Source organism: Epinephelus moara, chromosome 11, assembly GCF_006386435.1.
Source record: "Epinephelus moara isolate mb chromosome 11, YSFRI_EMoa_1.0, whole genome shotgun sequence".
NCBI classification, from domain to species: Eukaryota; Metazoa; Chordata; class Actinopteri; order Perciformes; family Serranidae; genus Epinephelus; species Epinephelus moara.
In genome coordinates, this window is record NC_065516.1 from 21,528,191 (window position 1) to 21,589,125 (window position 60,935).

Here is a 60,935-nt window from a genome sequence, read left to right on the forward strand (position 1 = left end):
GGGTGGTTTTATCTTAATTTATGAGGGTGCCACTGATATTTCAAAATATAAAGAACAACATACAGGAAAAAATACAAAGAGCAAGTCTTGTATCTCTTTACGATGAGTCTAACCTGACTGCTCACCTGTGTGAGTGTTCGCATGTCTGTGTGATCACCGTGTACGCACGCAGATCTGCCACTCATCCCCACGCCTTTTCCCCACGGGCAGCCTCTCTGACCACCGCACAGCCATCAGCCCTCCACTCACTTCTACCCAGGACAGCCCCCTTTTGAAGGCTGAGTAATTAACGTGCCATCTGATACACCATCCGGCCACAGAGCCTCTCCAGGGACACACACACACGCACACATCTCCCCCACACACACGCACAAAACTTGCATGCACACTCGCACGCTTACACGCACAGGTGATCCATCAAACGGTGTTAACTGGCCGAGTGTCGCTGTCAGCTGTGGCTCGTTGTATGATGGTGACCCTGAGGTTAGCCCAAAGAGACCATCATGTGCCGTAATGGCAATCCCCTCTTCAGCAATTTGGAATTGGATGCACCATAAAACTAATCCTGAAGATATGATGTCTGATTGAAGGTCTCTAACTGTTGCCCTAAAGGGATAGTTAGGTACAGGGGAAATCTACTGACTCAGAGTCATGCAAACTAGTGCCTGGATACATTGTTGTATGTATGTATGTAGATATATATATGATTATATTACATTTAAATCACTGAAATCAACAGGCCTATATTTGGGACAGGCCTTTCACATAAAACTGTTGTTCAGCAAAGATCAGGAAATACAATCAAATTGTTTATTTAAACCAGTATGAACTTTACTTGTTTAAAAATTAGGCTTCAGAAATCATTCATTTGATCTAGTTCTGACAGACAGCGGATCAGACAGAGAGTGAATTACGGCACTCAAGGATTACGGCACCCGACACACCGACACACACTTTCTCTCCTGTTAAAACAATATTCACAACTTGGATTAATTTTCATGAAAAACCCTTTTGATTCTTTTGATCTGAGGACCCTTACCGACGAAAGGAATATGAATAACTTGCAGGGTAATAGAGGAATGGACACATAATTTGAGGTAGCAAACAACCTGTTTTTATACATCTGAATGTCTGATTGAAGATGAAAAAATGAACTGGTTAGCAACCGGACCAGGCCTCTAATTGAGACAGGCCTTTATTTGTCAAAATGTGTAGCCACACCGGGCTAGTAAAAGGGACTAGGCTTTTAATTGAAGTTTTAGGGTATACAATTATGTGCTTTCCAAGGAGTGTTCCTTATGTATTTAAATCTGAATATTTAAATTTTAGTCACCGTATATACGTTTTAGTGTCAAAATACTGTTTTGCCAAGCAATTCTAAAAATGTTTCCCCACCTGACCTGTCGTAGGGTTCTGCACAATGACGGTGCCACATACAAACCACCTTGCCCGCCTATAATGTGCTGAGCCCTCTTTGAGAATTGTGCATCACTGATTTTCCAAATAAGCTATATTCATCTAACCCTCTAACCAGCATTGAAGCTAAGCAACTTAGCTACTGCTGAGGACGCCATGTTAGTATGGATCCAAAAGTCACACAATATTTATGTTTATTTCATTTAGAAAGGCACAATACACATTAATTAACATGATCACTTAAGTCACGTAAATGTGCCAGATGTATATGTGTATACACAAGACAATAAAATAACATACAAAAGCACAGATAGAAGCAGATTGATAGCATGTCCATAGAAGGGCACATAAGCACAGAGCAAGCATATAACCATAGACAAAAGCACATAGCAAGGCACATAAACACAAACAAGAAGACATAAGCACTATTAATAAAACAATGACAAACACATAACCAAAAACATTACCAGCATACGATACAAAACATAAAACATAACATACACTAAAGCACACAGCCAGAAACAATGACACACACAAACTAACCAATCGAGGCAGGGGTAGTCAGCAACTCCTGTATTCTGCTAGGTAAAATTAATTGTCAAAGGAGTATGGTGGCTTTAAAGAGAGCAATATCACGGCTTCCCCATCAAGAAGGGTTGTATGATGGCAAAGTAAAGTAGCACAAAAATTGCACAGACTAATGATAATTACCTCATACAATACTATAATACTATAATATTTTGAAAAATGTAATTAACCCTTTTCAGATATCATCAATTTTACCTTCATCTCAGCTTTTTGCCAACTTGCCTAATGTGTTTCCAATTTTAAAAAAAACAACTAAAAAAGAACCCAGACGGACCTGTCCTTTTAAGTTAGGGAGGATATTACTAATTTAATATTTTCAATTTAAAAACTTAATAATGACACACTCATTTATGATGAGTCTACAGGGTATAAGGATAAGTATTTTCCTATCATACATAAGCTATTATTTATCTATTAACAATTAAATTAACAGCTAGATCAGTAAAAACTAAATGTAAGCTCAGTTTATTTCAACCACCAAACAAATCACAAACTGTAAATATATCAAAAAGTGTGTTTTGCTCGATAAGAAGAAGGAAAAAAAACTAAACACTCTAACTCCCCCTATAGTCCCTTTTAACATGCTTCTATCTGTTTTAGAAACAAAAATACAGGAAAATTAAATAGATTACTTCCAAAAATGTCCATGTGAAGGATTCAGATTGATTTGAATTGTGAAATATGTGCATGTGTGTGATTTCCTGTCACCATTTGAATAGTGGTGTTAAGCTATTCATGCTGCTGTTTAGGTTCACCTATGTTACAAGACTCCACCTTAACTCAGCACAAAAGTTCAACGACATTAAAATGAGTAATGGGAGTGTTTTTCCTGTCGGCCAAGACGTTTGATATGGTTTAACAGGAAATGTTGTAATGACGAGGAAGTCTCTGTAAAACCGCTTATGACAAACAAATGTTATCACTGAAATTACATAAAATATTTCTATCAATTTTCAAATTTTTACGATAAAAGTCCCACATTTTTCATTGCACCTGTGCAGACTGAGCGTTCGTCAGCTGCAATAAACAAGAACTGAGACCACATCTCCATAAATTTCTCTTCCACCGAGACTTTTTAGGACATCACGTTCGACACGATGACCGTGAAATCGCTTTGATTTCTGGTGTGGTCATGGAAAGTTCAAGCCTCTTAGAAAAAAAGGTTGGATTTGGGGTTTAGTTGCTCGGACATGGCCATTAGAGACCCTCGACAGAATATTTTCTCCACGAGGTTAAAGGTGACGCGGGGATGTCAAAATAAGAGTGATGCCTGAGAAAGAAATCCTTCCTGACATTTATTTGGAGTTGTAAAAAGGTTTGTTTCGTGGATTGATTGAACTGATGGAAACAATTTTACCAATTAATGAAGAACTAACAAAATAAAACTATTATAAAAAAAATCACAGTGTCCACCTTTGCTCTGGGTGTTGACCAGGGAAGCCTGTTTTTTGTCTGGAAGATCACTTTTGATGTGGCCAACACTGCCATGGGCAATGTGTCAGAGAAGAAAAAGAAAACGACAAGAGAGGAGAAAAAAGGGTAAAAAAAAAAAAAAGTCCTAATCCATAGTTGCAGGTGTGTTACACTTTTGTTGCCCCAGCAGAAGTTCACAACAGAGTTGATGACAAAGGGCCGGGCCCCATGCAGCCTATTGTGGCCTGGAGAACAATACGGAGGCTGTGAATGACTAATCCCTCTGGACCGCTGACAGGTTGGGCCTTTAAGCAACCTGGGGACTCATTTCTCCACTGGGCTGGGCCGCTCGTCTGACAGGGATGGGAAAACCCGGGCTACTTACAGCCACTGAGCCTTCGCCCAGAGCAGAGACTGGGAGCCATTGTGAAGGGGAAAATATTATCTCCATTGTCAGGTTGTGGCTGTCTTTGTAATGTCAGAAGATGAACTCGGGGAGAATATGCCACCGGAGGGGGGACTGGAGCAGCGACAGAGCAGGATCAGAGTGTGTGAATGCCATTCAGCCAAGTTAAGAGGTTTTTGGTCTAAAACCTTGTCTCAAAACAAATTCTTGTGACCTCATTGTCCCAAAGGAATCTAACAACAAAGGTGTTTGTGTTGATATTTTCATCTAAATAAAATAGCTGTAAACAAGGTATGTGGACTTCAGTTTTCCCCCATAATTTGATCACCATACTTTTAAAAATATCAATAAAAATCTTTGACTACTCTCATGATTTGTACCTTTATTTTTATGTACATTATAACTGTGTTTGCACGCCTGCAGGAGCGTATCTTAGAGCAACCCTACACATCCAGAAACTCAGACACAATGGCAGAAATATGCAGTGTGTGTACGTAAAACAAGCCCATAGAAAGAACCCGCTGGTGTTAATCTCTTTGTGAGAGAGACAGAAAGGCGAGGACAAGATAATAGGCCAGGGGGGACACCGCCCAGTCCTTGTAAACAGGCCTGGGATGGCTCCACATGCCCTGAGAACAAACACAAATATCTGTTTCTCCTGGGCTCCCGCTGGCAACACTCTGGAACCAGGACACCACCCAAGCAGCTCAGCGACAGCCTCAGCCAAGAAACAGCAGCGCCGAGCTGATATTCACCTCCCGTCCCATTGCCCAGTTAGGGAGACAATGGAGGACGAGCCTGAGAGAGGGCCGCGGGGCTTGTGTGGATGTTGTTTTCATCAACCTTCCCCTCCTCGTGCCCTCCTTACCCCTCCTCGCCAATTTATGCATCTTCCCCACCGTCTTCTTCTACTCTTTTTTTTTTCTTTCCCCTCCCTCTGTTTGGCTCGACCTTCCCTTTCAGAGTGTCCAGCTCATCCTGCCACAAAGAGCCTCCATTCTCTCCTGAGAGGAGGCTGCCAGTCCTGCACTGTAACCCAATCACCTATCTAACAGAAGAGTGTGTCATCTCCACAGAGTAACAGGAAGTCAGATCTCCGTCTCTCTCCAGCTCTCAGTCACACTGACTCACCAGAGGGCATATATGCATACACGCATGTATGGACAGCAAATTACCAATATCCTGGACTAAACAGCATGACATTTGATTTTGGGGTATTTTTTTATGCGTGACACATAGGTTTACATTGATATGATTGTGTTCTTTAAAGATAAGGATGGTGATACTCTATATTTTAGTTGATGTCAAAAAAATCCAATGAAAAGACCAGAACGAACAAGAATTGTCTGTGTAGCCAAAGCCTGGTCTAGTTTATTCTTTTTTTTTTTAACCACGTTTGAAAAAAAGAATAAACTATTTGTTGTAGTTAATTTAGAGAGCTGCTGCTGGAAATATAATCAGTGGCTAAAAATAATCTCCTACAAATGCACAATTTACTTATTTGAGTGACATTTGCTTAACAATCACAGTGCCTGGCTGTTTTAGGAAATAATAACCCTTTTTAGGGTTAGGGTTAGACTGGGATTAGAGTGAAAGAGATGGTTAGGGTTTGGATTAAATGATAAATAAAAAGGTAATAAAAATAAATTAAATACAAGTCACACTAAAGACAAAGGCAAAATCATGAGGTTAACATCCACACTGAATAATACATAGTGATAAATAGCCAGTAATTAAGGTCTTTCCCTGGAAGTGCTTAAAATAAGGTGTGGGGTCATAAATAGCTGAGTGTAACACATCTAAGACATGCAATAGAAAGTAATTAAATACAAATAAAACTGTAAAACATGCATCATATTCGAGGATAAACTCATCTACATGTGCTTGTCCCTTCCTATATTGCTATAGATCATGAAATAAAGATCTTCTTTAAAAAAAAACACACACATCTTTTTTGCAAGCTCTTAAGTGTATTTTTATTTGTTTCAGGAATTAGAATTATTATTGTTATTATCTCCCCCTTTTTAAGAATAATGTTAATGCTACTACCTTCTTATTTTGTTCGCTTTTATCACGTCCTGCTTTTTTAAAATATATGTAATACATAATTAAATTAATTATCTTATATGATATTTAATGTTTGTCATGTACACTGCTCAAAAAAAAAAAAAAAAAAAAGGGAACATCTAATCGTGACAGTGTAACACCAAGTCAGTTACACTAAAGGGATATCAATCTGTCCTTTTACGAAGCACAAGTGATTGTGAATCAGTTTCAGCAGCTTTGGTGCAAATGAAAGTGACAACAGGTGCAATGGAGAGGCAAAAACAAGACAGCCCCAAATAGGGAATGGTTTTACATGTGGTGTCCACAGACAGTTGCTCTCTCCTTATTTATCTCTCATGACTGATTCTCTAGTTTTGTGTTCTGCTAGTGTCCTGATCCAGCTCTGGAAGGAGATCCCTGAGGACACCATCCTCCGACTCATCAGGAGCATGCCCAAAGGTTATCAGAAGTGCATACAGGCAGACGGGGGCCGTGCACATTACTGAGTCACATTATGAGTTGGATCAGCCTGTGATATCAGTTTTTTACCTTGATTTTCAGTGTGATTTTGAATCCAGCCCTCAGTGGGTTGATGATTTTGGTTTCCATTGACCGTTGTTACACCATTTTGTTCTTTTGATCAGTAAAGATTTTACACTTGAATAATTTGTTCATTAAGATCTAATGTGTCATTTAAGTGTTCCTTTAATTTTCTGAAGCACATTGAGTTTATGCTTGTCGTTTGAAATGTGCTATATAAATAAAGTTGACTTGATTTGTTGGTATTTCTCTCAATCAAACCTTGATGTAATTACAGTCCCCAGTTGTTAGTTGCTCAATAATGAGCCTATTTTAGGGAGATTAGTAAAATAAAGGGGGATGGTTTAGGGTTAGGGTTAGTAAAGTGTGAATATAAGATTTAAATACAAGATTTAAATCTTTAGTAGCAATGAATGGGTGTATGAAGTAAAGGGAACCTTTGCTGAATTTCAACCAGGACTGTGTCACCGTGGTGTGAGGAGTGTGTGCAGATGAATGGTGTTAAGGTGTTCCTGCTGCCGCCAGCTCCTTTAGCTCCCTGCCCATGCCATGAGGAAAAATCTGCTGGATGACGCAATGTGTCATTTTGTGCCATCCAGTGGATTTTGGCTGGTGGACAGGCGAGGAAATTGGTTGAAAATTGGCAGACTATCCCTTTAAGTGTCACAGACAAACTTAGGAAAGAAACAAAAAGCATTGGCAAAGTGTGACACTGTTGGTTTTGGTCTGTTCGTGGGATTTGTTAATAGTAAAAACCAGCCTTTTTAATAACTAATTGCATCGGATCAGTGAGAATATTATTTTTTTCCAGCCCAATAACAGCAAAAATATTTGTGTTTCAGTGTAACATTCACAGAAATATGTATGTGTTTGAAATAAAATGTACTGACGTATAAATGATTACACAGATGCACTCACACAGAACTGTGTCAGCATCATTCAGCGATCTTCAGTAAAAGGAACACTCTCCCCGACCACGCTGTTCAGTCCAAGCTCAGCTTTGGCTCCGCTGCAAGCATCAAACTTGTGGTTTCTCAGTTCATGGGCACATTCCTGGAGAGGTTTTATTTAGGCAACACTAAGTGAGAGTGGATACTGGTTATCAAAAAACAAACAGGTCATGCTGCAAAACAATCCCACTGCAATAATTATAATTATGGCAATTTGCATTACTGTTTCCTTACATGTCTGTTTTGGGATGACAGCTCAGGTTCAGGGGGTCAAAATTTTCATACCTGGAAAGAATGTATTTTCTAAACGAAGCCTGGATGCAGCAGAGGAAGTAATCTCCCCACGAGGAAGTGTATACATTAGGCAAACGTGATTGAAATACTTTAGGATTTACATATCCCTTTTCTCATTAGTGGTATTGAGTGACTGGATATTGAATAACAAACACGGTGAAAGCGGGTTTGGAAAGCTCAAAGCGTCCAGGCTGGATTCCTGCAGGCTGTAAAGGCCTAAACTTAGTGCTTTTGGGGCAGCTACAAAGGCAGCCTCGCTGAACCCCCCAATGTTGGCTTTGGACCTATAGTTCCTTCCTGTTCATGGAAATTCTTGTACAAACGAAAAATGTTTCAGTCGTACAGAAAGGGGAAAAAAAGGGCTGGATTGTGCTGAGCGCTGATGGCTGACGAGGCAATTTTATATCAAAGCAACGTGTTCTGCCTGAATGGAATTAATATCTGAAAACATTTAAGAAGAAATAATGAGAATTAAACAAGACAATATTTCTGTGTGAGAAGAACACAAGGAGCAAAAGGACAAATGTGCTGTTGTTGTGCGCAATATTTGTTTTAACATATAGGTTAATTAAACAATTAGTGATCATGTACAGAGGAAAAAACAAGGAAAACAATTTAATGCTGAGGCTTCCGAAATCCCAGTAAACTGTACAAGCAGCAAGTGTCTCATGTTGCTGTGACCATGTGGCCCATTGTGAAGATATGCTGACCTCTGCTGGACAAAAAGATATCGCACCCTATGTTCAAGGCCACAAATTGCTGTCCTGTGTCTGACATATGCTCCAATTTGTATTTAAACATTTAAAAATGTAAAATAAGGAAACTTCTCATGCATTTTCTTTTTACTTGTCTGTAATTCTCTGTACCTACAAACAGAATATTTGCCTCCCTCGTCCTGCTGCAAACTCTAACAGTTGTTTTTGTAAAGAGTAGAAATCAATGAGCCTTTCCACAGCAGACATTCAGACTTCTCATAGTGAGAGAAACACAGGCGTTACTGATCACACTAACGATGGCTCTGCTCTGTTCATGTGACACTGAAGCAGCAGCCGTCATCAGTGTTATCATTTACACCTGTGCTTTCACTACTGTGACATGATTGCCTTCTGGTGTGTCTGCCTTTAGTATCTCACACTACTAGTCATACTGCCGTCTATTTGAACCAGAGGATTTATTTGTCTTGAAAAACAAAACAACATGAAATTTATTTTCCGACTGATCTTCAAGAAAATTAAGCTAAAAGAAAAATCTTAGAACAATAAAACATTGTCATTTGAATCAACTTGCATAATTCTTTGAACTTGTGTATAAAAAAGTGTGATAAAAGTGATGACTGTTCTAATTTCAGGACACTTACTTTGTGTTTTAGGCTTAATACTCTGCTTAGTTAGTAGGTGGCACGGTGCTACAGTGGTTAGCATTGTTGCCCCACAGCAAGAGGGTCCCTGGCTCCAACCAGGGGTGGAGGGCCTGAACCCCACAGTCCAAAGACATGCAGGTTAACTGGTGACTCTAAATTGTCCGTAGGTGTGAATGTGAGTGTGAATGGTTGTCTGTCTCTATGTGTCAGCCCTGTGATAGTCTGGTGACCTGTCCAGGGTGTACCCTGCCTCTCACCCCAAACGAGATGAGCGGTTAAAAATGAATGAAATGAACTCTGCTTAGTGTAATAAATATTAATGCTGACTTGCAGATATAGAAGAGGTACTGCACAGATGGGGCTGTAGGTGAAACCCAATAATAAAGGAAGTGACTTTTCATCATGAGATTTAAATAAATTATCATTTAATTTCTTTATTAAAGGAATACTTCATCCCCTAAATGACGACTTGTATATCAGTAACTTACCTCATGTTATGTTGAATTTGCAAAGAAAACTTTGTTTTTTGCTCATGCCTCTGGTGAATGAAGACGTTTTTGATGAAATGAAGTCACAGGGATCCGTGTTTAACAACCACAAATCTATATCAAAACATCCATTTACAAACTTTCACACAACTCGTGCAGTATAATCCAAGTCTCATTTATCCAGTTGTATACTCAGTTCTTTTTCCAAACATGTGCATTTTTGCTTACACCTTAGTATTTAAAACTGAACTGAAAGTGAAACTTATCTATGCTCTCCTCAGAGCCAGACTCCATTGACAAAAACAATAATTTTACCTCACTCAACAGGAGAGCTGCTGATCCACCACTGGCTCTGTCAGTTAGTCAGTTTGAGTTATTGTGTGACTTTGGTGTTTTAAAGGGTTAGTTCGGATTCACTAAAGTCACACAGTAACACCAACAAATTAGCGAATGTTGCAGCAGTAGACCAGCAGCTCCTGTGTTCAGTGAAATAAAATTACTGTTTTTGTCAGTGGAGTCTGGTTTTGAAGGGAGCATAGATGGGATTGGGGGTGGCAGTAGCTCAGTCCATAGGGACTTGGGATGAGTAACACTTGAGTCCCGTCAGGACTAAATATGGAGCATGCTGGTAGCTGGAGAGGTGGCAAACCAACTCCTGGGCACTACCAAGGTGCCCCTGAGGAAGGCAATGTACCCCCAACTGCTTGGGGCGTCCGTCCATGGGCAGCTCCCTCACCCTGTCATCTCTCTGACATCTCTTTCAGTGCATGTATAGGTCCTGTTTGTGCATGTGTGTGTGCTTCGGGCCTGTGTGTATATGACAGAGTTTTAAAAAATTTGAATTTCCCCTCAGGGATTATTGCATATCTTCTTCTTAGATAAGTTTCACTTTTAGTTAGTTTTAAATAGTAAGGATTTAGCAAAAAGTGCACGTGTGAAGTACTGAGAATGTGACTGGATAAATGAGACTTGGATTACACTGCATGAGTTGTGTGAGAGATTGTAAACAGACATAGTTTTGCTTTTGTGAAACACAGCCCCCCTCTACTTCAGTTTATCAAAAATGTTCCCAGTTTTTGGATTCTTCGTTTACCAGAGGCCTGCAAGGAAATCAAAGTTTTCTTTACAAATTCAACGTAACACAGGGTGAGTAACTGATATACAAATGATCATTTCTTTGGTGAAGTATTCCTTGAAAGAGTCAGACATGGTATCCACTCTGCAAAGTGACTATTTTTAACATTAGAAGAAGTAAACTGACCAAAATGTTCACATTCTTGCTGTGCTCAGCTGAATGAGGACCGATATAGGTTTGCTGTTCACTTTTCTCACCACTAGATGCCGCTCGTGTAACATTACAAACTGCATGAGCTTCAGTGAAACTTGCTGCAACATAATTCTCTTAGCAGCAGTGTCTTTGCTGCTCCAGCCAGAGTTTCCATATATTAGCACAAACTATCTGTTGTTGTTTAATTTGTTAAAAAAAATTCAGAAACTTCACTTTTCGAGACCTGAGCTCAGCTCACTGTGCATAAACCAGTCCCAAACATCATCATTTTGCTGACATGTTGTGATTGATGGAATCTCATTTTCAGTGCAGTCAAGATGCACATGGGGCATTTACAAGTTGCTTTCCCTCGGTGCCACATTTGAAGTGGATGGTGCGAGGAAGGAGGCAGACCGAGTGTGAGAAGTCAGCTCATTAGCTGTGCGGGTCCAGCAGAGTGGCTGCTTTCTCCCAGGAGAGCAGTTCAGAGTTCTGGGAAACTCACCAACGCGCCAACAGCTGCGACTCTACCCCAAACCTGATGAAAACTTTTCCTCTTTCTCCTCCCTTGGTCTCTTTCTTCATCTCAAGCACTTTGTCAGTGTGTCCCAGCAGACTGCCCCTCTGGGCCTGGATCTCCATCCATCTGTAGTCACATCGTTTGGGGGTTTAACCGAATAAAAGGACTCGTAGATCAAGAGATCACTGTCATGCATTATTCTCTGGCTGCTAAGTGTGGATGTTTGTGAGTGTGTCTGTGTTTGTGCAAGTGTGATGTGCATGTTTGGCTGTGTGTGTGTGTGTGTGTTAAGGGGGTGTGTGTGAGAACGTCTGCTCCTCCCTGAACTTTTGACCAATGCTTTGAGAAGTTTTTTGTTTTGACTGAAACATGAACAACTGCATCCCGTCTGAAGACATGACTCCAGATCTCTGGAGTCCTGCTGGCTGATAAGTAGCTGAAAAACTGCAGCAACTTGAGAGTTTGTTAATATTGCAGTGCTTTTAATGACTATATGGAAGATTTGCACATTTAACGATCATGATGGCGTGTATGGTGGATAGAGTACTGTCCACTGAGCAAGCTTTAGGGCAAAAACAGTTGCATCTGTTCTATCAGGTTTCATTTTCAGTGAGAAAAATAATAAAATATATCTTAAAGACCAGAAATACATTAAATATTTTGTGATTTCTCTTTGAGGTGTTTTACAAGTTGGTTGATTATAACAGGATGAAACCATACCAGACTATTTTCTGATAAAATATCAATGTTAATAGTTTCCTTTGGTTAGGTTACATGCACAAATTAAACCTTTTACAGCTTAGAAGTGCTGCAGCCACCACTAGAGCTGTGCCGACATTATCTAAACCAGTGGTTCCCAAATGATCCAGACATGGGGTCCAGATTTCTCCGTAGTCATTAGCTCAAGGTCCACACAGCTCAATACATTTAGTTTACTGTCTCTGTCGAGTAGCTGCATTAGTCACCCACTCTACAGCAGGAAACGGCACTTTGAAAATACAGCTTTTGTGCCAGAAATTCACTGTACTTTAAAAATAAAGTGTGTTTTTTCACTTGCGACCCACTTTTGGACCACGACCCACCAGTTGGGAACCACTGATTTGCTTTCATGTGTATTTCAAGTCACATGACAGCCTGTGCTCTCTTTCAATAGATGAAATTGTTGTGATTTTTGATTGAACACAAGGCAAGACGACAACCATTCTTAGTAAATTTTTTATCTGAAATGCAAACACATTAAAGGACAAACATATCACGAACACAATAAATACTGTAGATCTACAATATAGAGGAATCCTGCTGCATGTTTCAGCTCGATACAATCATGTCGAAGAAGCAAAATGCATTCTGAACTGTGAGGCGATTTTGTGAAAGGCATCCTAACCCTGCCAATCCATGCAGTTAAGAATACCATACAGACATCAGTACTGTTTTGTGCTCAACCAGAATGCTGATAACACTTTCCAATAGTCAATGAAATCGCACAGTAGTAGTGGGAATGAAGTTTGTGGAAGCCATCCAAATTTAAAACCAGTAGAGCTTACACACAGTGTAAATCTACCATAATCAACATGCACACAAGAAACTATATCTGAAAACAATATGGAGATTTTATTGTTCTGTCATGCTCTAAAATACACAGTCCAGGTGTATTAAAGGTTGAGTTCAAAGTCATTGTTTAGGCCATTCAGGATTAGCCACAGTTAAGCAGACAGTTCTCCAAAGATGGAAGTGGACAGGTGGGGAAGGGAGGTCCTATGCTGTTGCTCCACACAGTCTGACAGTGGTTGAGATGTCTTGGCTGTCCTCTGATCGGCCTGTCATCATGAACGGCCAGGTCTGTTAAAGCAAAGGACAGTGGGATTAACATTATATCATGAGATACTAATGAAATTCAAGACTATTAAAGTTGTTTTCCACATGATGGTGTGATCTGTTAAAAGTTAGCACTGAGATATTTCACTGTTGATATCTTCATACCAGGTTGACAGGGTGCGCAAAGCTGTTCTCGAACCGGTCCTCCTGCAGCAGCTGTCTCAGGTGCGAGATGTAGCTCGAGGCGAGTCGAAGCGTGTCCAATTTGGACAGCTTGGTGTCCGCCGGTACCCAGGGCAGGCTGGTTTTTAGTCTGGAGAACGCTTTGCTCAGCACTCTCATCCGCGCCCTCTCCCTGGCGTTGGCCGCGTTTCTCTGCGTCTGCCGCGCTTCCTTCTGGTGCGCTTTGGAGAGTTTGCGCTCGTGCTTGACCCTCCCCTCCGCGCCGTCATCCTCCAACTCCTCATCCGAGTACCTGCTGGGGTTAAAGCAGGTAGTCCTCTCCAAAGCTCCGTGCGCTCCTCTCCTCCTGTGACACGTCTCATAGTCCTCAGCATCACTTGCAGCAGAGCCAGTGGACATGGCTGCTCCACCTGTGCCCTGGAGGCGCAGTGACACTTTTGGGACAGCAGTGACTGGAAACGTAGATTCTCAGCTTGATGAGATTTTTGTAAAGGACACGAGATTAAAAATCAGACTGTGATCACTTTTAAACTCCCATGTGGTAACCCCTGCAACTTCCTTCGCTCTGAGATGTCACCACCTGACAATGCTGCCACTGCTTGAGGTCAAGTCTGGAAATTGCAGCTCTCTCTAAAACTGAAACATGCCTCCTTGCTTTGCTACCCCTCTAATTTAAGTGTCCTGGACTTGGCATCTGTGCAGTTTTTCCCCTGAACATTTCTCCTCCCCCTTTTTCTGCAAGCCACCATGACCTCAGTTAGACCACAGCTCTGTCTCTTGTGTCCTGTGTATACTGTTAAAGACATACGTTGCTCATCTGCAGCCTGATAATTACATTAAACCCTGTAAATGAATGGTTTCTTATGGGCAAATCTTGTGGGAGGTGTAAAAAATTCCAAACATCTGAGGATTGATTTGACCAAACAGAGCTACTCCTTCAGATACGTTAGGCATAACCTCCCTGATAATAACACAAACAACATTTTGCAACTTTTAAGAAACGCACATATCGTAAACATTTCCCAACTTTGTCGGTTCCACAGATGTGTTTCGGTAATAGAAATGTCTTGAGGACCTTATCAAAAGTGCCTAATCCTTTGCTGGTTTCACAGAGGGATTGGGTTTCCGCAGATGGAGCAGCCTTTCACACGCAGCCTGCGTGCACCAGCCCCAGCTGTTATCGGTTCCCATGACATCTGGAGCGTTGGCATGACAAGGGTGTGGCAGAGGCGAGGAGGCACCATCTTCATTCCCATAGTGTTGCAATCATTTTGAATTTCCTGTGCAACTTGTTTTGTATTCTGCAAACTTTTCAGAGATCATCCACCTATAGAGATCAGACAGGGGAGCACATTTTAATGTGGATTGGGATCAGGAGCTAACAAAGAGGGAGGGGAAGATTGTTTTTGGCCTCTGAGGATACAAGATTGCAAAATATTGTTTTTGCAGAGATACTGCATGAAAGGTTTCTGAAAAAGAGTCTATGTCTCTAACCTTCAGACAGAATATCTGAGGAGCCTGTGAGATTTGCAAACATCACAAAGTCAAATACAGCGCGCACATTTCATATTATATTCAAAAATACAAGTCAAGCTTTGGAGAAGACTAAAAGAAGCTTGGATGTGTGGATTTTGTGTCCATAGAGGAGCCCCCTTTTACTCTCTCAAGATATTCCCAGAAAATCCCAGGTCCCTGTTAGCTATTACTCCACTTAATGTGCAGAAATAATGTGTGAAATTCAGATTTTTTTTATGACAAAAGCAAGACTCTGCCAAGAATTACCTAACTGCAGCTGAGATGCATGCTTGATTTTGGTAGCAGGCCATGCCAGGATTACTAGAGAGAAAAACTACTGTACGCTGCACTGGGCTGAATGCTGCACTGTGCTCCAACAGTTCCCAGGACGGTGTGTAAATTATTCCAAACAGCTGGCTCAAGTCCAGCCGTCTAAACTGCTCATATCTTTTAAAACCTGGTGTACTTGTTTATTACTTCTTTATATTGATTTTCCTTTTCAATTTTTCAGTGTCAAAATGAAAGTCACTGTGATTTCGAAGTGTTCTGCATTTTTCCACTGCTCAAATTTCCCTCTTTCACAGAGCAAGAATGCTCTCTAATCCAAGGACACATTCCCATGCTTCCCACAATCCCGCTCTTCCATGCACAAGAAGCCCTGACATCAGCTGGACCTTGGAGGGATGCTTAACTTCATCCTTGGATGTGTCACGAGGTTGAGATATTAAGTTCCCCTTGTGCTGGTGAGACAGACAGAGAGCTTCAGGCAGGCTGCCATCTCAACCCCCCCACCCGTCACTGCGTCCGTCAGCGAGGTGAATCGCCTGACTGACACACTTGAAGGTGCAAGCTAAGGGATTCTGCTGTTGGATTTACTCCTCATTTCATAAGCTGTCATCTTTTTTTTTTTTTTACATAACACGAAAAAGTTATTGGCTATGTGACACATATCTCAACCTGCTGCTTCATTCACTGTCAACAAGAAGGAGGCTGAGACGAAACAAGAGCGCTCATTAGTCATTCCGTAGATGTAGCTCCTCCAGTAAAAGTGGAAAATATTGTTTAAAACATCAGTGTAATTGATGGTTACATGGTTATTGTATTTGCCCTGGGAATAATTAAATTCAGGCCCAGCAGTAATAAATATCACTTAAAACTCGACTTGAAGGGAGCGCTAGCTTTCGTCTATCAGCAGAGACTTTCAGGGGTCGCGACCTCTATCGGGGCCCTGTGCCGGAGAAGCAGAGGGACAGGTGCGGGCTCATGATGTCAGAGGCCTCTCTCTGTTTCTCTCCCAACCTCCTGTGATTCCCATGATCGCCACTGAAGCTTTAAGCTGGTGTGTGACAGCAATAAGAGAGGGCAGTGCACAAATCAAAGGCAATAATACATCAAGTTGTTCTATCAGTGTGTCATGCATTAACCCAGCCCAGCCCAGACATGTTCAAACACTACTACAAAGAGTCCAGAAATCAGTTCATATCATTTATATATCTTTATATAATCTTCACAGGTTACTCATAATGCATGTATAAATGTCATATATTAGAAACATTAAGGTAACTGCTAATTAAATAATGCATCTTGCCTTTTTTTTAACTTGCTTTTGAGACAATATAACCAAATTAAACACTTCAAATTCACTCAGTCATACTTCAGGTTAGCAATAAAATCTCTCAATCATCGAACATGCACAGTGGCACCTCCCAAGGGACGGCCAGAGGGGGCCATGGCAGGCAGATATCACTGTCGTTAAGAGGCTGTGGCTCACTCATATTTTAAGCTAGCAAAGGTAGTGGTATTCTTCGAAACAAAACAACCTACGGCATGCACTGGTACCACTGGTTTTGCACTGGTCGGCAAAACTTGTTAGAAAGTTAGGCTAAATTTTGGGGAGGCCATTTTCACAGGGGTCTCTTGAACTCTCACCTCAAAATATCTGAATGACAATCGGTTCTATGGGTGCCCACGAGTCTCCCTTAAAACTTAAACTCTCCGTGCAACACATCAGTCTCATGAGCCCGGTCTTGGGTTTGACTTGTGGCATCAGAAACCAATGAAAAAAGGTGTCCTTTTACATTGGCATGATATGTGGCCAGTAGCCGTTACATTTTAACGGCGACTGGCGGCGTCAGGGGGAAACGCGTTGGGACAAGGACGAAAGTCAAGGTGGCAAAAGTCCAACCAGGTCAGGTGGGAGGGGTGGTGGATGGGTCCAACAAACACCGACTTTCACCTGAGAGAACGGTGTTTGTGTCCCGTAAGATTCTAAAGCCAAACCCTGTTCTTTTTTCCTAAACCCAACCGTGTGTTCGTGGTTGGAGGAAAGAAACGTCGATTCACGGTGTTGTACTGACATAGTGTGTTTATTTTGAAAGAGACTGTATGTAAATGTTACATTTCCTGTGTAAACAGAAGTGTATTTTGAAAAAAGACAATGCATGTAACAGGCAGAACTTGACACGGTGCCCCAGGACGTCAACAACCAATGCACCCAGGGTACCTTGCATGTCGTATGTGGGCGTGGAAAGTCTGTTACCAAGCATGTTAATATGTGACGAGGTCGGAGTGAGAATGTGTTGGTCTCATACTCTGTATTGGAACTATGTTAAATTGCATCCTCCAAACAAACAAACAAAAAAATTGTATATTTGTCATTTTAAGGAAAAGGACAACTAGCCTATTTGAAGAACAATGGATCACATATATATAGATATATCATATATATATAGATACATTCAACATACAGATATATATCCAGATTTGATATCAATGTCAGTGTTTTGATTGGCTGCTACCTCGGCCAGGTCTCTCTTGTAAAAGATTTTCAATCTCAGTGGGACTTCCTGGTTAAATGAAGGTTAAATAAATAAAATAAATAAATAAATAAATCCATGCATATTGGTATAGATTTCATACAGTGAAGAGATACATAATTTTGCTTTCTGAGTTCTTCCTAGAAATCCCTGTTAAAATGAACATGCCACAGGCATCTGCTCAGCTCTTAGTGCAGCCTTAAACTCTGTCTGTGCCTCAAAATGATCATTAATCAAAGAAAAACTAATTCCTCTTACTTTAAGGATATTTTACTGACTTTTAAGAAAGGCAAAGCATCATATTTTAGAGATATAAGAGCACATGTTGCACATAAAGACACATTACAACATTTCAGATAGTATGGCAACACTGAATACACACCACAACATAAGTTTCAAACATGTGTCTATGAGTGGGTCACTGGGGTAACTTACTGTTTCAGTCTACAATGAAACGTTTGACAATAACACGACTAATACTACAGGTTTGAATATGCACCAATATTTAGTAGCCTATCACACCACACAATAGTCAAGGCAAGATAAGGCAGTTAAAGGCATTTAATTAACTGTTACATTATATTTAAAGTGGATATGAGTGATTAATCTTAGCATAAGGAATTACATTGTTCAGTCATCACATGATTATGTCTGCTATACCTATGCTTTTATAATGCGGTGATAATTCACTTGTTGTTGATGTGCTGAGACGTTACATTTGTCTCCTCCTCCTCAGTTCCTTTTGGACTCGATGGCCTTTATCAGCGGGACCCACCGCGATACGCTGTGCCCTCTCGGTTTGGCCTTACTCAAGCTCTGCCACATGTTGCCTCTGATGTTCACAGGGCCGTCGTACTCGTCCGCCTCCGAGGTGATCTCCATCTTCTGAATGATGAGCTTCAGGAGGCTGTGCTGCTTCTCCATCATGCCCAACACCTCTTTCATCCTGAGGAGGGAAACATCATAGTGAAGCTCTTCATTTAAACTTGAGCAGATTTATAATCAGGCGTCCTGGGGGCGACACTGCTGAGTGGTTCATGTGCTTATTATAGAAAGGAATACAGTGAGTCACATCTTTGTGTGACCTGGTCACAGGGTGTTCTTCTTTGCAACCACTAGGGGCCACTCATGCATAAAAAACTACTATGGAATTGGTTAATAGACCACAGTTGTTTCATTCCTTGAGGTATTTCACTGTGTTTGAAGTCCATGATCTTGGCAGTAAGCATATCTTTATGATAACAGGGAACAGAAATCTGACTCTCATGTGATATCATGTGGGTTAAGCGCTCTCTACCTCCGCTTCTGCTTTTGGAGCTCTCCCTCCAGCATAGTACAGGCCTGTGATTTGACCTGCAGACGACTCCAGGCGTCATTTGGGTCCTCCTCACCTGTGAATAGCTGCTTTATGAAGTTCTGTCAACAAAAGTGAAAGGGTTAAGAAAGGGAACTGAACTAGGTTGCAAAGACAAACTGATATGTTGTATAGTGTTTTAAGCGGCAAATATAGAGAATAAATATGTAAATATGGAGAATACTCTGGAGCATCTGCGATTTGGGTAGATGACGAGGGAGGGTTTGTCGACCCGCTTCATAAACCAATAAGGCAGCTTGTCTTCCAGAGCGGTGTGGAGCTCAATCTGGGGTCAGAAATTCAGATTTTCAGTCAGAGGTGCAACTTTAAAGAGGAACCTTGTAATGACAAACTTAGTCAACTGTCATCTGCTGTGCTTGTGGTTATGTGTCCATCAAATATAGCCATAGCAGTCTAGGGAGGCACAGGATATAAAGGATAGAAGATGTATGGGAATAGCTTCTATGTTTGAAAATGCAAAATACATTAAAAGAATAAAAGCTCTAGGGAAGATATACATACCTGCATGCCTATTCTCTTTAGGGCAGCATTTCTTTGTACTTCCGCAATGTCTCCAACTGCTAAACCAATCTACAACATGACCAAAAACAGATAAAAACCATGTAATCTTTCCGGAAATTCAATAGTAGCAATTAGTAGTGTTTATGTGAGTAGATATTGATGAAGATGGACAGAATGGGCTGTCAGAGCACAGAGACGGTAGATACAACGCTACTCCCTCAAGAAATCTTAGATGAGTACGTAAATGTTCTCCTGTTCATCTAATATTCAATTCAGAGTATCCAAAACCACATTTATTTGGCATTGTTAGGGATCCTTGATTTTCAATTAGAGCAGCCCAGATTATTATGGTATGGATTTAAATGTAGCAGATTTGTCAGATAAACATTAATTCTGTGAACTCTTCCTCAGCACAGTATAACAAAAACAGGATTCAAGATAAGTAATGCTTTTCACACCAAAATCTCACCCTACCTAAGTTACATAACTAAAGAAAAGTAACAAAAGACAATTTTTGTCTCTTTTTAGGTAGCAGGACTGAAAATGAGTCATCCTCAACATTTGTTGTGTTATGGATTCAGGATGATGATGAAGACAGTTGGAGAACAATTAGATGCAAAATAAGATGACGGCTCTACAAAATGATTTTTTTCCTAGCAACTATCATATTTTCTGTCATGTTTTCCCCAAATGATTTCCAGATTTCCAGGTATTCTATTACCTCAAATGTCTTGTAAAAGACTGCGTATAGCTGCTGTACATGAGAAAAAAATCTCCCCGATGGAGTATCCCCTCGAGCCCTCCTAGGTTCAGGTAAAGCCCCGAATATGTACAACGTCTGGCTCCACCCCTGTCAGAGCACACTTACCATCAGGTTCACCAGAAGTATTGGCATGAGCAGAACAAACTGCACAAAAATGACGTAAGTCAGGAGACCAAAAGGAAGCTCATGCTTCAGATAAGCATCCAAGAAGTTATTCTGGTAGTTCAATTCCCCAACCATCATCACAAAGGTTTGTATCACTGAGAGCGGCACGCTGTCAAACTCTTTCTGAGGGTGAAAAAGAGAGAATACCAGTTTTATCTATCATGGAATAAAGATGATGATGTCAGTTGTTGATTTAGGGTGTTTTCAGACCTGGAGTTGTCTTGCTTTGGTCCGAATCAGTGACTAATTTTGTCACAAAGTTGCATAATTGCCTAGAGTCGTGCTCTCACAGCAGCATATACAAGCAGACCAGATTAGCGCTGCTCATCGTGGACTATATTGCTGTCATTGTTCATTTTAGTCAAACCATACAGTTTGAAAACGAGGCGTGGCTCCAAATAGAAAACAATGTTTTGATGCATTGGATGTTGGTCCGGATCAAGGTCGGAACACATTCTTACCACAAACGAACCGCACCAGCATTTGTTTGTAACTGCACCGAGACCACCTCTTAAACAAGGTCTCGGCCCGGTTGTTTTGGTGCGCACCCGAGTGCAATTGCTGTGTTCACACCTGCCCAAACAAACTGCACTTAGGGGGCAAATAAACTTGAGTTTGATTGAACCGAACCCAATAGGGCAGGTGTGAAGCACACTTAGCCATTTGGTCAGTCTCTCAAACTCTTGTCGCTACTGCTGCCATCATCATTTTGAATGAATCATTCAACATTTTGGGAAATGTGCTTATTCGCTTTCTTGCCGAGAGTTAGATGGCAATTGACACCACTCTCATGTCTGTTCTGTAGGTTACCGCCAGCCACCAGTTAGCTTAGCTTAGCACAGTGCATTCATGCTCCCAAGAGGATAAAGCCTTTGATTTTAATAACAAAATGGCCTTTCATCCATCCAAAGTATAAACTCCGCTCTTATTTCCACATCTCATGATGACAAAACACTAGAGAATAACAAAGCTTTAGTCTTAATGAGGTTTGATTATTGCTCTCTTACCTGGTTGAGCATCAGGGCATGGAACGCCAAACTGAATGCTAACATCAGGTACAAGAACAGCATCACGATACGGAACAGTGTCCTCATGATCTCCCAGAACATTACCACATAGATGCCAACACCCTCAAACCTGGAGAAACAGAAAATTATACCAGTTATTGGCCTCTGTGCCATAAAAAAAGACATTATGTTTAAATAGCACTATTAAGTCAGAGTGAACAGTACCTCTGAAGATAAAGGAGAAATCCGATCCAAGAGGATAAAACTGCCATCGCCCCTGCTTGCCAGTGTAAAGAACCCTCTACATTGAGCATGGTGGGAATGATAAACAGAAGAGAGAAGACTGCCGAAAACCAGTCACTCTGGTTGGAATAATCCTTGAAGTAATTCCAGCGCTTTAAATGACAAGAATAAAAACCCATCACAAACATGGAATAATTAGACAGACCAACAACTGGCAGGCATTTAAAGGAATACTTCACCCCCCCACAAACATCATTACCATTTGTATATTAATTACTGTTACAGTGAATTTGTAAAGAAACCTTCGTTTTTTTATCATTTGCCTTCAGTGGAAAGAATCCAGAACATGAGAAAATTCTTGATGAATTGAAGTCATAGGGGGCCGCATCTAACAACAGCAAAACTAAATCAAAACATCCATTTACAAATAATAATGTATAATCCAAGTCTCATTAACTGAGTCATATGCTGCTCAAAAGACAGCCCTTTCTGACAGAAACTGAACTTGGAGTGAAACTTATCTATTGACAAAAATATTAATTTTACCTCGCTAAACACGGGAGCTGCTGTATGATCCATTAATTTGTTTGCGTTATTGTGAGACTTTGGTGTTTTAAAGGGTTAGTTCGGATTCACCAAAGTCACACAATAACACAAACAAACTACCTATCGCGGTAGCAGTAAACCAGCAGCTCCCATGTTCAGCAAGGTAAAAATTAGCGTTAGTTCAGGCAGGACACAATGTCAAGCTCAGCTCACATCCCAGCTACATCAGCTCACCCAATCAACTGATGGAGCAGCTGATAGATGGAAGGGAGTCAGCTGATAGATCACATGATTCTTTTCTATGCAACCAATTGGTGAATCTCATTCAGGGCGCCCTATTTAAACTGCTCTGGCCTGCCTACTGTTGCTGCTTCCTCTGCAAGCTGCTTTGCAACCCCTCTCCAGCTCCTCCTTTTCATGCTGTGTCTGACTTATCAATGTCATTTCAGTTTGTCATTGATGCTGCTCTGTTCTGTTCCTGGGAGGCCTTTGCTGCTGCTCTCCCTGCCTTAGGCTTTCCATGTAGGCGCATAGAAGGGCAGAGAGGTTTGCTTTCTGCCTCAGGCTGTCCTCATTTGCATGTGGAAGGGCAGAGAGGTGCGCTCTCTCTGCCTTAGGCTTTCTATGTAGGTGTGTGGAAGAGGCTTTCTGTGTAGGCCTATGAAAGGCGGAGAGGCCCCAGAGCAGAGCCATAGTGCCAAATATAATACTGCAAATGGAAATAAAGTTTTCTTTGACGAAAGTGTTCCTGACTGAACTACTATTTTGTCAAAGAAGTCCGGCTTTTACGAGAGCATAGACAAGTTAACTTTTAGTTCCCCATCGAAAAGGGATTTCTGTTTGTGAAGTACTGAACACATGACTGGATAAATGAGACTTGGATTATAGTGCAGGAGTAGTGTGAGAGTTTGCACACAGATGTTTTGATGCAGTTTTGCTGTTGTTAAATGAGCCCCATTTACCACAGTTCATCAAGAATTTTCTCTGTTTTTGGATTCTTCATTCACAGGAGGCATGCAAGAAAAACATACGTTTTCTCTACAAATTCAACATAACACTTGGTGAGCAACTGATATACAGATGATCATTTGGGGGGTGAAATATTCCTTTAATTCAGCTCAACTAGCCTGATGTACTCTTAGACAAATGTTCATAAAAACAAAATTTTAACTGTATACTACTTACATACCATGTCTATGTGGAAGTGTCCTATAGGTATAATCCAAATGACTAAGGTAAAGTGTGGAGGTGACATTCTGACTATGGTCATTCAGCGATCCTGCTCATCCGTCACACCTGATTGCTGGTGTGTCCACACAGAGCAGATTTATGAGCTCATGCTTCATGTGAGGTAATGACACTTGAGTTACAGTACCTGTTGTGATATCTGCACCACTTCCTTCACTATGGAGTACACGTTCATCACCAACACCATCACCATACAGAGGCTCAAGAACAAACTTTGCTGTAAAATGAAGGGTATTGAGATTTACTTTATCTTGGGGGATTGCATCATAATGTTGATACATTTGGCAAACGGAGTTTAACTTCTTTAATACTGATTGTCACTGTCATTTGTACCTGTAGAAAAGATGTGTGCACCATGATGATGTTGTGTGTGCCCTCCACAGTGGTGTTCAGACTGGGCCTCAGAGTCACCATCAGGTGAGTGAGGGGCAGCAGGCCTAACAGGTAGAAAAACATGTTGAGCACATGAGCCGTGCTCCCATATGCCACCCTGTGGATAAAAGCAGAGAGGGTTTACTAGGAGAACGACATGATGGTAAATAATGCATTCGTATTTGGTGCATTCAGCAGAGCAAATCATCTTTACTGCATTCTTATTAGTAGTCACAACATGTCAGAATGAGAAAAACCACTCTTGAATACGCACCACTTCATTGCCAGGTACTTTTTGCAGACAGGGTGGTTGAGGAGTTCAATGCGGTTGTACTGCACCATCGCCTGCAGAAAGGGTTACAGAATAATGGCACATTTTCTACAAGCGGTAAAGAACAGCCTGGAAAGCTAAAGCCTAAAAGATTTAAAGTACAGTATGTGCATCTTATTCATCTCCTGTGGGCATAATATAGGATGACATCAGCAGCCAGGAAGTGTTTCTAATATTTGGTGGTAGATAAGATTGCTGGTGGTTTTGTAATACCATGCCACTGTGTTATTAAAGTAGAAGTGAAAGTTGCTGTGTGAATGACCATATAACAAAGATTACATAATGTACCTTTATAGTTCAATGATGTGACACAGCCCTATTAGACTAGCACACCCACTAAAGCATATCTGTGAACATTCTCATGCAGATTTAACCCATTTTGAATTAACTGTGAAATGAGAATAGCCAATATCACGAAATGAATTTCCATGCAGATGAATTCTATGGAGCTTGAAGTAGGTTGTTCCTTATGCTGTGTTCACACCACAAGCAACACAGCAACAGGCTGGAAGTCATTTTCAATGGAAGGCAATGACACAAAGCTACAAAGTGACACCAACAACTGTCGTTGTGGATGGACTCAAAGTTTGCAGCATTTTTATAACACAGTGATGCATCAACCAATCCAATGTTTCTACAGTAGCTGTGCTTTAATTCAGCTAAGTTAGCTGATGCCATGCTAGCTTTATATGCATTGTGACAAAATATGACATTAAAATGGAGCTTTTATCAAAAGCAAAAACAAAAAGTGGTGCTGTAAAATAGTAAAATATATTTGAGCTTTATGTTGAAAGGAAACCGAACAGGTCTAAATGTGCAGTCATTAATGTGTTGAACAATGTGCAGGGTTAGCGAGTTAGCTTGCTAACTAGGTTGGCTATGCTAACAAGTAAGCTTGCCAATAGACCAAAACTATTGTTCATTAACATTAAGAATGAGGAAAATAGCATTTTACAGTTGCAAAGACCTGCAAAGGACACTTTTCCCCTCCTTTTTAACAGCTTATTCAAAACTATTTTTTTGCGAGATTGCAGTGCTCGTGTTGATCCAGGACCATCACTGTCATTTTGACCCTGGATGATCAGTTTGTTGATCCAGGACCATCGTTGTCATCTTTATCCTGGATAATTTATTCATGTTGATCCAGAGCTAGCATCACCATATTGACCCTGGATAACTGTTGATCCAACCTAACCAAATCTATCCATGATCAACATGGAAAAAAGGAGGGACATGTGTTAACTGCAGGAATTTGCAACTTAAAAAATGCTTTTATCCTTGAACAATATTGTAGTCTATTGGCAAGTTTGCTCATTAGCATAGCCAACCTAGTTAGCAAGCTAACTCGCTAACCCTGCAGTAGCTTATAAGGTTTTTGTTCAATGTTACTGAGGATTTTGTTTAATTGTATTAACTTCAATTTGGAAAACTAGCTTAGCGCTAAAGAGCACAAAGGAAATTTGAAAGAAGCACAGGAGCAGCACACTGATGATGTCAGATGGCTGTGATTGCTTGGTTGCAATGTTGACCAAGGAACGTGATGTGGGATGTTGATCCAGGGGCATGTCCTACTTGGCAAAATCACATTGTGCAACATGTTTTGTCACAAGGTGGTGATCTTTTTGTACCTTAAGTTTGAAGTGATGGCAGTGAAAGCAAACAAAACTTCCCATGCACTATCAAATTATCTTTTTTCCTCTGAAACTTTTCCTTTTATGGATTTCGAATCTATAGCTAGCCTAGCCAGGGAGACTCAAGACCAAGGGCCTGTCCCATTTCTACCCCTTAAATCTTCCACTTGGTATTGAGTGCCCTACGATGTCTTCTAGTTCTGATCGATTTTGTTCGGGTATGTCGATTTGTTTAAATATTTTGACGCTGTGTTCAACCAAGTTGCTGATGAGTTTACGCTAGTCCAACCATCTGTTGTTTGTGTAGCCTACATTCCGATCGCACAGTAACAAATTGTTTTCCAAAACGTACTGAAGTTGCTGAGCAAAATTTCAAGTGTGGGTCGGGGCTCTCTTGAAATCTAGGGCGTTTTAAGTGTTTGAAACCACTTCCACTACCTCAATTCTGTTTTGGGACACCACTTGCCTAAACGTGAATGTGCACAACAAAGTGCAAGTGGGTGTTTCTAGGGGGAAGTGTGGGTTTTGGGACCGGCCCAAACTATCACTGTTGAAGGTCAGCAAGAATTTAGAGAAAAAGGGGCCAGGCCATAGATGTATGTTGACAAAATGTTAAAACATTTTTTATTCTGTGCATAGGCTTAGCTAGCTCACGCCTTTAAAGAAGACAGAAATCCCCTGTCACACATGCCTATCACTCAGTGATGAGCTGACATTGTGACCCTGTCTCATCTTCCTATAAGCTGTCCCCTGATTTATCCACTGCTGACAGGTAACAGCTCTGCCTGATAAAAGGTGTTGACCACTGGGACCACATTTAGCAGCTTGTTCATAAACATGTATGTATGGTGGTGTTAACAGGAAAGCAGCAGCTTGACCTCACAGCTCATTTCCAAGTGGCCCCTCGTCGGGGTTGAGGAGAAAGACTGATCCACAGTCTGCACCGAGCAGTGGGCCTCGCCCTTTCCACACTGCAGTTTGCTAGCCTGCTGCTCTTAGGCCTCTCTCCCTGGAGGGCAGTGACAGCTGGGATATGTTCTTTTGTAACCTTTCATGGCAGCCAGAGGAATAACAATCTGACAAAGCCACAAACCTTGGCTATATAGCTGGAACTCTTACTGCAGAAAAGTGTCACCACTGTCCCTTATGGATGAATATCCTAATCCTGATCACATGAGCCTGTACAGTACATGTAAAATGTGTGCCCCTGGATATATAAAGGTGAGTGGTGAGCCTACAGAGCCTCATCAGATGCTGATGTGTGACAGCAATCTAACTTTAATACTCATCAGTCATAGGGAAGTAGAACACTTGCATTTCACTGATATAAAACCATATTTGAGAAACAAAATTAAAGTTGCTTACGTTGAGTGCAGCTAGTGGCTGAATCCTCATTTTGATCCTCTTTGAAAGGGGAACTTGGAGCCATGCGAAATTATATTCAATCTACAACACGTAAAATATTGTTAATTTTTTTGCCTGGCATCTGCTCTGTACAGTACTGTTTTTATAATGCAACTTGTTGGTGAGTTACATGATAGTCAGGACTGTTGTGATCATCATCCGATTCTGTCACACAGCAGTCCAACAGGTGCTATTGAAGAAAGCAGAGACACACAGTGACAGAGAATCAAAGGGCTTTACACTTGCTGAATGCTAAACTAGAACTGACAGCAAATTGCAGAGAGAGACATCTTATGAGGACTTTTTTTTTCTTTGCCTGTGGCAAACCTTGTAGGTCTCGGGCAGAAACTCAATCATGTCTAGTATGGGACTTCGCTGGCCAGAGCTGGGGGTGAACAGGCTCAAAGCCTCAGTAGATCTGGAAAAAGTAAAGCACAAATGAATCTTAATGTCACTACAACTTAAGACTTTGGAACCTTGGTGGTGCCCAGTGGTACTTCTCAAACAGCAACCTGCACTACTACTCCCAGAATTTGAATGATGAATGAAACCACCAAAATAAAAAATACATATTTTTCCTTTAACCTGTAGTTCTATTTATCAGTCTAAATTGTTTTGGTGTGAGTTGCTGAGTGTTTGAAATATCAGCTGCAGCAATGTCTGCCTTCTCTTAAATATAATGGAACTAGATGGCACTCAGCTTGTGGTGCTCAAAGCGCCAAAAAGTACATTTGAAAAACTCTGTCTCTTTCCAGAAATCATGACCTCAGGATAATCCACAGACCTTGTTGCGAGCAGTTCCTTGTAGGAACTATTTTCTTTCTGTAGAATTACACCCACTGGCCATATCACCGCGAAGAAGGAAGCGTGCATCTACTGCTAGCTCACCTAGCACCACTGAGCTAGCTGACGTTACAGCTCAGCTAAGGAGCACAAATTAATGTTTACATCTCGTGCTGTCATGAGCTCGAGCCTCTCGTCCATGAGTAGATGCAAGCTTCCTGCTGTGTGGTGATACGGTTTATAGATGTAGTTTGTTGGTAAGAATAGTCCATCCATTCCATCCATTTTCATCCGCTTATCTGAGGCCGGGTTGCGGGGCCAGCAGGCCAAGCAAAGCACCCCAGATGTACCTCTACCAAGCAATGCTTTTCAGCTCCTCCTGGGGGATCCCAAGGTGTTCCCAGCCCAGATTAGATATGTAATCCCTCCAACGTGTTCTGGGTCTGCCCTGGGGCCTCCTACCAGTGGGACATGCCTGGAACACCTCTAACGGGAGGCGCCCAGGAGGCATCCTGATCAGATGCTCGAACCACCTTAACTGACCCCTTTCGACACGAAGGAGCAGCAACTCTATTCCAAGCTCCTTACCCTATCTCTAAGGCTGAGCCCAGACACCCCTTGGAGGAAACTCATTTTGGCCACTTGTATCCATGATCTCATTTTTTCTGTCACTACCCAGAGCTCATGACCATAGGTGAGGGTTGGGAGGGATGGACCATTAAATCCCTCACAAGTAAAGGGAAGAGTTTTTTTAAATATATTTTTTTAGCACTTTGACCACCACAAGCTGAGTCCTATCTAGTTCCATAAGAGAGAGAAAGCAGACATCTCTACAGCCAGTATCTCCAACATTTGGCAACCCATAGTAAAACAATTTAGACTGATAAATGTCACTGCATGTAAAAAGAATAATATGTCTTTTTAATTTTTGAGATGAACTGTACCTTTAAGCTGAGTCTTTTGCTTTTACTTGACTTTTATTCCTCTCTGGAATAGACACTTATATTAATATCATACCTGTCACTGTCAATTACAGCATTGACCACATCTTTTCTCCCGTTCTGCAGAGCTTCGTGGAGGAACGACGTGTCATTCTTGTTTAAGGTGAGTTCTGCTCCCCGAGCCAGCATCAGCTTGACTGCAGCCACGTGTCCCTCTCTTGCTGCGATGTGGAGGGCAGTGCTCTGGTATATCAGCATGTAACAGGAGACAATACTCTGCATTCATTGTAGAACTTTGATGTGTGATGTGTTCAGTGCTACTTGTAGTTATTAGTGCTGCAATGCTTGGAAAACACCTGAATATATACTGAATTCTGTTAACTATTCACAAACTGTAGAAATAAACATATAGTCTCAGAATTGTCGTTACAAATAGGTCAAAAATGAGTCAAGGATTTGGATAATGTTGAACTTTTTTTGAATATTAATAATTTATACCCCATCTTCATCTGTTTTATCCAGTAACTTGGGATTGGCTGACAGCAGAATATCCATAGTTTGTGTGTATCCTGCAGATGCAGCATGGTGCAGACAACTCCACCCCTTGTAATCACTGTAAGCAAGAAGCAAAGCAGAGTAGAGATCTCACGCACAACTTCACCTACTTCTGAGGTGCCATGAGAAGATAGAAAGTCTGAAGAGGTCAAAGCTCTAGCAACAACGTTATTGACCACAGTGTTGTTCTTTAACTTCTGACTTGTAAAATTATTTTAAAGACATGACCAACTAATTAAAGCTCATTCAGGAAGACTATACTTTTGCATGTTTAGGTCTTTCATTTATTTCTCGGACCATCTACTCCTCACACACATGCTCAGTCACAATTTCTGGCTGTTATTGTCTGGACCTATCAGATCAGCTGTACAATCAGCTGATCACATTTAACCAATAGCACAGCAACACACCATCGGTAGCTTATCATCTTGCTACGGATTCTCTTTCTGTCTTTATTATGTCTAAACTGCAGTTGTGCACACCCGTCACCTCCCCATCACCTTCTAGTCTTTGCAGACTCATCAGCTTCATCAGGCTCATCAGCCACCACCAGTGTCCTGACCCCATGGGGAGATTTATCTGCTGCTCAGGGCAGATGCCCCTCGATTACAAAATCTCCCTGTAGAGCAGTGATACTCAGTTTATGGGCCAAATCTAACCCACAATAGGGTGCCAGGTGGCCCCCCAAACCATTTTCTAATTTACAATTAAGATACACTGATTCACATTGGGGATTTTTGTACCTGTAATGGAAAGAAGGTACCAGAGTGCATAAAAAACATCAAAATAGAGCTTGTGTATCAAAAATGTGTCAAGGAGGATCCCTGGAACCTGCCAACAGAGGTCCATGCTAAGCCCCGAATTGTCAAAGTTTGGCTTTGACTATCCCTTTCCTTGTCTTTCCTGTTGTTTCCCCTCCCTGGTGTTTCATGTTTGTCTGTCTCTGTGTGTTCCTGGGTGTGGACTGTTGGTTCCCTCCTCCTGCCAATCCACCTGATCCTCTGCAGCTGCTGTTCCTACTCACCTGCACCTCATCCACCAATTAAGCCACCACTGTACAAAACCCTGGCTCAGACTTACAGACCCTGCCAGATCATTCAGTCTCCCATGTGGTACAGACATCACGGCCATCTTTCTGTGAATTTTTTGCTGGTTTGCTTTTTTGGTGTTTTTTGGGCATCGGCTAATTTGTTTTCTCTGTCTCAGATTCTCCATACCTACTCCACCAGAGAATCTACCATGACCCGCTTCGTCTCAGTCCCTTGCTACCCAATCAGATTGTTCGGCCATCAATTCTTCTGTCTGCCCCACTCAGCCAGACTCCTGATTGCCTCAGCCAAGTCTTCAGCCCTCCAGCAACATTTCACAATAAACTGTCCTAAACCTTTCTCTGTGTCCAGGTTGTGCTTGCTTTTTGGTCCAAAATCGAAGTGCCATAACATGAATGTCCTTAAATCCTAGAAACACCCCTGCGTACACCTAACCTATGGGCATTTGCTGCCTCTTGTCATTTTGCAAAAGTGGTCCCTGGGCAAGGCAAGTTGAGTATCCCTGCTGTAGAGTCTAAGCGCCTATACAGTAATCTGCATTAACCAGTTATCTTTACTTCATCCATCTATCGCTCCTGATGACATTGCAACAACTGTGGGTTGGTAAGTATAGCTAAACAGAACATAGATGACAGGTTATCACATCATGCTTTTGTATTTACAGTTTGTACGTTTAATGTTTGTCCCTGTATGCACACATGTTTACCAGTGAAAGAGAGCTCCTTTGCGCAGCAACAGTTGTACCACCTTGGTGTGCCCCTCTTTTGAAGCCAAATGGAGTGGTGTCAGGCCTCGCTCGTCACCTTCATTTAGCAGACGAGAGTCTGTGATGGTCTCCAGTAATCTCTGACACGTATTGATGCGCCCATACCTTAAAGAAGAGAGGGATGAGGAGAGGCAGTACGTTATGGTGGAACTTTTTTTTCACTGCTCTGATCTGTTGATCTCTGAAATAGAAATGCTTTCTGTGCAAGGACCACAGCACAGCAAAGCAAGAGATTCAAGGGCAGTTACAGCACAGTTTATCTTGGCGATTGAGTATCTTGCTCAAAAACACTTAAAACTGCTGTTGCAGGTCTTGAACCTGTTGGTAAAATATTGTCAAAAACTGTCGGGGAATGTTAATGTCTGATGGTGCTGCAAGCTCCGAGAGGACATAAACAGAAGTGACACACTGGCTTGCCATGATCTTTCTTTGTCTCTGAACCTTTTAAAGAAGGTCAGCAGCACTTTGTGTCGGTGCAGTAGGACCAGTGGGGAAAGCGAATGAGGTGTCTGTAAGAGTTAGTGTATGATATCATTGTGCGGCCTTCATTTGCCCTCTAATTCTAATGACATAGATGTACATGATAGAAAAATCGATAACAATGTTGTTGAATGTCTGCTCATTTCACTCTATTAGTGACATTTCTTCTCACATGCATTGCTAATTGAATTCTATTCTTGTGACAGCTCCTTTGGGTCACTGTATAATAGGTATGTCACAGCCATTAATCATCAAAAGGCTTCCGAGCACAGAAATGGCCTGACAGATTAAAACAACGGAGCAGCGAGGAGACAGTTTTAAATGTAAAATGTGAAGCACTTTGTGTTGCATTTAATTGTGAATGAAATGAGCTACATATAAATAAAGCTGACCTGAATAAATGTAGGCACACTGTTCATTTTTCATCTGACCACTTTTGTTCAATTACATAGATAAAAGTCTTGGCTTAAGGAAGATCATAACTCAAAGTCCTCTGAGGAGCCATTTTTGATTAATATTTTATACTCTTGTGGTATCATTGATCAATAGACAACATTTGTTTCAGAGTAACTACTGGGATTTAAAGACAAGGAAGATATGTAGCTACCCTTCCCCCCTTTATAATAAAGCTGTTTTCCCCAGCATAAAAAGTATGAAATTCTTCTGTGTTTGCTGCTTCTCTGCAAATTGATTGTTGTAGCTTTAAAACAACAAAATATACAGAAATAAAATAAAGTATATACACTGCATGCCAAACTTGTCAATGTCAACAGCAGTGACATTCCTGGCACTTCTTTGATCAAATTTGCAAACTTGGAGCAACTTCAAGTGAAATTCAGGTCAAATCAGCATTGTTTAATCCAATGGTATGGAAAGTCATGCCCTCGGGGACCAATCGAACTCACTGGGCAGCAAAGTGCAGGGCAGACTTCTTGTCCTTGGACTTGCATTTGAGGCCGACCTGCCCCGAGAGGCCCAGCATGTTCTTCACAGAGTCATGGATACCCAGTCTGCAGGCGTAGTGCAGTGGCGTGCAGCCCTCATTATCCTCACAGCTCAGCAGTGCCTTCACACTGCTCGTCTGAAGTTAGACACATTACAAACACATTTATGTACTCAGACATTACAATGTATTATTAATTTGTGTATTAAACAAAGCACAAATGCAAAAGACCAAAGTTTGCTGCAGCAACATAAAGGGCACATACTGTATATAACTTTTACCATGGCTACAGTTATGCACATACACATACACTAACCAGCCACTTTATAAAGTACACCTGTTCAACTGCTCTTTAACACAAATAGCTAATCAGCCAATCATGAGGCAGCAACTCAATGTATGTAGGCATGTAGACATGCTCAAGACGACCTGCTGAAGTTCAAACTGAGCATCAGAATGGGGAAGAAAGGGGATTTAAGTGTCTTTGAACGTGGCATGGTTGTTGGTGCCAGACGGGCTGGTCTGAGTATTTCAGAAACTGCTGATCTACTGGGATTTTCACACACAACCATCTCTAGGGTTTACAGAGGATGGTCCCAAAAAGAGACAATATCCAGTGAGCTGCAGTTCTCTGGGCTAAAATGCCTCATTGATGCCAGAGGTCAGAGGAGAATGGCCAGACTGGTTCAAGATGATAGAAAGGCAACAGTAACTCAAATAACCACTGGTTACAACCAAGGTCTGCAGAAGACCATCTCTGAACCAACAACACGTCCAACCTTGAAGCAGATGGGCTACAGCAGCAGAAGACCACACAGGTGCCACTCCTGTCAGCTAACAACAGGAAACTGAGGCTACAGTTGACACAGGCTCACCAAAACTGGACAATAGAAGATTGGAGAAACATTGCCTGGTCTGATGAGTCTGGATTTCTGCTGCCACATTCAGATGGTAGGGTCAGAATTTGGTGTAAACAACATGAAAGCATGGATCCATCCTGCCTTGTATCAACGGTTCAGGCTGCTGGTGGTGGTGTAATGGTGTGGGGGATATTTTCTCGGCACACTTTGGGCCCCTTAGTACCAACTGAGCATGGTTTAAACACCACAGCCTACCTGAGTATTGTTGCTGACCGTGTCCATCCCTTTATGACCACAGTGTACCCATCTTCTGATGGCTACTTCCAGCAGGATAACGCACCATGTCACAAAGCTCAAATCATCTCAAACTGGTTTCTTAAATTAAGAGATTCGCATGATGGATTTGGTGTACCTAATAAAGTGACTGGTGAGTGTACACCGACACTCATACACATGCTGAGATTATATAAATAATAATATTTGGACACAGGTACAGAGAGACTCCATTCATACCCTGTAAACAACTACCAAGTGTAAATCTATCAGCCTTCCTCTGTGGCTCATTGTGAAGCCATCACTGTAGCTTTAGGTAAAGCTTACAATGTTTTAAAGGATCATCTGGCTTAGTGAGAGTATAATGAACTTCATCATCCGGGCCTTGAATACATGCTCAAGGCAAATTGATCAAGGACATTGCAGTAATTAAATTCCAATCTTAATGACATCTTTGTCTAAGCAGCATGCAGTGCATTTGATGAGTCACAAACAGGCTGTATTGATTGAGGCTACCTGCAGTATTTCCTCTGGCAGGTTTTTCAGACCCTTCGGCTGGAGAATGGCCAGGTGAAGGAAGTTGCAACCACATCTGTCTTTCACATTTACATGTGCCCCTAAAAGATTTAAACATATGCACATGTACAACCTTCATTATCCGGCATTTTATAAATAATATGAGCATTGCTGGGGTGAGGTACAGTACTCACCTTTGGACAGGAGCAGAGCCACAGTTTTCCACGCTCCACAGCTCGTAGCCAACAGCAAGGGAGAGTGTCCTTTACAATCAATGCTGTTAAGGTCTGCACCCTGAGGAAACAGTGTACTAAAAGCTTAAAATGACCTCATTAATTACCGCATTAATTTTAACACACACTGCTGCAATTATTCCAAACAAATGAGACTGTGGAAAATTAGCAGTGTATTAAATTCTATGCTGCATTTCACGTGTTTGTTAAACCTGAGTGGAGTTTGCATGGAGAGAGCACTGTGCACTGTTTTACTGAACAAACCAGGAGCAGGGTGCTGTTTTACAGAGCAAATAAAGCTCCCGGAGTTTCCCATAATGTCACATCAGATGTGTGATGTGAAGCATGTAGTGTGGCATGTGTCACTTGCACAATTTCACGGATAATGAAATGAACATTAGATAAATTTTGGATATTGATTTTTAAGATTTTCAAGCAGAGCAGCCATAACAAGGCACGGGAAAATACAACAGCAGAAGTGTAAAGAATGGATTAAACAGTGTGTTTGTCTGCTATAATTAAGTTAGACTTTATTGATGTCCTTGCTCCAGCTGTAGGCTAACCAAGTGATACGCGTCCTCCTAACATACAGAGAACAAGCGAACTCTGGCGAACGGAGCACAAGAAAGTGTCCAGATACTATAAGCGACAACCACATTCAGAGAGCCAGCTGATCCCTGAGCAAGTCTAAGCAACAGCTTTGCCAAAGTAGAGCCAGGGAACATCTTCATTTGAAAACACCAAAACAATCTGATGTTTGCTGCATGCTGGCTTGTCTGCATCAAGTCCAATTAGGAAGTTACTTCCAAAGCAAAGGTGCATATCATTAAATCATTTTCTTGAGCTACAGATTCTGTTGAGAAAAACCCCCATTCGCAACTAGCACATCTACCAGCCGATAAATAAATGAAATAGAAGTTAAACAGAAACAGATGTTAGCTATCGTTAGCAGCTCTATCTTGCTAAATTTGGAGAAGTTTAGACTCCAGCAACTCAAGCGGACATTATCGGAAACAGCATTCACAAACAAATGCACTAGTCCGCTGACATAGTGAAATACTTTGAATGTTAGCACTACTCTACTCTGCAGTACAAGAACTTTGCTATTTTCCTCTTCTCTTGTACATGATGAGGATGCTAAAAAGTCAGCAATATGCAATGTTCTCAAGCAGCTCATTCAGCTAACATTAACCTTATTAGCCTGCTAGCTTGAGCTAATCAAAACTTGGTAGACATAGCAACAGTTGCTAAGGGGCGAGCTGGGCTTAAAGAGCTGTCAGTTAAATAAGCATAAAAATGGACATCAAAATCTTGTTTAGTGACATAAATTAGTACATTTTTATCTAATAGGCAAAGATGGAAACATCCGACGAGGAAGGGGACAAGAAGCAACGTTGTATTTTTGAGAAGTTAAAATGTGAATGATTTTGAAATATACAATAATTAAAAACAACAGACCTAGAGTTGTCTTGCTTTGGTCTGAATCAGGGACTCAATTTGTTACTAAGTTGCATAATTGCCGTCAGTCAGTTTCAGATGAAGCTGGGAGCCTCTGCAGTTGTGGCGAGTAAAAGCCCCGCCACTATTTGTTAATGTTATTACTTTATGTCAGTCTCCATTATGAGGACGTAACATTGTCTGCTAGCTTGATGCTAATGGCAGTACTCAGCGGGTTGACAAAGTGCCTCTGCTGTTTCACACCATCATTTCCCCCTTTTGCTCTGTGTGGTAACATCCCTAGAGGAAATATTACAGTACATACAGTTGTCTACGGCAGCAGATCGTTGTGTGTTTCTACTGGTCAAAGTGACGGCTGTGATGGGAGAATTGGATCTCAGTGAAGGGCAAGTGGTCCATAACTTTAATTTTGGAGACAAAAAAATGTAGGCTTAGCGCCCTGTGGTTCATTGCCCAATAGGAAATGTAGAATACTCAAAAGTGCTTGAATTACTTTTCTCAGGGAGTAACGTTGGAAGTATTTTAAAAGTACTTGAGTTACTTTACTCAGGGAGTAATGCAGTAAATTAATTTGATTACTTTTAAAGTAACCCTTACCCAACTGTGTCCAGGACTGTAACATGCTCATGTTTAACCCAAACAATGTGTCATGTGACAGCTGTTGGTTCGGATCGAGGTCGGAACACGTTCTCACCACAAACGAACCGCCACAGAGTTCGTTTGTAACCGGACCCAGATCACCTTTTCAAGAAGGTCTTGGTCAGGTTGTTTTGGTGAGCACCTGAGTGTGATTGCTGTGTTCACACCTGCCCAAACGAACCGTACTAAGGGGGCAAATGAACTTGAGTTCGATGAAACTGAACCAAACAGGGCAGGTATGAAAGCACTTGAAGAGTTATCTCTTTACTGCCCTGATTGGTTGGTTTTTCCAGCATATTAAAACCAAACACAGAGCCAAATCTCAAACCAATTAGCTTCCATGTGGTGCCAAGTGATGTCAGTGTCTGCAGGCCATTTCATGATTTCAAAGACAAACATGCTCAGTGTGTACAAGTTTATTTCCTGTTGCTGTGTTTGCTTACAGAATGAGTTGACAGGAGATAAACTTGGACCCCTGGCTTTCTCCTGGCAACGCACTTCTGTTAAAACGGTCGATGAGGTGCAACAGATGGTGACAGATGGTCTACAAACAATGGGTAGCACCCTCAACATTTACTAAGACAAGGTGTGTTTGAACTTGCAAACATAGTATAATGGCCAGGTGACCCAATTGAATCCAAGGAGCAGTGAGGACAGCCCTCAGCACAGATGGAAAAGTTGATGATTTGCCTTTTAATTTGCACAAATGGAGCATTTAAGACATAAAAAAGCAGTTTTGCTGACTTTAATGCAATTTTTGCACTCAAGGCAGGAGATTTATAACAAAGTCCCTGTTATTAATGTAGGGAACGTCCTGTGAGTAGCAGCTGTTGGCTGTGTTTGTGTGTGTTTGTGTGTGTGTGTGTGTGTGTGTGTGTGTGTGTGTGTGTGTGTGTGTGTGTGTGTGCCTTATTTACCAAAGAAATGAGGTACTTTGCCAGCTCTGTGTGGTCGAATATTGTAGCCCTGGAAAAGTAAACACAGATGTCGTAAACCAGTCACACCGCACACACGACATGTGAGTCAATACCGTGAGATGTTAAGTAAGGACGATCTAATTCTAATTCTGCCTTGTCATAGCATGATATAACAACCGGATTTTCCTCGGCGGTTACATCTTTTATCTCCTGGATTGTAACGGCTCACTTCAATGACGCACTTAAAGAACCAATTCCTGGTATTCTGGTGACATTCTACGTATACTCACAGCGATCTATCCTCCCTCCCTCTGTCTTTGTATAAGGTCTTACTCTGCTCTCTGCTGCTGCCTGTGCCAACGCAAATAGCTTTTAGATAAAATCAATGTGGCAAGCATCTTTATTATGTATTCATATCGTTATTATTGGCCCTAATTAAAGCCCATTAGCCCGCCAGCCATACCCAAGGGTTTCATATCTGTGTTCCTCTTGTTTGTCACAGTGTTATAGTGCTGATACTATGCAGATGGATTGATCTGTACACCGTGTGAGTAAGCAGCTGAGGCAGTGACCACAGATATTACACATCTACATAAAGGGGCTTGTTTATGAATAGTTTGGTTTAAACAATGTTTATTATTCAAAGAATGACTTAAATGACTTGTGGAATTTTAATCATATAAAGTATTTCTGAATACAGCACAGCCAGCAGTTGGATAGATTATCTTAGCATAGAGACTGGAAATGGGAAAACAGCTAGCCTAGCTCTGGCCAGAGGTACCAAAATCCACCTCCAGCACCTCTAAAGCTCACTAATTAATGTGTTTTATCTCATTTGTATAATTCAGGGTTCCCACACATTTTCATGGACAAAATTTCAAAACTATTTAATGACTTTTCAAGGACTGTTAACAGCATTTTGTCCCCTTGTCCCACTTATCCAGCGTTTTTCTAATGTATCAGATTCAATCTCTACTGAAACATAATTTCAGCTAGCGAGCATTCGTGAAGAGAGAGGTGGAACATGGCAGGAAAATTGAAAAACCTATGTGATGGTAAGCAAAACGTCACAAATCGACACATATTAGAGCAACATTACATCATCAGCTTTAGAAAATGAATTTTCCATTACGTGGAGGGTCAGCCACGAAAGATTACTGTTACAATTTCATTACACAAAACAAAAATTTCCATGACTTTTCCAAAACTTTAAATGATTATTTTTTTTACTAATTTCATGACTATTCCAGGCCTGTAAAACGTGATTGTGAAATTCCATGACTTTTTCAGGTTTTCCATGACCCGAGGGATCCCTGTTAATCTGAACAAAATATGTCAACTTCCAACTTGCTATGGTGAGATACATGTAAAATGTAAGAATTTAGTCATACGGATTTGTTTTTTTCATTGATATAAAAATTAATATAAAATACAGGCACATAGGAGGACATGGAATGATGGCAAATCTGGTTAGCCCAGATTGTCCTGAAAAGAAAACCAAGATGTATGTAGCCTTTATAATGACTGTGATATGAGCTTAAAAGTGAAGGCAGTAAAAATACCCCCAAAAGGCCTAGGACCCATAGGGTTAAACACAACCTTTTGCAGTTTTGCTATTTTGCCTGATGTCCTGTCCCATCCAGATGTACAAAGCACTTACTTAGTCGGCCCCAGTTGTTGTTGATGTGATGTTAAGTCACACAAAGGTAACTGATTTTCCGGTAATCATGCATCCACATATCCATAGTAGTGCACTATTTCTATCAGTCAGTTAGATATTTGTCAAACATCCTCTGCATATTTTAGTCTGCCAGTTGTCAGATCAGGCAGACGTCGCTGAGAATCCACAAAGCCAGCTTGGAAAGCTGTGATTACTTTTGTTCTCACCACTCCTGGCACTCATTTAGTCATTTTTTTTTAATTTCTGTATTTTATTTCTAGTAATCTTTTTATTCTTTTACCCATTTTACATTTTTTGGGAATATTCAGTGGATACCTGCAGGTAGAGGAATGCATTGGGATTAGGATCCTGAGAGTCCCGCAGGATCCAGCACAAATTTTTTGGTGAAGAGGCGCTTTAATTGTTGCTGCAGGTGGGAGCAGGCGGTCAAAAAAAAAAAGAAAGAAAAAAAGTTGCGGGTCCCATAGATTACTTACTGATGGAGACGTCAATGAAATAAGTGGGAAAGAGGATAAAAGCAGCACATTAGAATACGAAAGAAAAGCAAGGCAAATCGGAATTGTTATGGAATTTCTTTGATTCCCAGAGACACCAAAGTGATTGTAATTATGATGGTAATTATGCACTAGAACAGTGGTTCCCAACTGGTGGGTCGTGGTCCCAAAGTGGGTTGCGGGTCCATTCAGAATGGGCCGCAAGGAATTCACAAACATGTCAGCTTTGTAAAAAACACACTTTATATTGAAGTACAGTGAATTTCCGGTGCAGAGCTTTTAATTTGAAGCGCCGCTTCCTGCTTTGAGTGAGTGACTAACCAACAGATATTTGGCAGGGACAGCAAAGTAGCTCAATGACATGGCCAAATGCAAGTTTGACACTGCATATATTAAACTGTGTGGACCTTAAAGTAATGAGTAGTAGAAATTTGGACCCCATGGCCGGACCAGTTGGGAGCCACTGCACTAGAACATAATTTATATATGACAGGTAAGCATATCTTTCCCTCAGTAAATTCTCTATTGATAATCATGGTGTTTAGTCTATTGGTGGACATGTATGGTCAGACTGTTTGCAGATGGAGGAGGGAGCTGACTCTGCGGGAGTGGGCGGTAATGATCAGAAATCCAACAGGAGCGGGATTGGGAAAACAGTGCCACGCAGGGCTCTACCTGCAGGTACCTGATCCAGTGCAGAACTCTGACCTATGTTATCGAGCTAACTCTCTGCACGAAAACAAACAGGTATATTTGTCAAACTATTCCTGTAAGTCATAAATGGAAAGCTCTAAGCTCAGCTATAAAGACCAGCTTGTCAAAATAAATGTATAATATCAAAACAAATGCCCACCTGTGCAGGGGGGTCTGACACGCCCCGTCAGTTAGGTTGATGATGTCTTCCACTTGGTCAAAAGAGGACAGCATCAGTTTGACAACCTCAGTAGCACCCTGGGTGCAGGCCAAATGAAGCGGTGTGGACCTGTCATTCTGAGCAGCAACAAACACAGTTTCATTATGACTGATGAATTCTGAATCAATGTAATGAATATTCACAAGCTCTGCAAACACAAATTATGTCTGCTCCACGCAGAGACGCTTTGACACACTGAGTTAGACAGAGCAGAATGTAAAAACACACAGCAATTAGTATGCATGCATGCACACTTACACACATACATATTGTACGCTCCCCCAGTGTAACATTAGCAAAGTATCTCCCGGACTTACTGGCTGAACACTGGGGGCTGTAACACAAGCCTATAATGAGATAACCAGGACTGGCAGGAGGAGACCAGTGATCGCTCCTCTCAGCTCCACAGTGTAAGTGGAGGTAATTTGTATCAATTTAGCCAAGCCAAGTTATTACTGTGCTCCCTATTCCTGCTGTAGCTCTGGCCACTACCCCAGAGCGAGACATAACGATCACTCCCAGATGGGTGGGATAAGTCTGACGTGCTCTCACAGTACAGAGACCCTTTACTGCGGCAAATGCTTTACAGGTGTAGGCAAATGAGATCGACACTAAAACACAATGCAAATCTGACAAAGCATGGAATAGACAGCTGGAGAGCAATTAGGCTTTTGTGGTTGACAAAACAGTGGCGACAACCAAATGAATGTGCGCCCTTCTTGACAGCCAGTTTGTAGATTTATGGAAAACGCAGTGCAGAGATTCACATGTTTTGTTTGTTCTTTTGATTCGTGATGTCAGTACCTGTTGCTGGTCAATTCTGGCCCCAGTGGCGATGCAGAGACGGATGGTCTCGATATTCCCCCCACGTACGGCCAGATGCAGCGGGCTGCTCTTGGACTTGTCTAAATAGTTGATGTGGACTTCGGCTTGGTGGCCTAACTTCTCTCCTGCCAGCAGAGAATTAAATCAACTGTTTCAACTGTGACTGATGGGCTGAATACATATAAGGCTCACCACGAAGGTTTTAATGCTTGTTGGTATAAGCTTGTTTGTTTTATATCACTGACAAGCTTTCAAGCGAATTTCAATTGCAGGGCTCTCATTTAGTACCTTCCCTCTTTGGCTGTAATATTAGGGTTCTTTGTTATTTTCAGCGGAAGGAAGTTATGAGTAATTGTGTCCATTTATGGTGGGCTGTCTGTGTAAATTACCAAACAGCACAAGAATGTGAATACCCATTAATTCCCTTGCTGAGCAATTACAGAAATGTCATAAATATTTTGTGCTCTGACTAAACCTTTCTCCAGCAACAGAAGATTTGCCAAGCAGACCTCCCACTGCGGATAAACACACTGTCAGCGTGTGGCATCTGGCCTGTGTACAAAGTAGCACATTCTGCTGAATGTCTCCGGGGGCTGAGGTGAACTCTCCTCTTATCTATCAGTTTAATGTGCTGTTTGGCCTTGTAAAAACTTTTTCATTTTTGTCAGCACTTTAAATTTTTGATGATAGATCAATCTTTTTGTCATACCGGCCTTCAAGATCACTTCCATGGCTTTCTGTGCACCTGCGAAGGCGGCTGCATGCATGGGGAAATGGCCAAGCTTGTTCTGTTGGCAGAGCCGGGCTCCATGATTTAACTTTGACAGATAGAAGAATGGATGGAGAGAAAGACAAACAAGAGACAATTCTCTTGTCAGAGACAAAGCTGCAGAGGGCTGGCAGACAGTATAAAGAACAGCTACATAATCTGTGCTGTACAGATGGACAGTTATCCTTTACTGGGTGGTGCAGGAAGACAGTGCAGCAGGATGAAAACATGAGTCTGAATGCATCACTCTTGTACATACCAAAGTGCTGAGAGCCTCACAGTTATTGATGGAGCAGGCAAGTATAACCGGGGTGTTCCCAAGGTCTCCCTGTAGATTGCAGTCTGTGGCACTGTAGGACAGCAGCAGCTGCAGGGGGGCACAGATAAAAACTGAACAGTGATCTCCATCACACTTCTGTCCTCATCTCTCTCACAGATATGCCTGCCTCCTTTATCCTCCACCGTACTGCAACTGTGTCAGATTGTGGACAGCAGCCAGATGCTATGGGGACGGCGGGACAAGGTCTTTCCAAGTAGACAGTTGAGTCAGGTTTTGTCGGATACGTAAATAGTTGTCAGTTGACTTTAGGGTTCAGCGGCGCTGCTATAAGTGACAAGTCCTTGTGCTGTAAAAGATGTGGTATGATAATATGATTGTCTAATATCCTTTTTAGAAACCCATCATCTTTTTTATGAAGAAGGAAGTCAGGATGATAAAACAAATTGGCACACTGGGCCTATCAGAGACACGAAAGTAACTCAGTCCACTCTATTAGGAATTGTAGGTAAATAGGCAGTGGTGAACAACTGCATGACTGTTTATATGCCTCCACACTGGCAATAGCCATTGCCGGGGGCAATATGTTTTCAGGTTGTCTGTCCATCCCATTCTTGTGAACACATCTCAAGACTGGCCTGATGGAATTTCTTCAAATTTGGCACAAACATCCACTTGGACTCAAAGATGAACTGATTATATATTATTGGCCATAGATCAATGGTCAAGGTGAATGTGACCTTGCATCTGTCTTATTCTCGTGAGCATGGTATTTCACTAAATTTGGCCCAAACATCCACATGGACTGAAAAGTCAACTGATCAGATTTTGGTGGTCAAAGGGCACTTTGACCCTGCATCCGTCACATTCTCGTGAACATGATACCTCACAAACACGTTGATGGAATTTCTTCAAATATGGCACAATTGTCTACATAGACTGAAGAAGAGAAACTGATTAGAATTTGGTGGTAGAAGGTCAAAGGTCAAGGTCACTGTGACCTCTCAAAACATGTTTTTGGCTATTACTCAAGATTTCATACTTTAATTGTGACCAAACTTTACACAAATGTCTAAAAGGATAAGTGGTGACATTTTATATCCAAAAGGTCATAGGTTATCATTACTGTGACATCATAATAATCTGCAAAAACACTTTTCCGTCACATCTCGGGAACAGAAATAAATGACTCGTAAGGTTTGGACACCATCCCTTCAACAAAATAAAAATGACAGTTCCCTTTTAGACTCCCACCCACCCTAATAATTTTTGTATGGTCCCTTAAAAGAAAAATTCCTGAACTGAATGTTACATCACAAAAGACAAATAAATATTAGCTTTAAAGGGATAGTGCACCCAAAAATGAAAATTCAGCCATTATCTACTCCCCAATATGCCGATGGAGGCTCAGGTGAAGTTTTAGAGTCCTCACAACACTTCACTTGCGGAGAGTGTTCTGAAGCCCCGACATAATGAAAAAAAAGTTGTTTGGAAAAACGTCCTCCTCTCCCCTGGGATCTCTGCAAGTGATGTAACGACTCTGAAACTTCACCTGAGCCTCCATCGGCATATGGGTGAGTAGATAATGGCTGAATTTTCCTTTTTGGGTGCACTATCCCTTTAAGTGTCATCTCCTGTGACAAAGAAAAAGCACTTTCATATCATCAGTATCTATGCATGATGTTGTGTAACGGTAAGTGTGCTACACATGTTTACTCGTCTTAAAAAGACCTTGTTGTCAATGAGAAAAAACAAAACCGCAGGGGCAAACCTGTTTCATATAAATTGTTATTTCAGCGGGACACTTTTGTCTTCCTTACCTCCACCAGGTTGTTGTGTCCCTGGCTGACAGCCACGTGCAGAGGGGACAGGAGGCCCACGTTGAGGATGTTGGGATCGGCCCCCAGGTCCAGAAGAGCCCTGCAGCTCTCTGCCTTGTTCCTCTCCACTGCCCAGTGTAAGGGCGTGTTGCCCTGCTCATCACAGCTGTTCAGATCTGGGAGAGCACATGCAAACACACACACAAACGCAATTACATAAGGATGAATATAGATGCAGTCAACTCTAACCGAACTCAGGACTCTGAAATGGAAGTATCAGACATATTTCTTTTTACAGCAACTTAAAGAATTATGGAAATACACAACACACATATTTTACCTGTGCTGGAGTGCAATTTATGATCGATGACAGAGGCATGCCTACCCTGTGAGTCTATGACAGTGGTGATGAATTGGATGAGGGTGACGTGGTCCCCTGCAGCGGCATGATGAAGGGGACTAGCTCCACATTCATCTTTCTCACTCAGGACCTCTGGGCTCTTCTTCACCAGGTTCTCCAGGAGAGCCAGGTCGCCCTTCTCCGCCAACTACATGGTAAAGTAATATTACAGAAGCAGAGTGAGGAGATGAGATGAGCCTGTTAGTCATGTAGACGTCTCCATTAGTGCGTCTCTGATTTCCCCACAGATAACATGATAGTGAGAATTAATACTCATTAATGCTCACAGGCATTAACAGCTATCAGTGTCTTGTTTCTGCTGCAGTAATTCAAGGATGACGTAACTTCTATTTATTAAACTTTCAGGCCAGTTTAAATACTACGACTCTCATAACAGTATTACACAACACTTGAGATGTCATTTGGTCTCTGTTCAGCTCTTCACCATGACTTTGTTTAAGGTTACACAGGGCTGGGATTACTGACGGGGTGTTACATAAACACTCTTGAAGAGAGACACCATGTCTTAAAATCAGGATTATCAGACAATGGGCCCCCGGGCACAGATATGCAAAAGGCTTGCCTCATTTCTCCTACACAGGAGCAAGACACACACACTTTATAGCTGTTAAGCATCTCTTTGTAGTAGTTTTGTGTCTCTTTGGAGTTCCTTTGCATTTTTTTGTAGTTGTTTTGAATCTCTCCCTGGTCAGTACATGTTAATTTGAGTGAGACTTTGCACCACATTCTCTATCCAACCTTGTCACATATCGACGTCTGGTCATGGACTTTTCGCGTTGAGATATGACGTGCAAGGGACCCTGGGTGCGTTGACTGTTGGGGTTCTGGGACAACTTCAGCCTGTTATATGCATTGTCAGTTTTCAGAATACACTTCCGTTTTCAGAGGAAATATACAGTTCGCATTCTGTCTCAGGGGTTTGACTCCACAATCATATGGGGAGTGACTGGCATCCTGGGTGAAAGTCAGTGGTTCTTGGGCCCATCCACCACCCCTCCAGCCTACCCTCCTCTGACTTTCGCCAGCTTAATTTACGTTGTTGTCCCACCACGTTTCCCCCTAATGCTGCTGGGTACCGTCAAACAATAACTGCAACTGAACGCACATCATGCCGATGTAAAAGGACTGCTTTTTTGTAGGTGTCTACCACAGGAAGTCACTGACCAAGTGCCAGTTTTCGATGACTTTGGAGTGAGACTGACTTATATTACGCAAGTGAGGGCCCCCCGCTTACACTTTGGGCCCCTGGGCCTGTGCTGTGTAAGCCAGTTCAGCAATCAATCATTTTTAAAATGCCTTATTGTTGACTTTTGTCATTTAATACATGAGAAATTAAGAAACTGAGATTCCCTGTTTCCTGCCGAGGGACTACAGATGTTAATTAGCTTATCGCTAATTGGTGCAGCTAAGAAGATGTGCATTGTCCTTGTTGAATAGAGAAAAAATATATTAATAAATAAATAAATAAATAAAAATCAGACAGTTTGATGACAGCCTCACCTCAAATACATTTAGTCTTGCCAGGGCTTGATCGTCATCCTCTATCACGTATGTATAACAACTGGTCTGTCGGGCCACTTCCCTACTGAAGTTCATCACTCAACCGACCCTCAGTGGAGACATGAAGGGTAACAGCAATGACACGTGTCTAGACATACCACCCACACACACACACACACACACACACACACACACACACACATGAATGCACATATCTGTATGCAGGCAACAGCAAATTACTGAAACAGAAAACAAATCCACTGCAGTCTCAATCATGGAGTATATAAAGCCTACTTTACAAGCTACAAGAACACAGAGTGTTATATGACCGAGAGGGCAGATAACGCCTTAAGCCATAGGCTCCTCTCGACATGAGGGGATACGGGCACAGATGACTTTGTCTTTACCCGGAAGGGCATTCAGTTCCGCCGAGTGTTTGGAGGTTGAAGCTGTTCTGTTGAAGAAAGCAATTATGTTCCTCGCAGCTGGGGGGCAGCTTGTTTGAGTCAGTCCCAGGTGTCCTTGGGTGAGATCCTGGGCGAGGGAGATTGAGAGAGACCTTGTAATTGTATCGTACGAGGCCCTCAGTCACATCAAAAGGCCAAACAACAAATGACATTTTTTGGTGAGCAAATTACTACGGAGAATTCTCATTGGAAAACCCCCTCGACCTTACGTTGCGGCGGCAGTCCTTTGGTGTATACCGTGACTGATCACAGTTGTTTCTCAGGTCAAAACAGCGGCTAAGTTTTACCCTGTGTGGATGGAAGTGGAAATTAAATTTTGTCTCCATTGCTCACTTCATTTACAGTGTTCAAACATTCAAACAATACTGCATGGGTCAGTTCACCTGGATGGAGGTTCTAACAGGGCCTTAATCTGGCTCCTTTAAGACGAGCAGGAAGACTCTCTATGGATCAATAATTAACTCTAACCTCTGTGAGCTGTGGTCACCATGGCGATCAATTTAATTAACTTCTCCTCAGGCAGCCCTGCAGATTAGTAATAGATTTTTCTAACCAGTAAATAAAGGAAAATAATCATATAGTAGAAGCGTAGCTCGTACTCCAACATGTGCTTCAGGGGCCTCTACATAGGTACACATGTGGACTATTGAGATGTTACAGATGTTTGTAAGAAGACACTGCAAAAACATTTCCAGTTGATAAAATGTTCCCATCATGATCCATCAATAATTCAGTGTTGCTTATACTTTGATCAGACGTGCACTTAAGTCTTCACCACAATGTGAAGTTAATGATGATTCTCAGTGAATGCCTCTACTGTACCTCACTTCATCTCCTCTGTAGTCCAGATGGGACTTCGCTTTTACAGTAAAAAAACCCGCACATTGCAGCCTCGGTCTCCTCTAATTTGATAATGACCTGCTGTATGTCATCCTCCCCATCGTTTCCGAGCAGCAGCGGTAAATAAGTGTCATTGTGTTTTTTGTAACCGAGCCTGCCACTCATGTTTGCAGAAGCGTACAGGAAGTGCACTAATGGGCACTGGTAAACACATTTCAGCAGCTGAAGAACAAATTGGGGATCTGATTGCATTTACTGATAAGATCCTTGCATGCAAAGGATTTGCAAGTTTAGTCTTATATTGTTTATATTTTACAGGCTGCAGTATTATTGACACATATTGCTCATTAAATTAATTAAAAAAAAAAGCTTAATTACCGTAGAAAACCTAAAACAATCAGAGTTTAATAATAGATTTACATAAATTATTTTAATTAAATTAATTAAATAATTTTAAATAAAAATAGATTTTTACAGTGAAAAAACTATGATGAAAATTAAGGTGTCACACTTGACTATTACTACTGTGGAACATAAAAATTAAATAATAAAGTAATTATAAAACTTAATGTATCAACTGATAAATAAATGATTAGCTCAAATGAATTAAGAGCAAATTTGATAAGAAGTTTGTTGCTGCACTCAACATGGACACTTGTTGAATGTAACACACACTACACACTACTCTTATAGTCCAACTACTTCAGATATATTTAGTTGAATATAGTTAAAAGTTTCAGTGAAACACCAGCTAAAGCTTTAAACTTCAACATATTTTCCACACTTAAAACATCTCTCAGTATTCAAAGCATTCCTCACAGTTTCATTCACCCTCGTACCTTCTGATAAATAGAGTTAAACATTACAGACAAAGTTGAAGACATGATGTACTTACTGTATTTCTGTGATGAGCTGAGCAAATCTGGATGTTCTCCTCACCACTGCAAAAGGGCTTTAAATAGTGTGGTGAGCGAGCTTTTACCCAGTCTGTCTCCTAATGCAGGCAAGACGTTGCCCCTTGTGACCAAATGACTCTCCTGATGTTTTCATAGAGAAAAAGGCAAGCTCATGTTGTAACACGAGAGCTGGCAGTAATACATTAAGCAGCAAACACGATACTGCTGTCTCTCTCACAATAAGTTTAGGTTAATGTGGCTGGATGCTTGATGCTGTATTTAGGAGGGGGAAAGAGTGTGAAATGTGATTTTTAATCTTTTACAAGATGATGATGAAAAGAGTCTTTTTCCTGACATTTTTTTCCCACTACAGGAAACAGAGCATTTATATCCAAAACTTTGCCATCAATTCAAATTTGCAGGGTTGACCTTATTGTTAGTCATTTGAAAGGCTCCCTGACATTTTCAACACAAAGAAAGAAATTTAACAAACCAGCTGCACAAAACACACTGTAGCTTTACCATTTATCAAACCATTACTCTGTTTTCTTTGCCACTTGTGTTCTGCTGCTTTTTCTCTTGAAGTAACTGAAAAGATAGAATAAAGACGACCTCTAAGACCTGCTTGTTGATGGTGGGGATTAAGGAATATTCCTCAGGGAATCTTTATCATGCAGGATTATCAGATAAGGTATATCATTAACTGAGGATTATACTATTATTTCTACCAGCATTATTATCAAGGGAGTAATTGTCATCTGAGATTGTTTGATGGTCTTTGACTAAAGAAAATGTTTATTCTAGATGCCGTGCTAGCATTATTGAATTTTAAATCTTATTTTAAAAGGTAAGCAAATATACATGTGCAAGAACATTACATCAAATAGATGAGTCACTGAGAGCTAGCTGCTCTGACCAGTGTGTTGGTCCACATTGAAATATTCTAACAACTGCTGAATGGAAGAATGGATAGTGCCGGGCTTTGAGGCCAATTTGACATAGTGGCCAAATTGTGGTATTACAACTTTCAGGTTCTTCACATGATGCCATGGGGCCCAAAAATACCTTTTTCCATAGACCTACATTGTGAAAGAAACATCTGTGAATCAGTGGATACATTCTTTAAGTTGTCACACTCCCTGCAAAATGACCATACGATCAGAATTTGATCCACTCAGTCTGACATTTTGAAGGTCTACAAGAATGAAAAGATAATTTTATCCCCATTCAAGTTAGTGGAGGTCATCAGAAAATTAGCTGGCTCGACCTGCAGAAGTCTTTGGAGCACTTACTCTGTGGGCCCCACGATGAGGAAGGTCTGGGTAATTTCATACCTGGGAAGTTAACCTCTTTTAGCCTAATTAACCTCGGAGCAACTTTCACAGGAAGGATCAGGGCCCAACACAGTATCCAGTTCTCTTTTTACATCCACAGCTGTACCTGCTAAACATCAGCATATTAGCATTGTCAGTGTAAGCATTTTGGCATCAGCATTTAGCGCTGCTTTGCCAAGGTACAGCCTCACAGAGCTGCTAACATGGTTAGTTTTGTTCTAGTTTGATAAGTGTTTGTAAATTGTACAATATATTTTTAAAGCTTCCAAAACTTTAGAATATTTGGCATGTATTTTCCCGCCTTATAGTATCAGCCTTCCTCACTTAACCGCTGAATCAAAACACTAAAAATGAATTGCAACTACTGACGCAGGTCTGATTTACAGCAGCCCTATAATAATTAATGAACCGATAAATACGCAAACAATTTTCCAATTTATTGAAGATCTTAAAATTCTATATTGCTGCCAGACAATAAAGCACAAAATAATCCATCACAATAAATGTCACCTGGTAAACTTTATTCAGATCCAGAGTCCAAACCCAGCAGATGTCTAATACCTCAGAACCAATATTTGCCTGGTTATTGTTCTTATGGGTTATCTTTGAGATTTGTTATTGTTCAAGCAATGTTTGCGGAAAAGCCACACATGCAGCAGAAGCGGAGCCAGTGTCACAAAGGAAGTATTATCTCCAGCTGAGCTTGATGAATTGCCTGGATCAGGTTGTATTAGATAAATAAACATGAGTAGAACTACAGACAATAAGGCTGTGTTTGTTCTGGAAATGTGCAGTGGGTGATGTATTAATGCACAAAGGCAGAGATGGAGGAGAGGGTGAGAAAGTGACGAGCATGTGTGTGTTTTGACTAAATTTGTTTCAGGGATTGACTTCATGAGTGTGTCTGTATATGTAATGGCTATGTAATGATGTTAGGATTTGAATATTTTGGAGTTCAGATGAGGGCATGTGTATTTAGCCATGAAGTGGCGCATGTACGGCATGCTCCTCTGCACCTGTCGAACAAGGTGGCAACTGCTGACGAGTCGGTTACCAAGCTCTAGTGGTGAAAGGGCTACTGGGGACTAAATTATACATTCATGCCATCATGCAGAGGACATATGAAATGCATATGCATATGAGGACTGCATGAAATATGCAATTTCTTACAGGCTCCCCTACATGCGTTTGATACTTTTTTTCATGTTTGCACTGATTTAAAATCGAGCGTTTTATTGGCACCAGAATTTCCTCACACGGAGGATAATTTGTGATGCACGTCACCCATAAGAGTTATTTAAAGCTGCCTGCAGTAGAAAAGCCTCTTTATTGGTTTACAAAGTGTGAAAAGGACAGGTTAACGTGTTGCTGTACGCAAAAGTGGCTGAGAACAGCAATATGCAGAGTGCTTTTCCCGCAGAGCTGTCAATCAGAAGTTCACAACAGCCTAAGTGGTGTAAGTGTGTGTGTGGGTGTGTGTGGTCCTGGTTACATGTGGCACTGCGTTGGTGTTCCATCACTTATAAATGAGGTTACCTCTTAAGAGAGGTGGTGTCCTTGGGGAGTGTGCTGCAGGCCCGGCTGCCAGACTGCTTTTTGACACTCTATTTGTCCCCTGCTGAAAAGGTAGTCAGCATGTTTGACTTCTCACATGCACCGTCACTGAACTATACTCACACAAAACATCACTTCCTTTCCCATTAAAGCAACCTGAACTGACAAAACTTTTTATGACGCTTGTGCTGGTTTCAGTGATTTTCCTGCCTGACAGTGACTAACCTGTCAAACAACGTAAGTCACTCTGAACCGACGATGCAAATTTCAGCATAAATATGTTTGCATAGTGAATCTCTTTAGTCATACTGGGGATTAAATTCTTTCTAAGCATATAATGAAGTGCTCAGAGGCATGCTTTTCAGGCTTTACTAAAATATGGAGTTCTGCCAGAGAGACACATTTCCTCTTTTGAAAGGAAAAAATTATGATGCTTGTATTTCTCCGTGTATTTCCTCGGGGTAATTAAAACATTATGAAACACAGCTGTTAATAACAATAGCACAGAGGTGAAATTATTATTCTTGAGACGATTCCACATGACACTGAATGAATAATGAATGTCTGTGAGCTTAATGTGATCAAATGCCTATCCATGGAAGACAGCACACAACTGGGCTGGTGTCTCACACCTTTGACTTCCACGTACGTGGGGGCCAAGAGGTGACGAGGTGAAAAAGACGATGAAGGAGTAAAACATAAATGTCCAACTTGAAGGTACAGTGTGTAGGATATATTGTCAGAAATGGTTTGTAACATTTATAACTATGTGTTTATTAATTTAAAATGACCTGAAAATAAGTATTGTTGTGTTTTCATTTTTCATTCATTCATTTACCATAACGGCTTATCCTATTAGCCTATCCCAGCTGACATTGGGCTCGAGGCAGGATACACCCTGGACAGGTCACCGCCAAAACGGCCCTTCCATTGTTTTCAGCTAAATCACCGGACATGTTGGCAAGCAAGGAGAGCATGGAGAAAGTGACTGACAGTGGAGTGTACCCATAAATTCCGCACCCTCCATGTTAGCAGATGGGACACTAAAAACTCAAATAAAATTTCCCCATGGTTTCTGTCATTTTAAGTAGTTGTTATCATGCTGATGTATGTTCAAGTGTTCATTTTCTCCAATTACTTTGGTTTTAAATTGTTATTTGATGCAAAAAACACTATCTGACCACCCGGGCTTTTATTTTGGTACTTCCACTGACCAGCAGTGTGCATTTGCATATTAGCTAAATATTTAGTTTTACCACACACATTTAGATTTAACATTTAACATTTAGATTTAACATTTAACATTTAGATTTAACATTTAGAGTTAGTGTGGGTGTGTCTGTCTGTATGTCTGTTCCATGTTTTTCTCCTCACTGACTTGGTCAATCCATGTGAAATTTGGCACAGTGGTAGAGGGTCATGGGAGGATGCGAATGAAGCAATATTACATCAACTGGCCAAAGGGGGGCGCTATAGCAACCAATTGAAATTGCAAACTTTCAATGGGCATATCTCATGCCCTGTATGTCGTAGAGACATGAAACCTTGCACAGAGATGCCTCTCCTCGTGAGGAACAAATTCGCCTCAAGAACCCATAACTTCCGGTTATATAGATTTTCCGCCATTTTGAATTTTTTTTAAAAAACACTTAAAATCGATCTCTTCCTAGGAANTATGGATTTTTACTAAACTTGGTAGATATGTAGAACAGGACGCCTCAAGGTGACTGGAGAAATTTAACTCTAATTGGCAACTGGGTGGCGCTATAACAAATGCTTAAAAATGGCTAAAATGCGACCGATCGCTGTGGCTCCCCCTGTGGCCCAATGTTTGTTTGTTTTTTCTAATTTTTGGTATAACTAAGTCATGGTATGGTATGCTGTACATAATCACGGAAACTGTCAGTGTGTCATTCTGTCAGTCAGTCATGGCTGTCCCACGTTTTTCTACTCACTGATCAATCTATGTGAAACTGCACATAGGCTCCATAGGAGGATTGGCATAGGTAGAAGGTGACAAAGCTACCAATGGGTATGGACTAGTTTAGGTTTTACATTTAACATTTAGATTTAGATTTAACAATTAGTTTTAACATTTAATATCTAGATTTAATTCGGACATTATATTTAACTATTTCAAATATTGCTGTAAATGTGGTAAAAAAGTGACTTTAAAAAATTCACAACACTGTTTTAAACATTGTTTGAAGCTAAATGTGGCAAAATGTTGCTGTTAATTTCAGTGTGAGCCACTTTACAAATGGCACCCCATAGGATGGGTCAGGTAAATGTGCAGACACAAAAATTAAAATATTCATTCATTTATTCATTCATTTATCTATTCATTCATATTGTGCAAGCAAGCCGTGAGTTTTCCCACTGCCCCACTAAGAAAAGATGACAGTGTATCAGCAGTGGGATGTGTACTAGTCTCCTCTGTTGCTGCTCTGAATGATGGTTTTAAAGGGTATATCTGAAACTAACCCTTTGAAATGTTTCCCTTGTGTGACAAACTCTCTGACAGCGTAACACGATAATGTTCAAACTATCTGTGCGTGACAGGCTGAGAGGTCAGAGCTGTACCGGACATGAGCACTAACAGATAGATAAATGAAGTCTCTTCCTCCAGGACACTAAAAATGTGGTATTATATCACTCTGTCTCCCTCTCCCTCCCTCATATCCTCTGTTTTCTATCTCTACAAAGCCCCAGCTGGTCCCAGCTAAGCTGAGGTGAGCTCAACTGCATTGTCTTGAGACTACCATGAGCATTATGACTGCTGGAACCCCCTGAGGTCTAAATCCTTGATCCCGGTGCCTGTGATTATCTGTGTGGATTCGCACAGGTCAAATTGGAAAAACAATCATGAGCTACACAGGCTGCCGCTGCTTGTCAGGTCAGAGACAGTATCATTCCTATCTCGTCCCAGCTACACCATCTGCTCAGTTTGTAAGGCCGTGCCCCCGCACACTTGTTACCGCAGCATTGGATTTGTCACCATTCCAGGTCCCCCATGAAATTCTCAGTTCTGAACTTTTTTACCTGACACGGCTGAGTGCCAAATTGCAAATGCGAGTTGGTCTGAAATTTCTCACTTTATTTTAGATTTTAAGGGGTGTTATCAACGGCTATAGGCCACAATGCCTCAACACACATTCAGATAACCTACAACCAATCAGAGCAACAAAGCATCACATAGTGCAGAGACGAGCTGTGAAAGTGTAGCATCGATATGTTGCTGCTTTTGCCGTTAGGATTTGAAAATAGTACTTCAACAGAAAGTTCCACATCAGCTGCACCCATCTTGGTTGTTTCTGAAAATGCCTCAGCAGCAGTAGTGTCCATGGCGTGAGGGTGTGCTAGCCAAAAATGATGTCATTACGTATTTCACGTAAAGCGTGAAGGCTATGTAAGTTGTCAGTCATCGTCTAAAACACGCCCCATATTAGATATACACTTCAAACTCAAAACATGCGCTTGCAGATTTGTCTGGTTCCCAAGTTAATATTTTGTACTTCAGTAAGTTTACTTTGCAGCAATATTTCTATGTTTATAATATCCATATATAATATAATTTCCACACAGATCAGCATTAACTCCAGGCCAGCACTGACGAAGAGACATATGTGTGTTGCAGCAGCTGTTTCTTGAAAGCGCTCCATGCCCTTCATGTGATTCTCTGCGCTCCATCCCCTGATGTACCTGGAGGACCACTTCCCCGGAGCGACCTTTAATCCTCTTTAACAGTATTCTTCCATCTGTCAATGCTGCGCTCTGTACTGATCATTAACACTGAATTTACACTTCAGCGACCGACCTGAGGGGTGCTCTCATCTGTGGCGGCTTAGTGTCAGCAACAAAGAGTCAGCTTCAGTCCTGAGATAACCGGCAATACAAGCAAACTGTATTTATGAAGTCAACCGTTAAAAACACATAGATGCATACACTAGATTGTGCTGAACCTGCTACTTTTAAATTAATTAGTGTGTATACAGTCCCTCAAAAGTTCTTTGTAATTTTCTGCAGCTCACTGGGGAAACCAGTTCCACCTAGGTATCATTTGTACTAGCATAGTCAATCAGAAGCAATTATATGTTACTGTACCATCACCAACTCTAACATTAAGTTAGTAGTTTTAAATTCTTTATTTATGTGATTAATTCACATGTCAGTATATTTTTTTTAACTATTGTTCATCAACTCATTCATGAGTGCTTTCACACAGAATATGAATATTACACAGAAAAAAAATAAAAATTCATTTTTGATTTTTCTAGGCTTAAGCTCCACAAACAAAGTCGTCAACCAATCACATTGCGCCTATATTTACAAGGATTATAAAACAGCGCAGCACATACTAGATCCTCTCATTCCATTCCTACCTTTCATAATGAAAGACCTAGACATATACACTGTGTGACTGTTTACAAGAGGAAACTCAAATTCATTTGGAGCATTATTTTGCTAAAAAGAAACTCCATAAAATATCTTTCAGTTGGCCATACAACAACTTACCTCAGACAGCCAGATGCTGCTCGGATAGGATCCCATAGTTGTCCCAAATTCTGGCGTCTTTAAGTGTTTTCAAAAGTAGATCGAAGAAGTTGAAGGAAGGTGCACCCCAATGTAGATGCTTTGATGAAGTATTTGTCTCTATGTCATGCAGGATATGTTAACATGCTTTCTTGGTATGCTGTGACTGATTTTTTTTTTTTAATTATAATTGTCTGTAACCGTTTTATGTCATTTGTCTGCAGCTTTATTCAATGTGTTGCTGCCTGTCTTGGCCAGGTCGCTCTTGTACAAGAGATTTTTAATCTTAATGAGACTTTTGCTGGTTAAATAAGAATATATTAAAAAATAAATAAATTTGCATCTGAATGTGAATCTGTTCACATAAAAATCTTTTACTGAACAAGAGTTACTACTGTTGTAGATTCTTATAACTGCTGGTGTGAGTAGTTTTAATGTGAAATTTTTGCAGGTGAGTATTTTGCATTTTAGTGTCATTTTTTCGTCAAGCGCCAACTCTATAAATGCCTTTAGGGGGGTTGACAATATATTAAACTTAACTGCCAGTCCTTTGAAAATATATGCACTACTTTGAAATAAGTAAAGTTCAGTACTTGTGGTATTCACCTAGCTCAGAGTGGAAACTATCCAGTTATGCAAACCTAACAGATGCTCCGTGTAATTTGGTCTGAAATTGGTGGTTTTGAAAATTGATGTATATTGCATTATTTCTGTAAAATGTAATTTAAAATTATTATCAAACAGGTTTTTAAGCAAATCCCATGAGAGAAGTGGTGGCCATATTTCATATCAGCCAACTGTTGCAAATCTTGGCTAAATACGCCTGCATTTAAAAGGTGTAAAATGACTAATGTCTAGATAAGAACTGGTTCGTGTTGATTTTGGCGGCCCCTGTGGACAAAAGTGGTAGTGTTTCCCAGAATGAAGACTGCATTTCCCATGAGCACCACTGCCTCTGTCATAAAGAGCTTGATCTGGCTAGCATGTGCATTTATATTGGAGGAGAGTGAAAGAAAGACACAACTTAATTTTTAGTACTACTTTTGTTTTTTAAACAAAAAACACAGCTGTTTGCAGGATGTATCTATATGTGTGCAAGATTAGTAACTGTAATATGACAATGGTGAAAGCAAGTAAACTTCATACACGTAGGTTACATGTCAGCCTACAACTAACTGGTTGCTTGGTTATATGAGAAAACTAAAAATATCAACATTTCCTGGTAATTTTATATCTTCATAATAATAAGCCAACAGTAAAATATAGCTTGGTAGCAAGGCAAACATAAAACATTACATTATAAGCCAGTTGTATTACAGTAATGTTCACCATGACCTTTAAGAATATATAGAATGAAATAAACATATTACATAGGCCAGTTGTTCCCAACTGGTCCAAAAGTAGGTCCTGGGTCCTTTCTAAATGGGCCGCAAGTGACTCACGAACGTGTTAAGTTTATATAAAACAAACTTTATTTCAAAGTGCAATGAATTTCTGGCACAGAGCTTTTATTTTCCAGCTTGACAACATTCTCAAATGGAAGTATGACACTGAATATGTTACACTGTGTGGACCTTGAACTAATGACGAAGGAGAAACCTGGACCCCGTGGCTGGACCAGTTGGGAACCACTGTCATGGGCTACGTGAGCCAGTTCAGGATCGGTTTTGAACCCTTTAAAATCCCCCTGTGTCTCCGTCTATTGAATTTCCTGCCAAGGCTGACTCGTGTTTTCGCCCACGCTCTATCACTGTCCTTTTTAGCTTCTTTTTTTTTTCAGTCAGTTCTTGTCTTTTTCTCTTTTTCTCACCCCAGTATCACTCATAACCACAAAATATGACATCAAAAATAAAATTCTTTAAAGAAAAATCTCCACCCACTTTCTTTTAACTGGCTGATGTACTACTAACTGTAAAAACTTCGCCTGGGAAAATGTAAATTAAAGCTCTTCGACTCTGTGTTGGAAATCAGTTGACCTGGGGACAGATATTAAGAATAACTAAATAGAAAGAGCCAGTCTTCTATCTGATCCGATGATCTGCTTATGTAGGTCATTTTGGGGTAACCGTATTAAACAGAGTCTGTTTCATAACCTGTTAAAAAAGCTCCTTGTGGCTGCTTTAAAGTAAAAGTTGATCTCAGAGCCACTGGTTTCTGAAATTTTGGCAAAGTCCATGGGATTATTTAAACATAGGTTGACCACTGTTAATAGTTCAGTGCTCCTTTTCTTAGCACCGCTACAGTAACTGGTTCTGGATCAGTAAGCCGATCGTGAGTCATCATTAGTTCCACTTGCTTGGCCCAGACAAAGCTTGTTAACTGCTGACACCAAGGGGGTTATGCCTGGGTAAGATCAACCACAACCAGAGCCGACCACCAGGGCAATGTGTCACTCTGTGGGCGAAAGCGGTTTACTTCTAATTGCATTGCGTCATCGCTCGTCATTTGTTTCGCCCACAGCGGGGAATTACAGGGGGAGATAATCTATAAGTGATAAGTTGATTTCAGATAATGAGCGAGGACAGAGTGAAGGAAGAGACGGAAGAAGAGATTAGGTTGGAAAGCTGAGCTGGTAGAAAAAAAGGGACAGAGAGGAGAAAGAGATGAGAGTCCAGCTCTCACCACTACAGGATGCCCTGTTTTCTTGCCCTTATTTTGTGATTGAGGATGTATGCGCTAGTGGACTGACAGGCATTGTGGGTAATGAACTGCCTCCACTCTGCTGCAACCATTATTTTGAAGGTCAATGGACGGGTCAAGACAGCCGGCTCTATGGACCGGTACCTTCCAAACTGTGGTAATGAGTGGTTGGCTTCACCGTCTCACTCGACTGAACTGCTCTGAGCAGTGAACAGTTCTGTACAGTCACACTTGGCTCCTTATACAACAGGATAAAAAGGCCCACAGACAGTTCTGCCTGTAATAAACAAGAAGAAGCACACTTACTCAAATATGTCTTGACTTTTGTTGATGAATCAGAGGTAATTACAGGTCCACTTTGTTTCTCTCAGCTAGTGCTGTAGATGTGGGAGAGAGAGAGGTAGTATCACCCACACAACGAGGTGTACGTCAGTGTGAAAATGAGCTGCAACATTTAGCTAATGAGCATGACACCACCTTGTGGAGACAACACAGATTTCTGAGTGGTGCACACATGCTGAGGGAGTCAGTGACGAACTCCTCAGCAGTTTAGACGGACCATACCCGAACATCACACTGTACTTAGAGAGTCAGGCTGTTCAATTATAACGTGGAGAGGAAATGCTTATCTGACAAATGCACGAATATGCTTGTGGAGTGCGGTATCATCCTGAAAACTGTGGCACCTCTTATTAATCTTTTTTACCTTGTGGCCACACTCTATCCCACTTCTTCTCCTAGAATTGCTGTATCAAGGACATTAGTTCTGAAATGTGTTCCACTTCGCTTTTTAAGAGGCAACACCAAATCACACAGCGCTGCCTCCATCTCCCCCCCTAAAAAAATCCAATCAGGACTGATGAATTCGAAACTGATGGCAAATCTTTATGAGCGCAGGCACTTACTCGGGTGATGAGGGCCACTGAAAAATGAGAAATGGGGCAGGAAGGAGAGGTGGAGGGAGAGATAGCGAGGTGGAGACAGCTCGACAGAGAGGGGGAAGAGGAGCGTGGATACACTGGTAGATTTATGGCTTCTTGTTTAGAGCATACTGCTGAAACAGACTCATGAATGTTTTTGATGGTTCGCAAATAAATAACTCCCAGCATGTCTGCTCAGCACACAATAAATAATCCTAAAAAGTTTAATCATTCACTATCCTTTCCGATTTATTTGGGGGGTATTTATCAGAGCTCACATATACTGTAAAGTACATACAGTACCGCCAGGGCAGGGGATCACACTATCTCTACATCTTACCCCATGTGTCACCTTCAAATATGTAGGGTCTCAGTGAAGTTGTACATTAATGTAAAAATGTTGTGCCAGCAGGATTGGGAGAAAGCAGCACTGGAACACTGTTTTGTTACTCAGCAGTGGATCTTCCTATAGTCGCCAAAGGCCAAAAAATGCCATGAAGTGCACTGATTTTCTGAGGAGCACTAACTGTTTCCTTTTGGCAGCCATGTTGAGCAATGGGGCTGTTCACACTGGACAGACCACAGCGCCGAGCCTTGTGGCTGGCTTGTGATATACAGCGATAGTATCAGTGTCTAGTCTTTTTTGTTTGTTTGCCACAAGCAAATCTGGGAGGATCACACACTGATAATCTATTATGAACAATATAAAGGCTACATTAGATATGATTTAAATGATCTAATTATGATAAATAATAAAATATGTATGCTATGCTTGGACATCAGTTGTGTCTGAACAGAGAGCAAAGAGAGATGAGCAGACCAGGGTGTATTCCTTAGCTAAGTTGTTTATTTGTGTTGACTTCCCATTATCTCCTGTCAATAATCCATCCATCCATCAATTTTCACCTGCTTATCCGGGGCCAGGTCGTGGGGCAGCAGGCCAAGCAAAGCACCCCAGACGTCCCTCTCCCCAGCAACACTTTCCAGCTCTTCCTGGGGGACCCCAAGGTGTTCCCAGGCCAGATGAGACATGTGTGTTCGTCCGTCTGTTCTAGGTCTGCCCCGGGGCCTCCTACCAGTGGGAAACGCCTGTAACCAGAGTTGGGTAAGGGTTACTTTAAAAGTAATCAAAGTACTTTACTGCATTACTTTTTAAAAAAGTAACCAGTTACTTTACTGTGTTACTCCCTGAGTAAAGTAACTCAAGTAATTTTAAAGTACTTCCAACGTTACTCCCTGAGAAAAGTAACTCAAGCACTTTTAAAGTACTTTTGAGTATTCTTCATTTCCTATTGGGCAATGGACCACAGGGCGCTAAGCCTACATTTTTTTATCTCCAAAATTAAAGTTATGGACCACTTGCCCTTCACTGAGATCCAATTCTCCCATCACAGCCGTCACTTTGACCAGTAGAAACACGGAACGATCTGCTGCC

The 60,935-nt window shown here is 41.2% G+C and overlaps 2 protein-coding genes across 2 annotated transcripts; both read right to left on the reverse strand.

The window, feature by feature from the left end:
- Positions 1-12,501: 12,501 nt before the first annotated feature.
- LOC126397841 (musculin) lies at positions 12,502-13,978 on the reverse strand. The gene is made up of 2 exons (XM_050056838.1): positions 13,269-13,978; positions 12,502-13,127 (listed from the first exon to the last, which is right to left on the reverse strand). The coding sequence occupies exons 1-2, from the start codon at positions 13,683-13,685 to the stop codon at positions 13,044-13,046; spliced, it is 501 nt and encodes a 166-aa protein (XP_049912795.1). The 5' UTR covers positions 13,686-13,978; the 3' UTR covers positions 12,502-13,043.
- Positions 13,979-17,588: 3,610 nt separating this feature from the next.
- trpa1b (transient receptor potential cation channel, subfamily A, member 1b) lies at positions 17,589-48,626 on the reverse strand. The gene is made up of 29 exons (XM_050056779.1): positions 48,519-48,626; positions 46,724-46,850; positions 46,317-46,464; positions 44,781-44,943; positions 44,396-44,571; positions 42,558-42,665; positions 42,239-42,347; positions 41,509-41,654; positions 40,645-40,781; positions 37,617-37,665; positions 34,564-34,663; positions 34,370-34,470; positions 32,683-32,858; positions 31,238-31,402; positions 29,426-29,540; positions 29,004-29,170; positions 27,531-27,621; positions 27,334-27,393; positions 27,165-27,245; positions 24,112-24,182; positions 23,799-23,955; positions 23,593-23,682; positions 21,654-21,823; positions 21,429-21,558; positions 20,362-20,544; positions 19,494-19,562; positions 19,156-19,257; positions 18,915-19,033; positions 17,589-18,563 (listed from the first exon to the last, which is right to left on the reverse strand). Exons 3-29 carry the CDS (start codon positions 46,410-46,412, stop codon positions 18,350-18,352), a joined length of 3,345 nt encoding a protein of 1,114 aa, XP_049912736.1. The 5' UTR covers positions 46,413-46,464; positions 46,724-46,850; positions 48,519-48,626; the 3' UTR covers positions 17,589-18,349.
- Positions 48,627-60,935: the final 12,309 nt, after the last annotated feature.

Excerpts from the sequence above, each read along its gene's own strand:
- LOC126397841 (XM_050056838.1), bottom strand. The coding sequence starts at position 13,685 with ATGTCCACTGGCTCTGCTGCAAGTGATGCTGAGGACTATGAGACGTGT. Across the intron at positions 13,128-13,268 it reads TTGCGCACCCTGTCAACCTG|ACCTGGCCGTTCATGATGAC; the intron begins GTATGAAGATAT and ends TTGCTTTAACAG.
- trpa1b (XM_050056779.1), bottom strand. The coding sequence starts at position 46,412 with ATGAACTTCAGTAGGGAAGTGGCCCGACAGACCAGTTGTTATACATAC. Across the intron at positions 34,664-37,616 it reads CAAAGTACCTCATTTCTTTG|GGTGCAGACCTTAACAGCAT; the intron begins GTAAATAAGGCA and ends CTGTTTCCTCAG. Across the intron at positions 24,183-27,164 it reads AGCCACTAGCTGCACTCAAC|GCGATGGTGCAGTACAACCG; the intron begins GTAAGCAACTTT and ends CCCTTTCTGCAG.